Source organism: Oncorhynchus kisutch, linkage group LG29, assembly GCF_002021735.2.
Source record: "Oncorhynchus kisutch isolate 150728-3 linkage group LG29, Okis_V2, whole genome shotgun sequence".
Classification (NCBI taxonomy): domain Eukaryota; kingdom Metazoa; phylum Chordata; class Actinopteri; order Salmoniformes; family Salmonidae; genus Oncorhynchus; species Oncorhynchus kisutch.
The window spans coordinates 8738027-8810115 of NC_034202.2; the positions used below are offsets into that span (position 1 = coordinate 8738027).

Consider the following 72089-nt stretch of genomic DNA (forward strand, 5'->3'; position numbering starts at 1 on the left):
GGAAAGTATTCAGATCCCTTCACTTTTTTCACATTTTGTTACGTTACAGCTTTATTCTAATGGGTTAAATTGTTTCTTCCTCATCAATCTACACACAATACCCCATGATGACAAATAAAACATTGTTTTTTAGAAATGTTTTGCCAAAGTATTGAAATAAATAACTCCAATATCACATGTACATAAGTATTGAGACCCTCTACTATGAGACTCGAAATTGAGCTCGGGTGCATTGTCTTTCCATGGATCATTCTTGAGATGCACCTTTGCCAGAGATTATAGCCTCGAGTCTTCTTGGGAATGACGCTACAAGCTTGACACACCTGTTCTTCTCTGCAGATGCTCTCAAGCTCTGTCAGGTTGGATGGGGAGCGTTGATGTACAGCTATTTATAGGGCTCTCCAGGGATGTTTGATCGGTTTCAAGTCCGGTCTCTGGCTGGGCCACTCAAGGACATTCAGAGACTTGTCCCGAAGCAACTCCTGTGTTGTCTGGCTGTCTGCTTATGGTCGTTGAACCTTCACCCCAGTCTGAGGTCCTGAGAGCTTTGGAGTAGGTTCTTATCAAGCATCTTTCTGTACTTTGCTTCGTTCATCTTTCCCTACGATCCTGACTAGTCTCCCAGTCCCTGCCACTGATAAACATCCCCACAGCATGATGGGGATGTTTTACTGAGGAGTGGCTTCAATCTGGCCACTCTACCATAAAAGCCTGATTGGTGGAGTGCTGCAGAGATGGTTGTCCTTCTGGAAGATTCTCCCATCTCCAAAGAGGAACTCTGAAGCTCTGTCAGAGTGACCATTGGGTTCTTGGTCACCTCCCTGACCAAGGCCCTTCTCCACCGATTGCTCAGTTTGGCAAGGCAGCCAGCTCCAGGAAGAGTCTTGGTGGTTCCAAGCTTCTTCCATTTAAGAATGTTGTAGACCACTGTGTTCTTGGGGAGCTTCAATTCTGCAGACATTTTTTGGTATCCTTCCGCAGATCTGTGCCTCAACACAATCCTATCTCATGGCTTGGTTTGGTTTTTCTCTGACATGCACTGTCAGCTGTGGGACCTTATATAGACAGGTGTGTGCCTTTCCAAATCATGTCCAATCAATTGAATTTATTACAGGTGGACTCCAATCAAGTTGTAGAGACATCAAGGATGATCAATGGAAACCGGATGCACCTGAGCTCAATTTCGAGTCTCATAGCAAAGGGCCTGAATACTGATGGAAATATGTTTTTTATGTTGTGTTTTATTATAAATTTGCAAAAATGTCTAAAAAACTGTTTTCACTTTGACATGATGGGGTATTGTGTGTAGATTGATGAGGATATGTATGTATATATATTTTTGACCTATTTCTGAATAAGGCTTTAACATAACAGAATATGGATAAAGTGAAGGGGTCTGAATACTTTCCGAATGCGCTATAAAAGCTTTGTCGCTACCTTTTATATATAAACAAAAGTTGGCGAGAAAACGTCTTGGTTGGTTTGAATGGTGTATTGGTTCACTAAATGCTTTTTGGGGGGTGGGATTGTTTACTATACACTTTAAAGAGGTAAGATTTCAACTGTCTTCAAACTATGCTGTCCTAGCTTCAGGAGGAAGCTGGCTCCACCATTAGAGTGCCAGGACAGAGAAGAGCTTGGATTGCGCTGAGCGGGAGCTGCCCTCTCATAGGGGTGGGAGGGCCAGGAGACCAGAGGTGGCAGAGCCCTGTGGGACACCAGTAAGGAAAGACACAGATCCTCTCTACGCAGTGGTGGAAAAAGTACCCAATTGCCATGCTTTAGTAAAAGTAAAGATACCTTAATGAAAATGACTCAATTAAAAGGATTTCAAAATCCTTATATTAGGCAAACCAGACGACACAGCTTTCTTTTTCTTATATTTTCACAGACAGTCAGGGGCACACTGCAATACTCAGACATAATTGACAAACGAAGCATTTGTGTTTAATGAGTCCACCAGATCAGAGGTAGTAGGGATGACCAGGGATATTCTCCTGATAAGTGTGTGAATTGGATCAATTTCCCTGTCCTGTTAAGCATTCAAAATGTAACGAGTACTTTTGGGTGTCAGGGAAAATGGATGTAAAAAATATAAATAGTAAAGTACAGATACCGCAAAAACAACTGAAGTGGTACTTTAAAGTATATATTTTTTTAACTTAAAATACTTTACACTACTGTCTCCATGTCACCTGGTAGGAGTGGCCTGCCAGGCAGGATGCAATCCAAGAGTGTGCAGAGCATGAGACGCCCAGCCCTGAGTGGGTGGCGTGGAGGATCTGAAGATTCATGGTGTCGAAGGCAGTGGATAGATCTAGGACAGGGATGGGCAACTTTGATGGCGGTGAGGACCACAACAAAAATCTGAAGTCATTGCAGTGCATCTGTTTTACAGCGAATTCCATGCAATTCTACACATTTGACCATAAGGTGAAGAGAAATGTTTGCCGTTTTAAATTAATATGATATCTGAGTGAGACTAACTAACAAAATCAATGGGGACCCCCCAGCCGGTAATTCGACCATGATTACTAAGTTTAGATAGTTGGCAGCTAGACTAATTTACCAATCTAAAAACATTTAGCTGATGGGCTAATTGAGTGACTATCAGTGACTGACATAACCAGAGAAAACTACTGATGCACAACCACATTTTAAAATTGCACCTTGTGTATTCTACTGCTGTAACTTGCAACAGAAGGTTGAGACCCCAACTGACTTTTTACTTTCATGCATCCGAGGGCCTTCAAAAGGGGGACCGTGGCCTGCCGGTTGCCCATCCCTGATCTAGGAGGATGAGAACAGAGGAGAGAGTGTCAGCTTTGGCAGTACGGAGAGGCTCCATGACACAGAGAAGAGCATGCTCAGCTGAGCGACCTGTCTTGAAGCCTGACTGGCTAGGGACAAGAAAAATGTTCTGAGAGAGATAGCAAGAGAGTTGGTTGGAGACAGCACGATTCTTCCAAAACACTTGAGCGTGCTGTCTCCAACCAAGGAATTACCGGTCTGTCGTTTTGGACATCAGAGTTTTGGTTTTTGAAGGTGGGGAGCAATTTCTGCCTGTTGAAGTCAGAGGGGACGTAGCCAGTGGCCAGGGATGAGTTGATGAGGGAAGTGAGGAATGGGAGAAGGTCTCCACAGATGGAAAAGAGTTTCCTATGGTGGAGGCAAGAGCATGAAATTTAGAGTGATAGAAAGTGCCTCTAGCAGCGGATACAGATGAATAGAAGGTAGAGAGTAGTTGCCAAAGCTACAAAAGAGCAAAATGAGATCAGCTGAAAATAACTAGGTAAACGAGTGAGTGGTATGAAGCCTTCCTCTTTCCTTCCACAAATAGCTCAGCAGAACCATTTTTGTTTCAGCGACGGTCTTAGTTTTGATGATTCCGCCGTTGACACAGACAGTATTACCAAAACCACAACAGTCAAATTGCACTGCCTTTTAATCCTGGTTGATGTGTCAACAATCATCTGCAAGTTATGAGAGGTAAGCAGTTCACACACCAAGTAGGCTACTGCGAAGACAGGCAGCACTTAAAGTAGATGGTCCTAGTTAGCAAAAAGATAGTACTAGACAGAGGTGGAAAAAGTATCCAATTGTCATACTTGAGTAAAAGTAAAGATACCTTAATAGAAAATGACTCAAGTAAAAGCAAAAATCCCCCAGTAAAATACTACTTGAGTAAAATTCAAAAAGTCCTTGATTTTAAATATTCTTAGGTATCAAAAGTAAATGCAACTGCTAAAATATACATAAGCATTCAAAGTAAAAGTGTTCATCATTTTTATCATGACGAGACCCAAATGCAGACACAGGAGGCAGATGGTTGGAGTTTAAGATGTTTATTAAATCCAAAGGGAATAGGTAAGAGAATGGTCGTGGACATGCACAATCTGATCTAACCAGATCAGAGTCCAGGAGGTACAGAGTGGCAGGCAGGCTTGAGGTCAGGGCAGGCAGAATGGTCAGGCAGGCGGGTACAGAGTCCAGAACAGGCAAGGGTCAAAACCGGGATGACTAGAAAAAGGAGAAAAGGCAAAGCAGGAAAAACCGCTGGTAATCTTGAACATACAAGATGAACTGGCACAGAGAGACAGGAAACACAGGGATAAATACACTGGTACAGAGAGACAGGAAACACAGGGATAAATACACTGGTACAGAGAGACAGGAAAAACAGGACTAAATTCACCGGGGAAAACGAGACACCTGGAGGGGTTGGAGACAATAACGAGGACAGGTGAAGCAGGTCAGGGTGTGATCATTTGAAATACCTTATATTAAGCAAGCAAACAATTTTCTAGATGTTTTAATTTACGGATAGAGAGGGACACACTCCAACACTCAGAAATAATTTACAAACAAAGCATTTGTGTTTAGTGATCAGAGGCAGTAAGGATGACCAGGGATGTTCTCTTGATAAGTGCGTGAATTTGACAATTTTTCTTGTCCTGCTAAGCATTCAAAATGTAACAAGTACTTTGCGTGTCAGGGAAAATCTATGGAGTAAAAAGTACATTATTTTCTTTAGGAATGTAGTGAAGTAAAAGTAAACATTTTCTAAAATATAAATAGTAATATACAGAAAGAAAAAGACTACTTACTTTACACCATTGGTACTTGACAACAACAAATGAAGACAACAATTATACTTAGATATCAGGAGTCATCTAGCTATGGAACAAAGCATGCTGTGTCCATCCCCGCTAAACTCTTTATTTCCCCCTAGTCTAGGCCTATGTTTGTCCCTCCCTAAGACTATCCAATGACAATCGGCAAAATAAGACGTGTCTGACTATTAACTACGTTTGACAGTCTCTTCTAGATAAAAGAAGAATATGCACAAATATGATGACTCATGCCATCATATGTAATTTGAGATTATTAGACATATTCTCACCAAAATTATCTTCCTCTTGATTTAATAATCTGTTTAAATGTCTTAGAAGAAATGCACGGTTTTCCCAAGAAGTTACCTTATTAACCCCCCCCCCCTCTCTCTTTCTCTCTCTCTCTATTATCATAAGACTCGCTGCCGACTGCCCCCTACTTGTCTCTCCCCTCCCCTGTTTCTCCCCATGCTCCTCTCGCTATAAAGCCGCGTTTACGCGCAGTGAGTCCCTCCACACAGCACAGCCCAGAGGCGGCAGCAGAGAAGCACCGATATATCACACACAAGAGAGAGAACGCATCTGTTCTGTCCGCGTAGCCTACAGCAGGTGACTTGGCTGAGCATTCGGAGATAGACACAAGGTAAATGTCCTCTCAATCTCATTCAGACATTTGGTTTCATTCTTCACCGATATTTGTGTTGTCCAGCTCTGATGCGCCTGTATTCTCCGATGCTACCGTTTATTTATGAGTGTAGTTGTTGTCTTCTTGAAATCTTGTGTTTTTTAAGATGTTGTCAATCACTTGGTTTCGGGTAGACAGCTGCTTCAGCACGAGGGAACCATACGGACACTGATAAAGCGTGAATGGTTCTCACTCAAGTACAGTGATCTGATTTACTGATACGCTAATGAAGTATAGAGAGCAAGACAGAGAGAGAGAGTTCCAGGCGTGCTGTTTACCCAGGCTACTCCTGAGAAAGGATCAATACCAGACATCGTGTAACTCTTTGTCTGTGTGTGCATGTGTGTGTTATAACATGTACAGTGTTGAAGACAGACCATTTTCAGTAAAACACATGGTAGTGCTTTATAACCTGTACAGTACAGTGTAAAGCAAACAACACATTTCCCAGAGCAGGCCAAAAACATACACCATGAAGTCTTACACAATAACACAGCAGCTAACACTGCAGAATAGGACACTGAATATGGAGGGCATTACTGCAGTGGGAATCACTGTGTGTGTGTGTGTGTGGCAGCTATGCCATTAGTCATAGAGTCAGACCACAATAAAGTGAATTTGGAAAGTATTCAGACCCCTCCACGTTTCAGCCTTATTCTAAAATTGGTTAATACATTGTTTTCCTCATCAATCTACACACAATACTCCATAATGACAAAGTGAAATGATGAAAAAACAGAAATACCTAAGTATTCAGACCCTTTGCCATGAAACTCGAATTTGAGCTCAGGTGTATCCTGTTTCCATTGATCATTGTTGAGATGTTTCTACAACTTGATTGGAGTCCACCTATGGTAAATTCAATTGATTGGACATTATTTGGAAAGGCACAGAACTGTCTATAAAAAGGTCCCACATTTGACCGTGCATGTCACAGCAAAAACCAAGCCATGAGGTCGAAGGAGTTGTCCGTAGAGGCTCGAGACAGGATTGTGTCGGGGTACAAATCTGGGGAAGGGTACCAAAACATTTCTGGAGCATTGAAGGTCCTTAAGAACACAGTGCCCTCCATCATTCTGAAATGGAAGAAGTTTGGAACCACCAAGACTCTTCCTAGAGCTGGCCACCCGGCCAAACTGAGCAATTTGGGGGAGAAGGGCCTTGGTCAGGGAGGTGAAATTGAACTCTTTGGCCTAAATGCCAAGCGTCACATCTGGAGGAAACCTGGCACCATCCCTACGGTGAAACATGGTGGTGGCAGCATCATGCTATCAGGATGTTTTTCAGAGGCAGGGACTGGGAGACTAGTCAAGATCGAGGCAAAGATGAACGAAGCCAAGTACAGAGAGATCCTTGATGAAAACCTGCACCAGAGTGCTCAGAACCTCGGACTAGGGCGAAGGTTCACCTTCCAACAGGACAACGACCCTAAGCACACAGCCAAGACAACGCGGGAGTAGCAAGTCTCTGAATGTCCTTGAGTGAACCAGCCAGAGCCTGGACTTGAACCCGATCAAATATCTCTGGAGAGACCTGAAAATAGCTGTGCAGCAACGCTCCCCATCTAACCTGACATAATTTGAGAGGATCTGCAGAGACAGACGTGCCAAGCTTGTAGCGTCATACCCAAAAAGACTCGAGGCTGTCACTGTCAAAGGTGCTTCAACAAAGTGCTGAGTAAAGGGTCTGAATACTTATGGAAAATGTGATATTTCAGTAAAATCATATCTTTAAATTAGCAAACACTTCTATAAAACAGTTTTTGCTTTGCAATTATGGGCTATTGTGTGTAGCTTGATGAGGGAAAAAAACTATTTATAACATTTTAGAGTAAGGCTGTAATCTTAACAAAATGTGGAATAAGTCAAGGGGTCTGAATACTTTCCGAAGGCCGAGTATGTGTGTAGCTAAATGTATTTACAGTTTTATTCACGTTTTCAAGTACTGGTGACAAGTAATGCATTCTGAGTGTTGCTTAGATTGTAAAGGACACGTGATTTGTGTAAAATACTTTTTTGAAGGTTGTACTGATTATAATGAGCTAATGTTAAGCTATTTGCCAGCTATGTGTGGAGCCATGTTTGTTGACATTATACAATGCATTCTGGGTGTCACGTAAATGTCGCTCTTTCCAAAGATATTATTATGAGGTGAAGGAATGGGTCAATCATCTCTCAAGTAAACTTCCCGGAAGTGAATGAAGGGATGTGAATGATCGTAGATGACACTCCCCCTTCAACATGCACACTGCAAACAGACCAAACTCATCTTGTCTCCTCTTATTATCTTTGGTTGATACAAAAAAACAATCATGGTGGCGCGCACAAACTAGCCATCGTCGGATTACTTTTATTTTCTAGAAAGTATTTTACTCAATTATTTTGATCAATGTTAAGGCTACCTGTATTGTGTTGAATTATAAACAGTAATTGCTATTAGCTAATTTATATTGTGGTTTCTGACAGCAGAGAGTTATCTAAAAATGATGGCTTGTGTTACGTCAATCTCCCCTCAGTTAGTGCTAGGACTAATGTAGCCTACATATTCTGGTTTGGATGATTGTGTATGCTGTCGCTACTTCTGTGAATGTCTGAACATTGCATCCCCCCAAAAAAACAGTATGGCTAGCTCAAATGCTAGCTCAAATGCCGACTGTTGCCTCAATCAAAACTGTATGTTCTAAATAAGCCTTCTAATCACACCGGTTTGAGGGTACACTGCAGGGACCACTGTAGAATGATCACACCTGTTTGTTGGTATGTGTTGTGGTAAACCGTGGGGTGTTGGGTTTAGCGTGCAAAGATTGATACAGAGACAGGGAAGTTTTAGTCCACAAAACAACTTTACTAGGACAGAAAAAAAACAAAGAAATCACTTAGGTTTGGCGTGGTCCTTCTCCTCTACTTTTGCTTGGTGTCGGTCTCTCTCACGGTGTGCCACAGTGCTCCTTTTATTTGGCCTCCACGGAGCCTCCACGGAGCTCCACGGAGCTCCACCTGGAGCTGTCCGTGTCTGGGTGCCCAGTTCCCGTATTCCCAGCAGAGTGAGCCAACGTCGCCTCACGTACCTCCAAGCCCTGACTGGGAGGGAGGCATGCTCAGGGCTAGGTTTGCATCCCTCCTGGAGAGGGCATCCGCATTGCCGCGCTGGGCCCCTGACCTGTGGATTACAGAAAAAGAGAATTGCTGTAAGGACAGGAACCAGCAGGTGACACGGTCATTCGTGTCCTTACCTCTTGCCATCCACACAAGGGGGGCATGGTCAGTGATCAGGGTGAACTTCCTCCCGAGGAGGTAATACTTGAGGGTGTCCAGTGCTCTCTTCACGGCGAGGCACTCCTTCTTGGCAATCCAGTGTTTCTTCTCCCTCGGGAGGAGATTCCTGCTGACATACATGATTGGGTGCTCCTCACCTTCCTCCTCTTTGGACAAAACGGCCCCTACCCCTGTGTCAGACGCGTCTGACTGGACCAGGAGGTAATTTAGGAAAGTCCGGGGTGACGAGTACCGGATGCGAACATAGTGCATCCTTCAGGGCCTGGAACTCCGCCTCTGTTTCCTCCGTCCATCGGACCGTCTAGTGTAGTCGTGCCTTCGTTAAGTCTGTGAGGGGAGAAGCTATTGTGGCAAGTTTGGGTACAAATCTACTATAGTACCCTACTAACCCCAGGAATGACTTCACCTGCCTCTTGTTTCAGGGGACCGGGCATCCCCTAATGGCAACACATTTTTTTCACATTTTCCCCCCCGATCTGATATTCCAGGTACTCCACCTCGGCGTAGCCTGCAACCTAAAAAGATGTGACTCCCAACTGTCATCCAGATAAGTAGCTGCGTACTCACTGTGTGGCCGCAGGACACGGTCCATGAGTCGCTGAAAGGTCGCTGTTGCCCCGTGGAGCCCGAAAGGCAGAACCCGGTAGAAGGTGCCAGTGGCACCTTGCCGTACCCCTTCGTCAGGTCCAAGGTGCTGATGTATCTCGTCATCCCCAAGCGGTCGATCAGTTCGTCCACCCGGAGCATGGGGTAGGGATTGAACTTACTGACCTCATTCAGGCCCCGGAAGTCATTACAGAAGCGGACGGTTCCATCCGGTTTCGGAACCAGCACTATGGGGCTAGACCACTCACTGTGTGACTCCTCCAGTACCCCCATTTCTAGCATTTGTGCACTTTTTCTCCCGGACGTGTGTGGATATGATGGCACCTCAGAGAACACGTCCGTATTCCGCTGGACCAACTCTCTGAGCTCTTGTCGTTGGGTCGGGCTGAGGTCTTCCCCCATTGCAACTTCGACCGAGGGCGGGCCCTGCTGTGGCCGGGTCCAGGTTACACACAGCGCCTCATGTGCGTGCCATTTCTTCAGTAAGTTCACATGGTAAAGCTGGAGGGGTTTTCTCTGCCCCGTTTGGAGGACCTTATAGTTGTCGTCGCCTACCCACTCAACGATGTCGTAGGGCCAATGCCACGTAGCCAGGAATTTAATCTCCGCTGTAGGGATCAGCACTAAGACCTTCTCACCTGGTTGGAACTCTCATGGTTGGCCCCCCGGTTGTAGGCATGCTCCCGGGCACGTTGTGCATGGGCCATGTGCTCTCTCACTACTGGAAAATCGCCATCATCCTCTCCCTCATCTCCTCCACATGTTCTACTACGCTGCGAAAGAGGGGTAGGCTGCTCTTCCCAGACCTCCTTGACTAGGTCCAGCAGCCCGCGGGGGCCAACGGCCATACAGGAGCTCACGCACTGAAAACATCAGTTGGGGCAGCAGCTGGTCCCAGTTCCTCCCGTCTCTCTCTATGACCTTCTTCAGCATCTGTTTTAGGGTCTTATTGAAGCGTTCCACCAGCCCTTCCGTTTGTGGATGGTACACACTGGTCCTCACCTGTTTTATTCGTAACAGATTGCAGACATCTTTCATCACACGAGACATGAATGTGGTGCCCTGGTCCATTAGGATTTCCCACCCGGCTAAATAAATGGAAGCGCTCCCGTGTGATACCTTTGGCTGCCAACGTGCGTAGCGGGATTGCATCAGGATACCGGGTGGCGTAATCAACGATTACAAGGATATATTGGTGTTCCCTCGCGGTTTTCACCAACGGACCCACTAGATCCATTGCCACCCGCTTGAATGGAACTCCTATAATGGGCAAGGGAACCAAAGGGTTTCTATAATGCACCCTCAGAGCTGTGATCTGGCACTCCGGGCAACTACGGCAGTAGTCCTCCACGGCACGCTTGACTCCGGGCCAGTGGAACCGGTTCCCAAAATGCTCCCTGGTTGTCTCCATCCCCAGGTGTGCCCCAAGCAGGTGGGTGTGGGCAAGCTGCAACACAGTCTGAACATACTGGCTGGGTATGAGTAACAAGTCTTTTGTCTCCCCATTACGCTTTACTACCTGATACAATAAATTATGCTTGATGGCGTGGGGGTAGCGCCAGTGGGGGTAGCGCCAGTGGGGGTAGCGCCAGTGGGGGTAGAGCCAGTGGGGGTAGCGCCAGTGGGGGTAGCGCCAAACCCAAGTTACAGTACGCCATCCACCGCAATCACCTGGCCCCTAGCGTTTGGGGTCTTATAACTGGGATTGGGTTAGATTGGGGTCTTATAACTGGGCAGTCCCGAACTGACCCGTGAGGATTCCCGTGTTGGGAGGTCCATCTAGGTCCTGCATCTCCATAAAGGGGAGCCTGAGGTCTTCCTCACACGGTGGCTCGCTTGTCGGAGCGAGCCTCCTGGTCCGACTCAGCCCAGTGGGTTGGGTTGCACAGGCTAATGTCCTTTTTCCTTTTCTTCCTACCTCCCTTGCGTGCCTCCCCCAGGTCCCTCCTCCACAAGCGCCTGGAAGAGAGGGCAGTCTCGACTGAGGAGAATGGACATGGGCAGGTCACACGCGCATCTGGTACTCCCCCCTTGGGGTGGTTATCCTCACTGGCACCGTTGGGTACCTCTTCATGTCCTCGTGTACACAGGACACTGTCACCTCCTCGTCCCCCAGTTCCTCCTTCCCCTCTCGTGTGAGCCACTGCGGGTGGGCCAGGGTCACCATGCTGCCGGAGTCCAGCAGAGTGCGGACAGCTCCAGGTGAGGTGCCCGGGCTCACCGGACTCATAACAGCGTCTCTGATCTGGGTCCAGCAGCCGCCGACGCCCTCAGTTTGGGTCACTCTCCCGCTTCACAGCCTCAGCTGGTTCCGTCCGGGCCCCCTTCAGCCGCTCGTGCCTCTTTGTGTTGTTCTTCCCCTCGCTGCGTCGCCTCTCTCCGCTCGGACCCCTCTCAGCAGGTCCTGGGTGTTCTGGTGAATTTCCACCGCGGTCAGCAATTCCTCCAGGCTCTGGGGGTTCTGCATGTTCAGTCTTCTTCATCTCGTATGGCAGGGCCCGAAAGTATTTATCCAGGACGAGCTTGTCAAGCATCGGGAGGAATGGTACTTCCATCAGTAGCCAGCCCGTGGTCAGGCGCACCAGGTCGCTCATCTTAGCACGGGGGGAAAGGGTCGGGTCAAAGGCCCAGTCGTGAACCAGTTGTGCACAGCGTGCGAGATTGAACCCATAACGGCTCAGGATCTCCCGTTTGAGTCCCTCACAATTCGCGGCCTGGTCAACATTCAAATCAAAGTAGGCCTTCTGGGCCTTCCCAGAGAGGTAGGGTGCCAAAAGACTGGCCCACTTGGGCTTGGGCCATCCTTCCCTCTGTGCCGTCCTCTCGAAGGTGCACAAATACGACTCCACGACTCCACCCTCCTCCCTTAACTGAACCAGGAACGGATTCGGGTCAGACTCCTGAGCCCTCCCAACCTTCAACTGCGCTACCTCCACTGCCAGTCTGCGGTTTTGTTGGTGCTGCTCCTCCAGTGCTTGCTCCTCGAGAGACTGTTGCTTCTGCTGGCTGAGGATGAACAGAGAAACATAGAAATGTGCAACTTTCACATATGTTGATGTTGGGTTGGTGCTGGAGATGATGAATATGACATTTAAAAATGCCCCTTTAAGTTAATGGTTAATGTTTGGGATAGGGTTAAAACAGAAACAACATGACATTTAAGTTTAGGCATTAATTCTGACTAGTGAAGGTAAGGGTTAAGGTTAGGCATTAATTCTGACTAGTTAAGGTAAGGGTTAAGGTTTGGGATAGGGTTAAAACAAAACAAATAAAAACTAGTGCCTAGCACTGGGATTGAACCCGCAATCCTCAGAGCTGGATTACTCCCATCCACAACACCCTTGCAAGCTGCAAGCCTACTTGATAGTAATAGCGCTCACTGTTGCCCCTAGTGGCCTGTATTGAAGGCACCTCTCGACATCCTGGGGACTTGTTTCTGGTGTGACCTGGCTACACACAGACACACACACACACACATTGTGTGGTGCCAGAAAAACTACCTCCAAGACAAAGGAGAAGATCGTGAACTACAGGAAAAGGAGGGCCGTGCACGGCCACATTCACATCGACGGGGCTGTAGTGGAGCGGGACGAGAGTTTCAAGTTCCTTGGTGTCCTCAAACTATCATGGTCCAAACACACCAAGAAAGTCGTGAAGAGGGCCGCAATGCCTTTTCCCCCTCTCTGGACCCATTTGGCATGGGTCCCTAGATCCTCAAAAAGTTCTACAGCTGCAACATCAAGAGTGTCCTGACCGGTTGCATCACCGCCTGGAATGGCAACTGCTCGGCATTTGACCGTAAGGCACTACAGAGGGTAGTGCGTACAGCCCAGTATATCACTGGGGCCACGCTTCCTGCCATCCAGGACCTATCTGTGTCAGAGGAAGGCCCAAAAAATGGCCAAATACTCCAGTCACCCAGTCCTAGGCTGTTCTCTCTGCTACCACACTTTCTGTTTTAAGCTTTCTCATGAAGTGCCACTGAGGGACTATTGCTTGTGGATTATTGTAGTGAGCAGAAGTCAGATGGGTCTGCAGCTGTTGCTGTCAAAACCCCTGGTCCTGGAGAGCTACAGGCTTTAGTTCCAGCCGGGTCCAATATCTGTGCATTAGAGATGTCAACGATGAGTATGACGTGTCACTTCTCTAACGCTCAGGAAGCTCTGATTCAAACTCCCACTAGACACCTCTGCAAGTGTTATAATGTTAAAATACGTTCGTTACTCACCATATATTGGGTTTTGCTGAGCTGAACTGCTCAACTACAGTATCTACTTCCTTTACTGACAATATATACTTCCACATAAATATGTACAAGCAACTGAAAAAATGCCTCTCCGGCTATTGTAGACTTCCAATCTGTGTATGGCGGTAACGAGTGATTTACATTGGAGTTGTCAAATAGGCATTTTTTCGGTCGCTTGTAAATGATTATTTAGACATTTTTTGGAAGTACATACCGGGAGGGTCACTAGAGACTATACTGGATTAGCATAAAGAAGCATTGGAAGGTTCACATCATACTGGAAGTAGAGAGTACCAATAAGTACCAGGAAGTACATCCGGGAGGGTCACTAGAGACTATACTGGATTAACATAAAGAAGCATTAGAATGTTCACATCATACTGGAAGTAGAGAGTACCAATAAGTACCAGGAAGTACATCCGGGAGGGTCACTAGAGACTATACTGGATTAACATAAAGAAGCATTAGAAGGTTCACATCATACTGGAAGTAGAGAGTACCAATAAGTACCAGGAAGTACTCATGGTCTATTGCCCCATATTTAGTATTTTATTAGGATCCCCAATTAGCCACTACCGAGGCAGTGGCTACTCTTCCTGGGGTCGAAACAGGAAACAAAACAGAACAAATAAAATACATAATATAGATAATACAATACATATTGCAGTACAAAATACAGTATAAAATATATAAAAATGGTTGTGTCTTCACAGTCCCTGTTGTGCCATAAGGGGTTCTTTTATCTGTTTTTTCCATCTGGTTCTATTGCTAGCTTGATTTACCTGGGGTGGAAGAGACCTCCATGTAGTCATGGCTCTATTTAATACTGTGTGTTTCCCAGCCTCTGTTCTGGACCTGGGGCCTGTGAAGAGACCTCTGGCTGCATGTCTTGTGTGGTACCGATGAGTGTCTGAACTGTGTGCCGACTGCTTGAACAGACAGTTCAGTACCTTTAACCCATCAGCACCTCGCACAAAGACCAATAGTGATGCAATCAATCTCTCCTCAACTGTGAGCCAGGAGAGATTGACATGCATGTCATTGACATTCGCCCTCCGTGTACATCCAAGTGCAATACGTGCTTCTGGACCAACTGCATCTTTCCTATGTCCTTTTTTTGCTGCACATGACCACACAACTGGGCAGTAGTCCAGGTGCGACAAAACTAGGACCTGTAGGACCTGCCTGGTCGATATTGTATATAGTAAAAAGGCAGTGCACTGTATGGGGAATAAGGCTCACGTGGAAAGCACTATACTGCATGTGGAATGGCGTGTCATTTGGGACTGCATTTCAGTCTAAGCCAAAGCCTCTGTATGTGTCAGATCATAACTAATGTCATGTTGTTTCTTTACTGTTGTTCAGAACTCACAGTGATGTTCTCAGTTAATTATCAACCTAAGCCAATTGATATTAGATTATATTCTGGGAACTGTAACTTTATGAGTTGATATGAATAATAAACCATTTAGGACTCCTGATGGTTGTCATCAGACTGTAGTGTGTGTCTGCGTGTCTCTGTGTGTGTGTGTGTATTTGCACTTGTTTTCCTACATTATCAGGAGCCCAAGGTCCTAACATTTCACCTTAATGTCCTGAAAAGGTCTGTAATCAATAACCTTTTTGAACTTTTTTCAGGTCCTGAATTTGTTAAAATGCTATTTTAAACTTAAGAGTTAGGTTTAGGATTTTGGGGTTAGGGTTAGGTTTAGGGTTAGAGTTTTTGGGGGTTAGATTAAGGTTTATGGTTAGGGGTTAGGTCAAATATGATTTTTTTTATTGTTAAAAGAAAGAAGGTACACTCCAAAAAGTCCTGACATTTTCTGAAAACACAGCTGTGTGTGTGTGTGTGTGTGTGTGTTTGTGTAATACACCATATATATGAGATTGTCTTGAGACTCGTCCTTGTAGAAAACAGTGAGAGGAGAACAAGATCTCTCTCTTGAAACGCAAAGCGGTTGCATCTCATTTTGTCATATAGATGAGTACACTGTGAATGAAGCAACATGTGATGGGAGCTAAGGCTTTAATTCAGGGAGGGAATGCTCTACTGGCAATCTTCAACTGTACTGTTAGGCTGCCCACTTCCCGGCAACAAGGTGCATGATGTGTGATGAATGTATTGTTGAAGAAAAAGTTGAGTCGAGTTGAGCAGAGGCAGTTTTAGGATATCCACACATGGAGAACATTTGTTAGCAGGGCCTTTAGAATTGGCCTTTAAAAATGCATTTGTACTTAATTTACATGATATAAGCTGAATCTTTTTTTAATACTACAGAAATTACCGAAATTAGTTGCTCCTTTTGACGCTGACAAACTGAGATCAATCTGGTCTTGAATTCAAAGACTGATAGTATTATTGTGTGTGTATGTATATATATATATATATATATATATATATATATATATATATATATATATATATATATATATATATATATATATATATATATATATATATACATACAGTGGGGCAAAAAAGTATTTAGTCAGCCACCAATTGTGCAAGTTCTCCCACTTAAAAAGATGAGAGAGGCCTGTAATTTTCATCATAGGTACACTTCAACTATGACAGACAAAATGAGGGGGAAAAAATCCAGATAATCACATTGTAGGATTTTTTATGAATTTATTTGCAAATTATGGTGGAAAATAAGTATTTGGTCAATAACAAAAGTTTATCTCAATACTTTGTTATATACCCTTTGTTGGCAATGACAGAGGTCAAACATTTCTGTAAGTCTTCACAAGGTTTTCACACACTGTTGCTGGTATTTTGGCCCATTCCTCCATGCAGATCTCCTCTAGAGCAGTGATGTTTTGGGGCTGTTGCTGGGCAACATGGACTTTCAACTCCCTCCAAAGATTTTCTATGGGGCTGAGATCTGGAGAATGGCTAGGCCACTCCAGGACCTTGAAATGCATCTTACGAAGCCACTCCTTCGTTGCCCGGGCGGTGTGTTTGGGATCATTGTCATGCTGAAAGACCCAGCCACGTTTCATCTTCAATGCCCTTGCTCATGGAAGGAGGTTTTCACTTAAAATCTCACGATACATGGCCCCATTCATTCTTTCCTTTACACGGATCAGTCGTCCTCGTCCCTTTGCAGAAAGACAGCCCCAATGCATGATGTTTCCACCCCCATGCTTCACAGTAGGTATGGTGTTCTTTGGGTGCAACTCAGCATTCTTTGTCCTCCAAACACGATGAGTTGAGTTTTTACCAAAAAGTTATATTTTGGTTTCATCTGACCATATGACATTCTCCCAATCTTCTTCTGGATCATCCAAATGCTCTCTAGCAAACTTCAGACGGGCCTGGACATGTACTGGCTTAAGCAGGGGGACACGTCTGGCACTGCAGGATTTGAGTCCCTGGTGGCGTAGTGTGTTACTGATGGTAGGCTTTGCTACTTTGGTCCCAGTTCTCTGCAGGTCATTCACTAGGTCCCCCCGTGTGGTTCTGGGATTTTTGCTCACCGTGCTTGTGATCATTTTGACCCCACGGGGTGAGATCTTGCGTGGAGCCCCAGATCGAGGGAGATTATCAGTGGTCTTGTATGTCTTCCATTTCCTAATAATTGCTCCCACAGTTGATTTCTTCAAACCAAGCTGCTTACCTATTGCAGATTCAGTCTTCCCAGCCTGGTGCAGGTCTACAATTTTGTTTCTGGTGTCCTTTGACAGCTCTTTGGTCTTGGCCATAGTGGAGTTTGGAGTGTGACTGTTTGAGGTTGTGGACAGGTGTCTTTTATACTGATAACAAGTTCAAACAGGTGCCATTAATACAGGTAAAGAGTGGAGGACAGAGGAGCCTCTTAAAGAAGAAATTACAGTTCTGTGAGAGCCAGAAATCTTGCTTGTTTGTAGGTGACCAAATACTTATTTTCCACCATAATTTGCAAATAAATTCATAAAAAATCCTACAATGTGATTTTCTGGATTTTTAAAATTCTCATTGTGTCTGTCATAGTTTAAGTGTACCTATGATGAAAATTACAGGCCTCTCTCATCTTTTTAAGTGGGAGAACTTGCACAATTGGTGGCTGGCTAAATACTTTTTTGCCCCACTGTATATATATATATTTGCCATATATACTGTATATTGTAGGCTAGAGTAGACTGACTCACCTAATGATGAAGTTGAAGCCATAGGCTACTATTCAAGATGATGGTCGATGCATGCATCTTTGCAAAAGCCTATCCCAAGATGAGCTTCTATTTCTTCTATGAGAAATATTTTTGTTCTATTGGCTTTACAGACAGATTAGTCATCTCTGTTCAACAGTAGGCATTTTCTCTCCAAACTGTCTGTTTTTCCTGCGATTGTATATTGAAATTTGCAAAAGAAAAAGAGCCACAACCAACCATTGAAATAAAATCCATAGATGGCAGTTCCCATTCAAGTCAGGACTGGTAGCCATATCTAGTGTACCCATGACTTTAATAGTCCAATTGAAAGGGTAAGAGGTTCCAAAACCCTTTTATACAATGAACAAAAATATAAACACAACATGTAAAGTGTTGATCCAATATTTCATGAGCTGAAATAAAAGATACCAGAAATTATCCATACACACAAAAAGCTTATTTCTCACAAATGTTGTGCACAAATTTGTTTATATCTCTGTTAGTGAGCATTTCTCCTTTGACAATATAATCCATCCACCTGACAGGTGTGACATAAGAAGCTGATTAAACAGCATGATCATTACTAGTGGTGATTTTAGCATGTAAATCCTGGTGGGGGAAACTCCACCCCCCCCCCCTGACAATATTTGTTTAATGCATGTCAGCAAAGCAACTACACAACACAATAACAATACATGAATTGTACTATAATGGTGACAAATGGTGCCCACAAACGGTTAGGGCCAACATAAAGCTGTCACAACAGCAGAGGTTTATTTTCAGCACCATGGAGTGAATCCTTACCACTGCTACACCTGGTTATCAGCGGGGCCTTGTCTGGCAGCAAAACAGTTCATTCAGCCTCATTTACTGCCTTTAAAAAAACATAGCTGATATGGCTAACTTGCTTAATTAAACAAATGTGGTTTCTACTGACAATTGAGATGTACAAACTATGGCATAAGGGAACGATGAGCGGATAAGAGTCCATGCGTAATTTCGATGAAGACATTAATGAGCGACCTAAGACGGACGTAGTCAATATAACTATTTCTTCAGCACATTTGAAATGTACAGCAACAGAATTCAGAACATGGGCCGTTCTTACAGTGTACTCCCTGTACACCAAGTCAGAATAAATAAAGGGGGGATATAAGCAAACAATATTTGATGATGACATTTCTCTAAAACAGGCTATAGGCTACATGTGCACAACCAAGAAAGAACAGTAGGGTAAGTTATGAGATGGAAAGGGATCAAATTATTAGGGTGTGGCACATGGGCTATTAACAGCTTACTATACAACAAACTATGCAGAAGCATACAATACATTTTTGGACTCACCTTGTTGTGCTGTGCTTTCTTTGGATTTATGGTGCTTTCAAGACAATTGGGAACTCTGGAGAAAAAAAGCTCTAGAAAGAGGCCAGAGTTCCCGGCTTGGAATTCCCAGTTGGATGACCGTTCAAAACGTATTTTCTAAGTCGGAGCTCATTTTATTGCGAGTTGCCAGTTGTCTTGAACTCAGAAGAAGTCATGCTGGATTGGCAGCATGGCCAATGTATTCAACCTTTTCTGGCCCATGGTGTTGAATCTGAATGCCTATCCTTTTATGCTTGGCATAAAGACCCTTAAACTCAGCCATAGACCACACACCCTCTCCACTGAATAGCAGGCTAGTGATTGGTTTGCAACTCTTGCAATTAGCCACTGATTCCTTCCAAACCACTCGTTATTGAATTTTGCGATTTCCAACTTGTTGTGTAATGTTTATTTCCAGTGGCCGATGAGCACCTATAACATCTCTTCAAATGACAAGGATTGAAAATGATTTGCTGACTTGATTCACGATGACTGCTTGTCTAGTTTGCTAGCTAACATTTTGAAAGTATGTATCCCCATAGATTTTGCGGCGGTGTAATGTCCCCATGACTGACAGAACACTGAGCCATTCACGGCGCACCTAGAGAACATTACCAACCCCTACACTCTGTATTTTCCGTTGCCTGCACCACCACCACAGAAAGCACTGAGCTAGGCTGAAACTCTTTTATTTTGGAGCTGCCTTACTCAAGAAAGCAAAAAAACGACCATGTTTTTATGTGGCTTTATTACCTTTGAAACTTTAAATTTTTTATCACATTGTTTGGACACTGATTTGTGATACAAATGAATGCCGAAATAACATGCAAAACAGGCAACAAAACAGGTACATACAGTTCCAGTCAATTGTTGACACGCTTTTTCTTTCTTTTTACTATTTTCTACATTGTAGAACAATAGTAAAGACATCAAAAAGATGAAATAACACATATGGAATCATGTAGTAACCAAAACAGTGTTAAGTAAATCAACATTTATTTTTGATTTTAGATTCTTCGAAGTAGCCACCCTTTGCCTTGATGACGGCTTTGCACACTTGGCATTCTCTCAAACATCTTCACCTGGAACACTTTTCCTACAGTCTCAAAAGAGTTCCCACATAAGTGGGGCAAAAAAGTATTTAGTCAGCCACCAATTGTGCAAGTTCTCCCACTTAAAAAGACGAGGCCTGTAATTTTCATCATAGGTACACTTCAACTATGACAGACAAAATTATTTTTACAAATCCAGAAAATCACATTGTAGGATTCTGAATGAATTTATTTTCAAATTATGGTGGAAAATAAGTATTTGGTCACCTACAAACAAGCAAGATTTCTGGCTCTCACAGACCTGTAACTTCTTTGTCCTCCACTCGTTACCTGTATTAATGGCACCTGTTTGAACTTGTTATCAGTGTAAAAGACACCTGCACACAACCTCAAACAGTCACACTCCAAACTCCACTATGGCCAAGACCAAAGAGCTGTCAAAGGACACCAGAAACAAAATTGTAGACCTGCACCAGGCTGGGAAGACTGAATCTGCAATAGGTAAGCAGCTTGGTTTGAAGAAATCAACTGTGGGAGCAATTATTAGGAAATGGAAGACATACAAGACCACTGATAATCTTCCTCGATCTGGGGCTCCACACAAGATCTCACCCCGTGGGGTCAAAATGATCACAAGAACGGTGAGCAAAAATCCCAGAACCACACGGGGGGACCTAGTGAATGACCTGCAGAGAGCTGGGACCAAAGTAACAAAGCCTACCATCAGTAACACACTACGCCGCCAGGGACTCAAATCCTGCAGTGCTAGACGTGTCCCCCTGCTTAAGCCAGTACAAGTCCAGGCCCATCTGAAGTTTGCTAGAGAGCATTTGGATGATCCAGAAGAAGATTGGGAGAATGTCATATGGTCAGATGAAACCAAAGTAGAACTTTTTGGTAAAAACTCAACTTGTCGTGTTTGGAGGACAAAGAATGCTGAGTTGCATCCAAAGAACACCATACCTACTGTGAAGCATGGGGGTGGAAACATCATGCTTTGGGGCTGTTTTTCTGCGTCCGACTGATCCGTGTAAAGGAAAGAATGAATGGGGCCATGTATCGTGAGATTTTGAGTGAAAACCTCCTTCCATCAGCAAGGGCATTGAAGATGAAACTTGGCTGTGTCTTTCAGCATGACAATGATCCCAAACACACCGCCCGGGCAACGAAGGAGTGGCTTCATAAGAAGCATTTCAAGGTCCTGGAGTGGCCTAGCCAGTCTCCAGATCTCAGCCCCATAGAAAATCTTTGGAGGGAGTTGAAAGTCTGTGTTGCCCAGCAACAGCCACAAAACATCACTGCTCTAGAGGAGATCTGCATGGAGGAATGGGCCAAAATACCAGCAACAGTGTGTGAAAACCTTGTGAAGACTTACAGAAAACGTGTGACCTCTGTCATTGCCAACAAAGGGTATATAACAAAGTATTGAGATAAACTTTTGTTATTGACCAAATACTTACTTTCCACCATATTTTGCAAATAAATTCATAAAAAATCCTACAATGTGATTTTCTGGATTTTTTTTCTCATTTTGCCTGTCATAGTTGAAGTGTACCTATGATGAAAATTACAGGCCTCTCTCATCTTTTTAAGTGGGAGAACTTGCACAATTGGCGGCTGGCTAAATACTTTTTTGCCCCACTGTATGCTGAGCACTTGTTGGCTGTTTTTACTTCACTCTGCGGTCCGACTCATCCCAAACCATCTCAATTGGGATGAGGTCGTGTGATTGTGGAGGCCAGGTCATCTGATGCAGCACTTCATCACTCTCCTTCTTGGTCAAATAGCCCTTACACAGCCTGGAGGTATGTTGGGTCATTGTCCTGTTGAAAAGCAAACCAGATGGGATGGCGTATCGCTCAGAATGCTGTGGTACCACCACGAAGGCCTGTTTCACACAGTCTCCTCTAAACAGTTGATGTTGAGATGTGTCTGTTACTTGAAGCATTTATTTGGGCTGCAATTTCTGAGGTTGGTAACTCCAATGAACTTAACCTCTGCAGCAGAGGTAATTCTGGGTCTTCCTTTCCTGTGTCGTTCCTCATGAGAGCCAGTTTCATCATCGCGCTTGATGGTTTTTGCGACTGCACTTGAAAAAACTTTAAAAGTTCTTGAAATTTTCCTCATTGACTGACCTTCATGTCTTAAAGTAATGATGAACTGTCATTTCTCTTTTCTTATTTGAGCTGTTCTTGTCATAATATGGATATATATAATTTTTTTAACCAAATAGGGCTTCTTTTGTATAACCACCCCTACCTTGTCACAACACAAATTGGCTCAAACGCATTAAGGAAAGAAATTCTACAAATGATATTTTAACAAGGCACACCTGTTAATTCAAATCACATCAAATGTATTTATATAGCCCTTCGTACATCAGCTGATATCTCAAAGTGCTGTACAGAAACCCCGCCTAAAACCCCAAACAGCAAGCAATGCAGGTGTAGAAGCACGGTGGCTAGGAAAAACTCCCTAGAAAGGCCAAAACCTAGGAAGAAACCTAGAGAGGACCCAGGCTATGTGGGGTGGCCAGTCCTCTTCTGGCTGTGCCGGGTGGAGATTATAACAGAACATGGCCAAGATGTTCAAATGTTCATAAATGACCAGCATGGTCGTATAATAATAAGGCAGAACAGTTGAAACTGGAGCAGCAGCACGGTCAGATGGACTGGGGACAGCAAGGAGTCATCATGTCAGGTAGTCCTGGGGCATGGTCCTAGGGCTCAGGTCCTCTGAGAGAGAGAAAAAAAGAGAGAATTAGAGAGAGCATATGTGGGGTGGCCAGTCCTCTTCTGGCTATGCCGGGTGGAGATTATAACAGAACATGGCCAAGATGTTCAAATGTTCATAAATGACCAGCATGTTCGAATAATAAGAAGGCAGAACAGTTGAAACTGGAGCAGCAGCACGGCCAGGTGGACTGGGGACAGCAAGGAGTCATCATGTCAGGTAATCCTGGGGCATGGTCCTCCGAGAGAGAGAGAGAAAGAAAGAGAGAAGGAGAGAATTAGAGAACGCACACTTAGATTCACACAGGACACCGAATAGGACAGGAGAAGTACTCCAGATATAACAAACTGACCCTAGCCCCCGACACATAAACTACTGCAGCATAAATACTGGAGGCTGAGACAGAATTTAAAGGAATTCCAGGTGACTACCTCATGAAGCTGGTTGAGGGAATGCCAAGAGTGTTTAAAGCTGTCATCAAGGCAAAGTGTGGCTAATTTGAAGAACACTTTTTTGGTTACTACATGATTCCATGTGTTATTTCATAGTTTTGATGTCTTCAATATTATTCTACAATGTAGGAAATAGTAAAAATAAAGAAAATCCCTGAAATGGTCATTACACTGATGCACCTTGTGCTGGGGACACAGCACAATAAAAGGCCATTCTAAAATGTGCAGATATCTCGGGTTTTGAGGGAGCGTGCAATTGGCATGCTGACTGCAGGAATGTCCACCAGAGGTGTTGCCAGAGAATTGAATGTACATTTTTCTACCATAAGCCGCTTCCAATGTTGTTTTAGAGAATTTGGCAGTACATCCAACCGGCTTCTTAACGCTACAGCATGCAATGACATACTAGATGATTCTGTGCTTCCAAACTTGTGGCAACAGTTTGGGCAAGGCCCTTTCCTGTTTCAGCATGACAATGCCACCGAGCACAAAGCGAGGTCCATACAGAAATGGTTGGTCAAGATCAGTGTGGAAGAACTTGACTGGCCTGCACAGAGCCCTGACTTCAACCCCATCGAACACCTTTGATTTGAAATGGAACGCCGACTGTGAGCCAGGCCTAATCGGCCAACATCAGTGCCCGACCTCACTACGTCTCAGGTGGCTGAATGGAATTAAGTTCCCGCAGCAATGTTTCAACATTGAGTGGAAAGTCTTCCCAGAAGAGTGGAGGCTGTTATAGCAGCAAAGGGGGGACAAACTCCATATTAATGCATATGATTTTGGAATGAGATGTTCGACAAGCAGGTGTCCACATACTTTTGGTCATGTAGTGTATGTCTGACTATGTACCATAGAAAAACACATTTAAAAAGAGAAACAAAACAAACCGTTGGTGACAGAATATAACCTATAACATCTGTGCCTTGTTCCAGAGTTCACGACCTCGGTCACTCAAGATGAACTCAGCCTAAAACCGTGGGTGTTGAAGATGTCCATCGTCGCCTTGGAGGTGGCCTCGCCAGTCTCATCCTTGATAGGTATCACACAAAACCAGAAAACATTTTTGGTTCCAAGCACCCTTAATGGGTTACAGAAGGGAATTTAGAGTTAAGCACATTCTCTTCCTTTACTGAGCTTAATGTGTATTGCTTCCACCCACTTGTTAAAGCGATCGGTCGTCGTCAGACACCAACTGTTTCCATTCCTGGATTCCATGAAGGGTCCGATGAGGTCCACGCCCTAATATTTAAAGTATTAGATAGAAGATTACATCATTCTTACCCATATCTGTGTCGTACAGTATGCAGATGTTCATATTTGTAAGGATACTGACACACACCCATTCTATAGTATTGAACTCTGCTGTGGTCAAATAAAGCAACCATTACAAAACAACGTATCAGGGCAAAATGTGAATTGTGCCACTTACCGATCATGTGCCATGGTGAAACAACTGATGGGCTTCAACTCCAGCGCCACAGTCTACACCCTCTCAAACTTCTGGTAGGCTAGACAGGGTACTGACCTTTTAAGCACAAAGTGACAACTTCAAACATTGTGTGTTCTTTGATTATGACAGTCATTGAAATAATTTCAGATGTATTAGAATGTGATTGTTATTTCACTTGCCCAGCTGCCCACATCCTTGACAATCCCACAACAGAAGAAGCGTAGGTTTATTTTGGCAATCATGCGCTTCACTCCAAAATGGCAAGCATGCATTTCGGTCAGCACAGCCTCCTTCTAGTCCTTAGTGAAAATCAACCTCCTGTGTGGCTGGCCATCCTTCCCCCGTACATGTGATTGCCTAACAAGTTGGAAGAGAAGAGTTGTTGAAATATTCAAGTCTAAGTACAGTGCACTGCTGTCTTTCTCTCTCTGTTTCTCTCTCCGTCTCTCTCTGTCTTCCACTCTCTCTCTCATCCCCCCCCACCTCTCTCTGTTTGTGTAGTCTAGCTAAGAGACGTAGTTAAGGGCAGTTGGAATTACCATAATTGCTTCCACCTATCCATTTGATTGATCAGGTTTAACTTATAACTCGATACCACAATATGACAGACATATAACTTACTGCATGTATAGCTAGCAACATGTAGATGACCAACTAGCTAGATGGAAAATGGTTGTTGAAAAATGGTTGTACATAGCTAAATCCTTCCGGTTATCTAATAGAAGTTAACTGCTTAACGTTACCCTGAATTGTGAATTTCTGTTGTCAAGATCCGGGGTGTCTTCATAGTACTTCGCCTGGTTGGAAAGATAAAAGAAAATAATTGAGGTGCAAGTTACATACAAACAGAAATCTACAGTAACAGTTAGTTAGCTAGCTAACGTTAGCTAAATAAAACTGTCTGGCTAGCTAGCTGACGAGCTTAGTAGCTGGCTAGCTGACTAGGCAGGCTGAGCTAAATAAGTACATTAGCTAGCAACGTCAATCTGAAAACAGCTCAAATTATTTCTTCCTATTTAACAATATTTTCTTATATAAAGGCATTTATATGGTAAAGAAAGAATGTTCTCTTTCCAGTCTTCTCGGTCCTCCGAAGCAGTAGGTAGCAGGTAACAGTTAGTCGCCGTCAAAAACACTGTCCTTGGGGAGCAATTCTGAGCTAATAATTTTGCGCAGACTGAGCGAGCGCTGATGAGGTGAAATAGAACTAGAACTGCCCGCGTCCTCTGTCCTCCATGACCGCTAGGTAAAATGGAGCCAAGCAACCAGCAGAGCAACGGATGCTTTGGTTCATTATGTAGACCGGTCAGAATTTTGCAAGTTCTAGAAACAGCCCTAGCAACAGAAGCTAGAACTCATTGAATCCCATTGTGAGGCATGGGGAGACACCTTTTGGCAGGTGGACACTATTTGGAATGACAGGCCCCCCACAGGCCTGGGCCCAGGGGCTTCAGCCCCGGTAAACCCCTGCATTAATCCAGCCCTGAGGCAGCCTGCTGTGAGATACTCAAGTCATTAGGGATGTAGTGGGAAAGAAAAGGGGAGGGGAGGGGAGGGGAGGGGAGGGGAGAGGGGTTAGGAGAGAAATGGGGTTAGGAGAGAAATGGGGTTAGGAGAGAAGAAGGGGTTAGGAGAGAAGAAGGGGTTAGGAGAGAAGAAGGGGTTAGGAGAGAAGAAGGGGTTAGGAGAGAAGAAGGGGTTAGGAGAGAAGAAGGGGTTAGGAGAGAAATGGGGTTAGGAGAGAAGAAGGGGTTAGGAGAGGAGAGTTAGGAAGAGGATCATAGCCCCATCCCTACCTTCAGGCTATGCTCAAACCCTACACACCCCGATCCGAGCACTTCATCTACCACCTCTGGTCTCTTGGCCCTCCCATCCCAGATTCTGCTCACGCCAGTCCAAGCTCTTCTCTGTTCTGGCACCCCAATGGTGGAACCAACTTCCCCCTGAAGCTAGGACAACAGAGTCCCTGCCTATCTTCCGAAAACATCCGAAAACACTTCCAATAGTATCTTAAATAATCCCATCCACCAGCAAATTGATCTGACCCATTCGGATCCTCACAGTACAGTCATGACACAGAATATTGAATGAGTCCATGTCCAGCTGTAGGAAATGTCCATGTGTGATATTCAGAGTAATCCCAATATCATATATGTTTAAAGGACATATCTGGTTTGAGATTTTTTTCAGGATATGGTGCATATCCACAAAACTCAAAATATGGAAATCTGTATTCTTTAGAATATAAATATATATATATATATATATATTATATAAAAAACATGTCATGTAAAGATATCCCCTGTAATGGACCGTTTTCGCCCAGTGACTAAAATGTAAGAGAAGAGGGGTTATGAGAGGAGATGGAAGGAGAAAAGAGGGGAGGTGTCAGTATTCTACCGTTTGAGAGAGAATACTCGGCTGGGGTTAAGGCGGCTCTAGTGTCAAACGCATGTTAGTTTGTAATTTTGTCATGTAAAAACTGGTGCACTGGTATTTTCCAGCCCTAATATTTTCCAGCCCTAACGCCAGGTTCAGTAATTTACCTGTCTCATATCAGCTCGCTTGCGCTCAGATAGGTGTGGTGGAAATATTTGAGGTGTGTCCTTAAAAGCATGTTCCAAAGTACTCATTTCAGACAGCGCTGATCGAATATATTAGACCAACCAAAAGCTGGTTTTAGCGGTAACAGTTGGTTATGGCATGAACCAGACTATTCAGACTATTCGGCTGTGAAGCCACTGCCCATATGTGCATGAAACAAGAGTAGCCCAATGTGCTTTTGGTGCCTGTATACTTCGTATTTAGAAACCTACATTTAAAAAAAATCCAAGCATAGCCTCCCCTCCTCACAATGAATCCTTTTTTTCTGCCCAATCTCAAAGTAATCAAGACTGTCGATAATGGGTTTGGCTCCGAAGACCGCTTAAGTTAGAAAGGAGAGGTAGGCCCACAATATTTTAGCCATGCAGTTCCCGTTTTGGACGTGCGTAAAAAACCCTCCATGATGTAGGCACGTGTCCATGCCCATTATGAAATGAGCGATAAGTACCTTGGTGAATACCGGTGAACCTCGTATTTAGAAGTTATCTGTAACACGGAACCCAAACCGGCTGATAGAGCACGTGCACAAATTTATTTTGCCCCCCCACACCAAACGCGATCACGACACACAGGTCAAAATATCAAAACAAACTCTGAACCAATGACATTAATTTGGGGACAGGTCGAAAAGCATTAAACATGTATGGCAATTTAGCTAGCTAGCTTGCACTTGCTAGCTAATTTGTCCTGGGATATAAACATTGAGTTGTTATTTTACCTGAAATGCACAAGGTCCTCTACTCCGACAATTAATCCACACATAAAACGGCCAACCGAATCATTTCTAGTCATCCTCCTCCTTCCAGGTTTTTTCATCTTTGAACTTATATGGTGATCCATCTAAACTTTCATTGTGTTACCACCACAACCGGCAACAAAGTTCATCTTTCAATCACCCACGTGGGTATAACCAATGAGGAGATGGCACGTGAGTGCCTATTTCTATAAACCAATGAGGAGATGGGAGAGGCAGGACTTGCAGCGTGATCTGCGTCAGAAATAGGAATGACTTCTATTTCAGCCCTTGGAAACGCAGTCTCAATAATTGAATAACATGGATTTCTAAAATGATTTTGCGACGCTCGCGCCACGTTTCCGGTCTGGTCAGTATGTTATTAGGCCTATTATAACAAAGACTGGTTCAACAGTAATGTGTGTCTTTTTTATCATTACATTTGACATTTTAAAAAACTGCTTGTTTTTCGTTTAATGTTATTACAACCAAACCTATTAGGATTCACCTTCCTGGTTTTATGGTGACAAGGTCCGTGGCACACTTGCAATGCAACTTCTGGAGGTGTGTGAATGCGATCTGATCTGTAAAATGGTTGCAATTATGTTCATAAAACACAGGCCTATTTGGGAGCAGTATAACGGTGAGTGGACATTCTCCCTTTCTCTTTATATTGGATCTTTGTCCAGCTACTGTGAACATTTTGGATATGCATTAAAAAGGTAATAGTATATGCCCACGGGGAGAAATGATGATGCCTGTAAGTGTTGCTTAGCCTATTTAAAACAAGTTGTGTTGTTTAGAATTTGATTGAGAATTTTGTTCTTTTTATGCCTTATCAATAATGAATTTAATCTCGCTTATTGACACTGTTTGGCATGGCCATGCTCAACCATAATGCAATTTACAGTAGCCGCCATATATATCAGTGTGCATGCTATTGAGGCCATGCATTTACTTAGAACAATGTGGACTGCAAATGGGTTCAAGTGAACATATTTAGCATAGATAGGTCTACATTTTGTTATTTAGTTTCTGTAAGCAATTTAACTGACTATAACGCACTAGCATTGGAATTGGAGTTGATTCCAAGGCAATACATAAAATACCATAAATTCACAACACATATTTCGCCATGGAGCACTTTCTCAAATATTTCTGACACACTCCGGAACCTATAGTGGGGAGAACAAGTATTTGATACACTGCCGATTTTGCAGGTTTTCCAACTTACAAAGCATGTAGAGGTCTGTAATTGTTATCATAGGTACACTTCAACTGTGAGAGACATAAATCTAAAACAAAAATCCAGAAAATCATGTTGTATGATTTTTAAGTAATTAATTAGCATTTTATTGCATGACATAAGTATTTGATCACCTACCAACCAGTAAGAATTCCGTCTCTCACACACCTGTTAGTTTTTCTTTAAGAATCCCTCCTGTTCTCCACTCATTACCTGTATTAACTGCACCTGTTTGAACTCATTACCTGTATAAAAGACACCTGTCCACACACTCCAACAGACTCAAACCTCTCCAAAATGGCCAAGACCAGAGAGCTGTGTAAGGACATCGGGGATAAAATTGTAGACCTGCACAAGGCTGGGATGGGCTACAGGACAATAGGCAAGCAGCTTGGTGAGAAGGCAACAACTGTTGGCGCAATTATTAGAAAATGGAAGAAGTTCAAGATGACGATCAATCACCCTCGGTCTGGGGCTCCATGCAAGATCTCACCTCGTGGGGCATCAATGATCATGAGGAAGGTGAGGGATCAGCCCAGAACTACACGGCAGGACCTGGTCAATGACCTGAAGAGAGCTGGGACCACAGTCTCAAAGAAAACCATTAGTAACACACTACGCCGTCATGGATTCAAATCCTGCAGCGCACGCAAGGTCCCCCTGCTCAAGCCAGCGCATGACCAGGCCCGTCTGAAGTTTGCCAATGACCATCTGGATGATCCAGAGGAGGAATGGGAGAAGGTCATGTGGTCTGATGAGACAAAAATAGAGCTTTTTGGTCTAAACTCCACTTGCCGTGTTTGGAGGAAGAAGAAGGATGAGTACAACCCCAAGAACACCATCCCAACCATGAAGCATGGAGGTGGAAACATCATTCTTTGGGGATGCTTTTCTGCAAAGGGGACAGGACGACTGCACCGTATTGAGGGGAGGATGGATGGGGCCATGTATCACGAGATCTTGGCCAACAACCTCCTTCCCTCAGTAAGAGCATTGAAGATGGGTCGTGGCTGGGTCTTCCAGCATGACAACAACCCGAAACACACAGCCAGGGCAACTAAGGAGTGTCTCCGTAAGAAGCATCTCAAGGTCCTGGAGTGGCCTAGCCAGTCTCCAGACCTGAACCCAATAGATAATCTTTGGAGGGAGCTGAAAGTCCGTATTGCCCAGCGACAGCCCCAAAACCTGAAGGATCTGTAGAAGGTCTGTATGAAGGAGTGGGCCAAAATCCCTGCTGCAGTGTGTGCAAACCTGGTCAAGAACTACAGGAAACGTATGATCTCTGTAATTGCAAACAAAGGCTTCTGTACCAAATATTAAGTTCTGCTTTTCTGATGTATCAAATACTTATGTCATGCAATGAAATGCAAATTAATTACTTAAAAATCATAATGTGATTTTCTGGATTTTTGTTTTAGATTCCGTCTCTCGCAGTTGAAGTGTACCTATGATAAAATTACAGACCTCTACATGCTTTGTAAGTAGGAAAACCTGCAAAATCGGCAGTGATCAAATACTTGTTCTCCCCACTGTATAGTCCTGTAACGCTCGTCCTCTTCCTCTGACGAGGAGTAGCACGGATCGGACCAAAGCACAGCGTGGTACATGTTCATGACGATTTTTATTCAACTCAGAACACTAAAACAAAAATAACAACGAGAATGATACGAAACTAAACAGTCCTGTCTGTTGACATACACAGAGACAGAAAATAATCACCCACAAAACACAATAGAAAACAGGCTCCCTAAATATGGTTCTCAATCAGGGACAACGATTGACAGCTGCCTCTGATTGAGAACCATACCAGGCCAAACACAGAAATAGCAAATCATAGAAAAACTAACATAGACAACCCACCCAACTCACGCCCTGACCATACTAAAACAAAGACATAACAAAAGAACTAAGGTCAGAACGTGACACTACCTCCTGCGATTAGAATTACCTACTGAGATAGGTTTGTTTAAATAGAGCCCTCCATGTCCTATTCCACTAGAACACCTATGGAGACACAAACACTAGTGTGTGTGTCTGTGTGACAGGGTTCGTTGTTTTATCCAAGCAGGGAGTTCTGGGGGATGTTGGATGGAGGATATTTGCTTGATTATTGTCTTCCGCTGGATAAATTGTTTCCACTGAGTGACTCAAGACTCTTGTCTTGCACACACATTAAGAAAGACGCTTGGTGAGACTGAGACGTGTTCTTCAGACAGACAAATCTGATTGAAATCACTGGTTTGTTTTCTACCTTCTATAATAAACCAGCCGTATGCTGCTCATCAACCCCTACCTGCTGCTTTAATGACTGAACAATATCGTCAGACAGAAATAGAATGGGGAGAGAGAGAGAGAGAGAGAGAGAGGGGTTAGGAAGAGAGAACGGAGAGGGAGAGAGAGAAGCAGGAGGGAGTTAAAGAGAGACAGAAAATAAGGAATTGGTGGTAAAAGATAGGGGAGACAGTGGACGACAGGAGGGAGGGAGTGAGGGAAGAGGCGGGGGAGTGTTAATTCTTGATGAAAGCGACTGGTCATTTGCCAGCAAAATATTCACAGCACAGTAAAAAGACCCAGTAGAGAGTAGCTAGCAAAACAGAAGAGAGATATTAACGTTGTTTTTCCTGATTAGTGTTAGCGATAAGTGTCTGAGTTAATGAGGCGGTGTCATAAACATGATGTATTGTCTTTTCAAAGTAGGTTTAATCAAACAGCTTTCTCAAACCAGGACACCGCTGGCCTGAGGGAGAGCGTAAAGAACCAGATAAAGTAGAGGGCAGAAACGCTCACTGTGGTTGCTTACGTACAGCGCGTGTGTGCACGTGAATGTTCATACTTGCGCGCGCGTGTGTGTTTTATATGCACGTGTGTTTGTGTGCATCCGAGCATGCATGCGTGTGTTTATTAAATGTGTCTGGGAGCGCATTGGTATTTTTAGAGAGGCCAGGGATTTCAGATCAGGGAACATTCTACTAGAGTTTATCTCTGTTCTACAGCCTACTCTATGTTTATGTTGTCGAGCCATAGCTATACTGTTGCATGTATCTACTACAACTGTCTAGACTAATCGAAGGAGACACACGGGCGTGCATGTATGCACGCATGCACACACGCATACAGACACACACACACACACTTATTTTAGGGTCATATTAAGCCATTTGTCTCTAATGTTTAATCTCATCAGAGGAGCCAGTAACTAACACCATTAACCTGAGGGCAGTGTGTGTGTCTGTGTTCGTTTTTGCATCTGTGTGTGTTCCCAGTCTAGCTATAGTTGCCCACATCTCTCCTCTCCTGTGTGTGTGCTTGTTTCCTGTCCTAATGGGTAGTGTATGTATGATTGCATGACTACATGCCTCATCTGAGCTGCATTCTCTCTTTCACACAAATGAGCCAGAAATGACTGTTGCTTTCCAGCATTTAGCTTTGTGTGTGCTTGCGTGTGCGTTCGTGTGTGTGTGTGTGTGTGCTTGCGCGTTCGTGTGTGTGTTCGTGTGTGTGTGTGTGTGTGTGTGTGTGTGTGTGTGTGTGTGTGTGTGTGTGTGTGTGTGTGTGTGTGTGTGTAACCTGCTGGGGAAAAAAGGAAGAAACAAAAGACATGAAAGATGTTCTGAGGAAAGAGAGATGATAAGATGGTTACAGTGGTGTGAGGGAGACAGACAAAGAGGGAGACAAAGAAATAAAGATGAGAGAATGAGAGAGGAAAAGAGAGACAGTGAGAGAGAATCTGTAGTAATTGTCAGTCACACAGCGTTAAACAGAGACCTGCTTTCTTGAGGGAAGATAGACCGACATAATTATAGTCTCCCCTCTACTTTCTCCTCCTTTAATATCTATCCCTGAGCTCTTCAACACTGGCTAGAGACTTAATACATTTTATGCATATTAAGTGGACATTCTTATATATAGTGGACAATGAAAGCCTTTCCTCCCTCTTATCGTCTTCTTATTAGTTATCCCCCTCTTCTCTCTTTTTCTGTTCAACTTTTTTCAACTTCTTTTTTTCGAATCTCAACCCTTCTCATATCTTCCCTGTCTTCATCTAAACTCTCTTTTCCTTTTTCATCATCCTCTTGTCCTCTCCTTTCTTCTAGTCTCTTCTCTCCTCTCATCTCCTGTTCTCTTTTCACATGTTCTCTCTTATGGTCTTTTCGAATGCTATATTCTCTTTTCACATGTTCTCTCATCTTCTCTACATTCTCCTTCTTATGGTCTTTTCGAATGCTATATTCTCTTTTCACATGTTCTCTCATCTTCTCTACATTCTCCTTCTTATGGTCTTTTCGAATGCTATATTCTCTTTTCACATGTTCTCTCATCTTCTCTACATTCTCCTTCTTATGGTCTTTTCGAATGCTATATTCCCTTTTCCTCCATCCCCTGCCTTTTAGTTTTTTTATTTGTGGATTATTCTCTTACACAGTAAATAGACTGAGATTATCTTCTATTGTCTGTTTTACATATAGAGACTTTGAGCTGATCCTGAGCCAAACCAGTCACAGTGTCTCCAGCAGACCGAGGGAGTGGGCTCAGCCAATCAAAGTGATTAGCAGACTCGGACAGCCAATCACGGTGACTCTAGCGACATGACGACCAACCAGCTGTGGCCAACTGAGAAGGGTATAGAAAGACTATAACAGCCTGTCTACCCCATCACCCTGTACCCCTCTACACCGCCTTGAACTCGAGCCCCCCATCAACTCCCAGTCTCTACCCCCTCAGAGGGAGTTCAGTAAGCACCCTCTAACAGCCTCCAAAGCCCTTCTTCCACCATGACCAATAACAGCAGCTCCCCTGGCATCTGGGAGACCACTGATTGGTCCGAGTCAGGCCAGTGCCCGCCCTCGGTGTGCGGGGCCACATTCCTTATTGTGGCCTACAGCACGGTGATCGCGGTGGGGTTACTAGGCAACGTGGGCCTGGTGTTCATCATTGGGCGGCAGAAGGAGCTGCGTAACGTCACCAACATTCTGATCGCCAACCTGTCCTGCTCGGACATCCTGATGTGTGTGGTGTGTCTGCCAGTCACCGTCATCTACACTCTGATGGACCGCTGGGTATTGGGGGAGGCACTCTGCAAGGTGAGAACGCAGTTCCTGCGCCTGTATGTTTGTTGGATAACCGTTCCGTGTTTGTTTGTCTGTAATCTTTTTTTTCTCCTCATGCTCCCTCTCTTCTCCCTCATATATCTCCTCTCTTCCCTCTCAGGTCACTCCGTTTGTACAGTGTGTGTCAGTGACGGTGTCTATATTCTCCCTGGTGTTGATTGCGTTGGAGCGCCATCAGTTGATCCTGCACCCTACTGGCTGGTCCCCAGCAGCAGGCCACTCCTACCTGGCCGTAGGTCTCACCTGGTTGGTCGCCTGCTTAATATCCCTCCCCTTCCTATCCTACAACATTCTGACTGACGATCCCTTCCAGAACCTCACACTGCCCGCCAACCCCTTCAGGTTAGTGTGTGTGTGTGTTTGATTGTGCATGCCAGATGTAGCACTCTCTCTCTCTCTCTCTCTCTCTTCCTCTCTCTCTCTCCTCAGAGACCATGTGATCTGTATGGAGAAATGGCCGACAGATAGACACCGTCTGGCCTACACCACCTTCCTGCTGCTGTTCCAGTACTGCGTCCCCCTGCTATTGGTGCTGCTCTGCTACCTCCGCATTTTCCTACGCCTACGTCGACGCAGGTGACCCACACATGCACGCACACACGCAAGCAGGCACACACACACACGCACACACACAAGCAGGCACACACACACACAGGACAGTCAAAGAATTGGCAAATTAATGAGTCGTTCATAGTCAATGGAGTCATTGTGAAGAAAAGTTGAAGACGAATGAGTCTGCTTACTCAGACGCAGGTAATACATCAGGACAGGATTCAATGAATGGTAGTCAATTAATTACCAATGGTGAATTGGAGAATGAAATAAATGAATGAGTGCAGTAGTAGTCCAATGATTTTCAAAGTGGATAGACAGTGAACAGTTAATGAGTAAATGTTAATGAAGTTCATGAGTACCTGGTATAGTGTGGTATAAATCCCATCCATCTAGTCCGTTCCTGTGGCCCCCCCCCAAGTCCATTCCTTTGTTTCTCCCATCCAGGGACATGGTGGAGCGGATCCGGAATGCCCGAGGAGCCCAGAGGATCAATGCTATGCTGGCGGCCATCGTAGCTGCCTTCGCCCTCTGCTGGCTGCCGCTCAATGTGTTCAACACGATATTCGACTGGCACCACCAGGTGCTGCCCGCCTGCCAGCACGATGCTTTGTTCTCTGCCTGCCACCTCACTGCAATGGCCTCCACCTGTGTCAACCCTGTGGTGAGTGGACTGGACTACAATTGAACTTAACTGAATTGAAATTAAATTAACTTCATTTTTATTCAACTCAACTGTATTGATACAAATGTTGGAAATGGAAATGTCATTACAAACATGTGCTGGTGCTGTACATTAACACCTTTTCTGCATACACACACACACACACACACACACACACACACACACACACACACACACACACACACACACACACACACAGGTGTACGGCTTCCTGAACAGTAACTTTCAAAAGGAGTTGAAGGTTCAGCTGCAGCGCTGCCACTGTGGCTTGGGGGCGCCAGAGAGCTATGAGAATTTCCCGCTCTCTACCGTCGGCAGCGAGGGGATAACCAAGATGTCAACGCTGAACCGGGCAGGGTCAATGAGCACCGCGCTGCCTCCACGGGCCGAGCCCAGTGTTAGCATACGCAGCTAACGTCTAGCCAACAGAGTCTAGCCACGCTACACTACTTTCTACTGAGTAGTGTAGCGTGTACAGCTGTCAGACAGGGTGTAAACAACAAGGATACAGTTCATATCAAGTAAGCAGCAAACAGACAAACCCTCAAATGAACAGAGCTGGCATAGAGCAGCTAACGCTACTGGACAGAGCTAGCGGCTGATGCTAAAGAGAGACAGAGTGGAAATAAGCAGCTGGACAGACAGAGCTAGTTGGCCCCAGTTTCCATGAGGTTCACTCCATTTCTGAATTCCTATAAAGCATTGCAGGCCGAGCAGACTATACAGGACTGATGTATGCACTTAGCTAAAATAAAAATGAACGAACAGATCCATACAGCTAATCAACGGAGCAGCTCGTGGACAGAGTAGCACACATGCAGCTACGCTAGGTAGCACACAGCTGGAGAGACTGCGACAGAGTGCACACATGCAGCTACGCTAGGTAGCACACAGCTGGAGAGACTGCGACAGAGTGCACACATGCAGCTACGCTAGGTAGCACACAGCTGGAGAGACTGCGACAGAGTGACAGACCCAGGGACGTGTGGGCTCTGTTTCCATGGTGACGGGGTATTTCTGAACTAAGTCAGTTTGTTCCCAGAAGAATTGTCGTCACCAGAGTTTGACATCATCCTAGGGTGTTAAGCTGCTGTCACGCCAGTCAGATGGATGGATGGACAGACGGTCAGTCAGTCAGTCAGTCAGACAATTCCAAACTCAGGGCTGCCTTGAGCTGATATGACAGCTGTCTGTCTAACATCAGAATAACCCTGTTGACACTGACAGCCCTCCCTCTCAGTCGCTGTCTCCCTGTGAGCTGTTCAGTAATCAGAGATCAGTCTGAGACATGCTGATGAAAGAGACAGAGAGAGGGGAGGAGAGAGAGAGAGTCCCTGATGTTGCTTACGCATTGCAGACAGATCTGCAAGAGCTGGCTGACCGGACTGGCTGTCTGGTCTACTGACTGTCTGGCTGGTCTACTGTTATCTGTCTGGGTGGCCGACTGGCTGATTGGCTGGCTGGCCTACTGTAGATCTTCATCAATAATTTATGATTGTACAGAACAGTGGAAATGGATGTAAAAAAAAATATATACCATGATTTTTATATTTTTGTCTAAAAGTAAAACAAGATTCCACTTCTTCTTTCCATTTGTGGTGAAAGTGCCAAGGCTCCAGCTTGATGTTGTGCATCTGTCATTTTATATATGGAGAGTTTTTGTTAGCTCTGATTTTAATGATCCAACCATATTGCTCATGTATAAAATTAGTATTGGCTTTGGTGTGTGTGTGTGTGTGTGTGTGTGTGTGTGTGTGTGTGTGTGTGTGTGTAAACCCTCTTAGGTGTGTGTTCAGGATATAATCACCTCAGCCCTTCTCATTGGCTCCTGCTCCAGACATTGAGGCCTGTTTGGATCTTAACGCCAGGCAGTTTCCTGCTTCACTAGAGCCAATCGTGTGTAACTGCTGCTACATGCTAATGTGTTAGCTTTGGCCGGTCCAGAAACAATCCTGGCCCCTAACTCCTGGGCCCTGAGTGCTGAACTAGAACAGGATCCCAGTGCAGATATGAACTCACCACTGTAGTACAGATGTCGGATTTGAATTTGATCACTCTTTTGTCCCTCTCTCGCTTGCTGAAACACTGAGGCACCAGACAGTATTTATTTCCCCCTACTGCTACTGTAGTAATAGGTCCTATTACTCCAACATTCAAATATACAAAAATGTATCTGAAATGAACCTATACATGTGAGAAAATAACGTTTTATATAGCTTAATAACAAAAATAGAAATTGGTCCACTCCGACATACAAGTGTCAAGTGTATCCGAAATGCAGCCGTACAGTAGGCTACACACAAACTATAGCCTACTGTAGCCTATCAAAACGAATTGCACACATAGGCCTATAACATGAGATGTTAAGGTGAAATTGAGAGTAGTGAGGAATGGAGCGTTCTGCCACGTAAGAGAGCGACTGATAACGAATACATAGGCAAAAAGGTTACGAATCAAATATCGAGTAGTTCAACTGTGGCATGGGGTGGTCTAGCAGTCAGGGTTGATACCTTCAGTGCCGTGTAGGCGCGGGCTTGGTTCTGGCACACACCCTTCTGACACCCACGTCCTTCTGACACCCACATCCTTCTGACACCCACATCCTTCTGACACCCACATCCTTCTGACACCCACATCCTTCTGACACCCACATCCTTCTGACACATATCATTCAAACCACCCGATTGACTTGATTTAGTTACACATTTAAAATACTTACACATTTCAAAGACACATTGACTTTTTTTTTTTTTAAAGAGACCATACCAGACACTAATATTTGAAAGACTTTTGTATTTAATGGGTAACATTAAAAGGACAGAGGCCTGAGTTCAATCGGATCAATCGTTAACCGGAGAAAGCAGACACCCGCATAGCCAATGCTTTGGCGTTGTTGGAGGTGGAACTGGACCGGAGCCATCAAATGGTGAGCAGCTGCTCTTGCAATCATTGTCATGAAGCCACACCTGCCACCCTTGAATTATGAAATTCAGAACGAGGAAGTGTACGCTATATAGAAATAATTTAAAATCATGAAACTAAATAATGAGGCTTTCTATCATCCTCATCGAGATGTATAGTACATCTCAAATTCCAGTGTCCGAACTTGTAAACAAGGCTGCATGGGATTTCTGTTAATGCGACTCCGTGCAGCCAATGGCAATGTCCGCTTTAGGTATAATCAGTGGTGCAGCCAATGGCAATGTCCGCTTTAGGTATAATCAGTGGTGCAGCCAATGGCAATGTCCACTTTAGATATAATCAGTAGTTTCTATTCATGGGTGCCAAGGGAAGCCAGGCTTCCCAAAATATACAGTACCAGTCTAAAGATCCATAGTGAACCAACACATGTCCTGTCATCACACACACACACACACACACACACACACACACACACACACACACACACACCTCACTGTTATTCACTAAGCACACTTACTCATTCCATAGTTTTTCTTTATTTGTACTATTTTCTACATTGTAGAATGATAGTGAAGACATCAAAACTATTAAATAACACATATGGAAGTAACCAAAAAAAGTGTTAAACAAATCAAAATATTTTTGAGATTCTTCAAAGTAGCCACCCTTTTGCCTCGATGACAGCTTTGCGCACTCTTGCATTCTCTCAACCAGATTCATGAGGTAGTCAACTGGAATGCGTTTCAATTAACAGGTGTGCCTTGATAAAAGTTAATTTGTGGAATTAATTTCCTTCTCAATGAGTTTGATTCAATCAGTTGTGTTATGACAAGGTAGGGGGGGTTATATAGAAGATAGCCCTATTTGGTAAAAGACCAAGAACAGCTCAAATAAGCAAAGAGAAATGACAGTCCATTATTACTTTAAAACATGAAGGTCAGTCAATGGGGAAATCGTCACTCCTATCAAATCCCATTGAGAGCATACGTCATTGACAGAAAAACTTGAATTGTTGCATCTCGTTGTGTTGTCCTCCGGTGACTAGCTAGCCGTCTAGCTAAAATGGTAATTTTCCTAAATTAGCCATGGATGGAGATAGGGATTTGAACTTGTGGTTTTACTTCATTCTCAGCACTGTTCAATGATTATAACGAAACAAGATTCTCTGGTCTAAGGAAACCAAGATTGAACTCTTTGGCCTGAATGCCAAGTGTCACGTCTGGAGGAAACCTGGCACCATTCCTACTGTGAACCATGGTGGTGGCATCACGCTGTGGGGATGTTTTTCAGCGGCAGGGACTGGGAGACTAGCCAGGATCGAGGCAAAGATGAACTGAGCAAAGTACAAAGAAATCCTTGATGAAAACTTGCTCCACAGCGCTCGGTACCTCAGACTGGGGCTAGAGTTCACCTTCCAACAGGACAACGACCCTAAGCACACAGCCAAGACAACGCAGGAGTGGCTTCGGTACAAGTCTCTGAATGTCCTTGAGTGGCCCAGCCAGAGCCCGGACTTGAACCCAATCTAACATCTCTGGAGGGACCTGAAAATAGCTGTGCAGTGACACTCCCCATCCAACTTGACAGAGCTTGAGAGGATCTGCAGAGAAGAATTGGAGAAAATCATCAAATATAGGTGTGCCAAGCTTGTAGCGTCATACCCAAGAAGACTTGAGGCTGTCATCGCTGCCGAAGCTGCTTCAGCAAAGTACTGAGTAAAGGGTCTGAATACTTATGTAAATGTCATAAAATTCTACAAATCAGTTTTTGCTTTGTCATTATGGGGTATTATGAGAACAAAAAAAATGATTTAATCAATTTTAGAATAAGGCTGTAACGTAACAAAATGTGGAAAAAGTCAAGGGGTCTGAGTACTTTCCGAATGCACTGTATATGTGTACATATAGGTAGGGGTAAGGTGACTAGGCAGCAGGATACTAGGGTCCCTAGTATCCCTAGTATTCGGTAGGGCTTGCAAACCATAGTTGGCTTGGCTGTGCATCCTGCTGGAAGCATGCATTGTCCAACCTAATCCTGAAGGCATGGTCCATCAATATAGGGCTTTTCAGTCTCACAAGGCCGTGCTCCTTTGAACGTGTATTACCATGAATAAAACAGAATATTCATCATTTAAGTTCATACTGTATGGGTTAAATGGTAACTGAAATATGGACACTGACTATAGGCCTATAACCTCTCACGCAGCGTCATATAATATATAATATAATTATGCACTTCTTGCAGAAAGATTATACAGCAAATGCTAATTTTGTCTTGGGAACAAGAGAGGAGAAATATGATTCTTTTCAGCATCTCTTGAGAAAATGCAAATGCGCATGTAATGTGTTATCTTTCTTTGACACTGTTATGCAAGCAGACAGTATTTCGACCACATAAAATATGCACCCAAGATGAACTGATGTCTTTCATCATTTTCTCAGCTTTTTCATTTTCATAGAACCAGTCAAACTGATGACATTGGACATTTTGCACAGGACCAACTTTTCCACTGTTTGGACATTTTTGTTATTTCTCCCAGGTCCCTAAATGAAACAGACAATTTTACCTGTGTTAACTAGATTACTGATGCATTCATTCTATCAATGTAAAACATTATTCTGGTGAGGACTACTTTATTTAGTAGAGACTTCTGGGGAAACAAGTTAGGCTTACATGAAGCTTTTCTTCTGTCCTATCTAACTATAGTCCGACATACAAATGGCTTACCAAATGTCGGAAATTATAATATTCCAATCAGATGGAAACAACATCATCACCCAACACCCATGATATGCGAAACTGAACCTGCGCAGACTGTGAAAAACAACAGTAAGTGGGATAAGAAGTTTACATGCCACAGTATCCCGTCTAAGATCAGCATATCACTTATATGGGTTTCTCATGTCCAGATACGGGCGGCAGGGTAGCCTAGTGGTTAGAGCGTTGGACTAGTAACCTGAAGGTTGCAAGTTCAAACCCCCAAGCTGACAAGGTACAAATCTGTCGTTCTGCCCCTGAACAGGCAGTTAAACCACTGTTCCTAGGCTGTCATTGAAAATAAGAATTTGTTCTTAACTGACTTGCCTAGTCAAATAAAGGTAATGTCCGGATACAAGCTTTTTCGGGTTATTGTAAACGGTTATTGTAAACGGGATATGATGTTTCTATCCGTCAACTTAGAAAACAGAATACTTGAGTATCCTGAAAATAGCGGGATATTGGTGTGCATGTAAACGTGGACATTGTCATCCAAACCCAACCCAACATTTACTCGTTGTGACTCCCCCAGGTTCCAAACCCAACCCAACATTTACTCGTTGTGACTCCCCCAGGTTCCAAACTCCTTTTTAGATGAGACTAACTTTGTCAAAAATGATCCTATTTACAGTTTGTAGTCAATGTTGTCACTAGAATAAATGTTTCTGACTCATTTTGATGCCACAGAGGCTGTTTTCAAAGGGATTAGTTATTTTTTAGGGGCTTTGAAAGACTTTGGTTGTAAGCAGGACTAAGGTAACACAGACATCTTTTAGGGCGCAATAATGAGGTAACCAATATGGTTGCAATTGAGATCAGCTGTTAATTGAGCTGTTATTGATGGTTTAACGAGACATCAACTGACGATAATCTAGTGCCATCAATGGTTTGCAATAGGCCTCTTGTTTTTTGATTATATTCTAATACACTCTTTATGCTACCCGTTAGCCTGTTCATTGTTACATACTGTAATGAAAGGTGTGAGAACCGATAATAGCCTACTGTTTGTGTTTCCCTGGCTGAGTTGATGAGCTGACTTGAGCCATCGGTTGATTGACAGATGTAGGCCTACTGTAGAACGATAAACCTTCCTCCAGTGTGGATGCTCGCCCATGTTTTATAGTTAGGCTATTTACAGTACCTTCCGAAGGTATTCATACGCCTTGACTTGTTCCACATTTAGTTGTTTTACAGGCTGAATTCAAAATTGATTACATAGATTTTGTTTTTCTCTCTCTACACACAATACCCCATAATATTGACAAAGAGAAAACATGTTTTTAGAAATGTTAAAAAATGTATTGAAAATTAAATACAGAAACATTTAATATACACAAGTATTTACACCCCTGAGTCAATACATGTTAGAGTCACCTTTGGCAGTGATTACAACTGTAACTTTGCATCTCATGAACATTCAATGTTCCTGGTAAGAAACCCAGTGTATATTTGGCCATGTGTTTCAGGCTATTGTCCTGCAGAAAAGTGAATTTGTCTCCTCTTGTCTTTTGGATTGTAAACTGAACCAGGTTTTCCTACAGGATTTTACCTGTGCTTAGCTCCAGTTCATTTATTTTGTATCCTTCCCGATGACAAACATACTCATAACATGATGCAACCACCACTATGCTTGAAAATATGAAGAGTGGTACTCAGTGATGTGTTTTGTTGGATTTCCCCCAAACATAATGCTTTGTATTCAAGACATAAAATTAATTTCTCAGCCAAATTTTTTGCAGTTTTACTTTAGTGCCTTATTGTAAACAGGATGCATGTTTTGGAATATTTGTATTCTGTACAGGCTTCCTTCTTTTCACTCTTTCATTTAGGTTATTATTGTGGAGTAACTACAATGTTGTTGATCTATTCTCAGTTTTCTCCTATCACAAGCCATTAAACTCTGTAAATGTTTTAATCCCGGGGCAGTTTCCTTCCTCTCCAGCAACTGAGTTAGAAAGGACGCCTGTATCTTTGTAGTGACTGGGTGTATTGATACATCATCCAAAGTGTAATTAATAACTTCACCATGCTCAAACGGATATTCCATGTCTGTTTTTTTTTCTCACTTTGACATAATGTGACGTATTGTGTATTGAACGCAACAAAATGTGGAAAACGTCATGGGGTGTGAATACTTTCTGAAGACAATATAGTTATGGTCTGGTGTGGATATCCCTTACTTTTAGTGAGATTTCCATTGCTAAGCAGTTATGGTCCGGCTACAGTAGCATAAGCCTACTGTACTTTCAGTTTGATGCCGGCATGTGAAGTTATCCTTATTATGTATTTTAAAGCCTGTATTCTATGGCTTTAACATTTCATCTCGTCAAGGTGTCAAGATGTTGCATATGCATTTGAGCCTATCCAAAGAAAATGTTGTTGAGCTGAGACACTTTTCTTTGATGTGTAAAATAATCAGACTATTCATTTTACTTCTTGAATTTCTTTTTTCTTTCATTAACTTGTGTGCCTAAATTAATTGAAAAATGAACGATCCAATTGTGGAACTTTTACACTCATTCAGTGTGTGAATCAAAAGTCAAAGGGAAAACTTGCAATGTATTCGAGACGTAAAAGTCCTCTGAAGTGTTTAATCTCCTACTCAAAATCTTCGACCTGAATTCCAGCATACAGAGTTTATTTTCTATTTCTTTGTTGGTTTTCTCTTTCAATTGTGGAACATAGCATATATTGTTGCTTGCTAGATTTGTTCATGTTCTATGAATCAGTTTAACCTTGTATTTAGCCTAATCAGGTTTTATGTTGGACGTGTGCTCACACTCAAATTGTTATTGTCCAATGATTTATTCTTTCTTAAAGGTATTTTTTTACATGTTCGTAATTTTGTAGTTTTTATTGTAGAGGTAGAACAGTGTTGGGAAGACGGGGATGCTGGGGGAGTTAAAGGGAAGTGGAAATGTACTGTATTTTTTGCCTTGAACATATAATAAAACTATTGATATTTAAAAATAAAAAGATTTTCCCTGACAAAATAAAAGACACATTTATTATAATCCACATAAGAATTCCCACGAGATGTGGTGTATCCTGCAGGTAGCCTACATAGACTACTTGAACTGGTGCCCAGCGGAACTACAGTCTAAGGTACAATGTATGTAGCCCTGCTACTTATATAGCCTCGCTACTGTATATAGCCCGTCTTTTTACTGTTGTTTTATTTCTTTACCTACCTACTGTTCACCTAATACCTTTTTTGGCACTATTATTGGTTAGAGCCTGTAAGTAAGCATTTCACCCTAAGGTGAATGAATACCTGTTGTATTCAGCGAACGTGACAAATAAACGAACGCCGCTTCCAGTTATCCCCTGGCGGCGATTCAAAAGAATTCTTCAGACATTCAAATCCGCTTTTGCTGCGGGATTATTCTCCTTCTGTGACAAAAAGGGGTCAGAGTTAAGATCCGACATCTGTAGGCGTGCTACATATATAATATAATATTGACAATGTTTCTATTCCACAGTCTATCTGGTCACGCTGTTGATACTCCTGTATCACATATTGATATAGCTCCAGTTCTCATGGTTAATCGGGCATGGAGGATAATAGATTGGAATCTGAATGTATTGGCGAGAGATTACATGTTTACAGAGAGACAGAATGATGAAAAGAATACTACTGTAAAGTACTGTTAGTCAGACTGGTTGGTATGACAACCATAAGGAGTTGTCTTAAGCAGAAACGATCAGGCTGTAGATCAGAGGGGATACAAGGATAACAGGTCCTGGATCAGATGGAAGAGGGTTAGATTGAGGGAAGCTTCTGTACTCTAGCTCCCAGACTTGAACTGTCATCCTTTCCCTCCACTGTATCTCTCCACTGTACTCACATGCTTACTGTATTCTGACAAATTACTGTGCTGCTGTAAAAATACTGTACTGAGAAATATGGTACTGAGAAACCGAGCATTCTTATCCTGAAGTGTTGGGAATAACCCTGCCTCATACTTGTTGTAGATGTTCATACGTTGAAATAAGAAATCCTGAATTTGAATTCCTGTTTCAGAATAGATGTAATTATGGTGTAGGCACTTCCAACACACTTCACCGAGTCAGAGTACAAAACATGCCATGGAAAAGAAACATGACACACATGCACAACAGTGTGTGCACAACAGTGTGTGCACAACAGTGTGCGCACAACACGCGAACACAAACACACACACACACAAACACACACACACACACACACAGAGGAGTTAAGACTGCCGTCACCAGCCGCTCAAATCGCACACAACAATTTGACAAGACACATTTGACTCAGCATCCCTGGATGATTTCCTTGCCAAGAATATACTGTTTAAACCATCAACTCCAAGGGCTAAACACCCACGCACGCACACACACTCACACAGTGACACTGACACAGTGACACATACACACACGTAGCCATTTTGCTCCTCACAGCTAGGTGAGGAGAGAATCACGGTTTATTTCTGGTTTTGTTTCCAATCCTTTTTAATACATCTGAAAAGAAGGGGCGCCAACTCTAGATATGTTACGTTGTGTTTCTATCTGTGATATGACGATCTCCCCCTTGCCTTGGTGCCCCATGGTGCATCACTCTGTATGTTGTGGAGGAGTGTTTGGTAGGCTGATGCATGTTGGTGGTTAATTTAAGACACGTGCGCATGCACGCACACATACTCACTCGAGTTAAAAGATAGATAACAGGCGGTTAAGGCTGTATGAGTCACAACAACATAAACATAATCATCGTGTGTGTGTGTTTGTGTGTTGCATAATCACCACCCTAAGTGTGTTTGCCCTCACTAATGATCACACACTCATACATACAGGGACCTTGACATAGATTAAAGGTACAGCAAACACAGACATTTAATGACACTACAGTGTGCTGGACATGACTACAAGACATCTGGACAATTGATGTGTGTGCTTTTGAGTGTGTCTGTACCATAACTTTCAGAGAGAGCAGTTTATTATGTTGAAGTGGACTGAGATTCTTTTCTTTAAACCAAAAAAATAATGTTTATCTTACTTTTTCTTCTGTTTTCTGATGAACGTAACAGAGCCTCACGCAGATGTAGCCTCTGAACCAAGCTTTCCTTTTAGATGTCTTCATTGATTTCTAATATGCTTTCCATTTTTAGATTTTTATGAGGCTGAAATGTTCTGTAAATGTGTTTGAATACAAGAGTCCAACCTGTATCTCTGTGGTTTTGTGTTCCTTCAAGGATTCATAGCTTTTTTTTTCTTTCTGGAATGTCACAAGTCAGGTGAGGATACTCGGCTTGAGAGAGGGATGGATAGGAGTCAGGGCTTAGAGAAACAGGATCATCATGTTTGAAGAGAGCTTGTTGCCTCCTGCTAGTATTCCTTTCCCTTCCTCTGTAATTCTTGCAGATCTGAGTCTCCATGGAGCAGATTACAGTGGCTGTGGAGTAAATCTGTGTGGGGGTTTTTTCTCGCACATATGGGCCTGCTTGCGTGTGCGTTTGTGAGAGAGAGTAAATGTGTTTGTGTTAGGGTGTTACTCTCCCCTCTTTGTGTAGTCTGTCCCTAATATTTCAGTGGTTCTTTCCTCCCTCTCGCATGGCAGAAGATTTCACGGATGGCTGCAGGAATAGGTCTCTCACCTCACTGGTGTGTTAAACATGATGAGCGAGAGAGAGAGGCTAGCCATTACTGATGCAATGCAGTTTCCCTGACTTCACTTTCTTCCTGCTCCCCCTTGTCGTTCCCCGGGCCCCACACTCTGTTCTCTCCTCATTTATCTCTTGATAACTCATCCATAATTCATCATGTTATTTTCCTTCAAAATAAAGACAGAACATCAGAGACGTGCCAGACAATTTTTTTATTTTATTTATCCTCTCTTTCTCTCTGTTCCCCCCCTGTCTCTCCCATCCCCTCTCTGTTCCTCCCCCCCTCTCTCTCTGTCGTCCCCTCCATAAATACCATGACAACACCATGGTGAGACAGACACACACACCCACACAATCACGGAAACACACTGCCAGGTCTGAGTGTATGCCAACCACTGGCTTTAAAACATTGAAGCATACTCTTTTATAACCTTGTCTGTCTCTCTGTGTGGTGGTGACTGGGGAACTGGGCATGAGACGTTTGCACAGTCACCAGCGCACACACACACACACACACACACGCACAACGCCACAGCAAAGATAACTGCATAGCAACTGTGTTAACACGATGCACACTTGAACTGACCCCGACACTACGGTGGCCCTCCACTCATACTTGTTCTAATATCTGTCCGCTTGCACATACCATAGATCTGTGTTTGTGTGCATAATGAATAAATCAGGTTTGATATATCCCTCAGAGAAGAACCCCCACAGACTGCCACTGCTGCTCGTTACTCCTCACAGTTCCTCCAGCCCCTGTTGTAACAGAGACACCTGGTGGTGAGAGACCCATTGCTAGACGAGCTCATTGATAAAAGCAGCACGTCAGCTCTGTACTATAGAGAACCCTTCAAAAAAATAAATACTTTATTTTTTATTTTAATTTTTTTTAAACAATATCAGTCTCAGGTGGTGATTGTCAGTGTCCCATTAGGATAGAGTCCCCGCATCAATGGGAGACAACACAGTGCTAAATGTTAGCTTCATTCATATCACTGATTACTAATGGATTCAACGAACAAGCACATAATATACACATGCATCACTCATTAATCCTTCACTGTAGAGTAGTCTCCGAAACGAGGAACCAAATCTCATGTGAGCGACATGTGTCTGTACACAATCAGACTGCTGTAGAGATACTGTATGTTTAAGGCTTCAACATTTACAGCAGTATGCCGGTGAACCTTGATCGTTGAAGGGTTGGCAAAATAAAGCTAATGACACTCCTACCTTGCTCTCACACTTGTAATATAGACATCTTCCCGAGTTCTGTTTCAGTCGCTTTGTCTATCTATCCTTCTCCTTCACCAGTCTATCTTTGTCCTCCATCTGTCTGCTGAACTCCCTCAGCATCTTTGTCTGTGAGATCATGACATTCCTCTGTAACTCAGGTAGAACGATCTTCAGCAGGTTTCTCTCTGCTTCATCTCTGGCCTCTCCTTCATGGTTCTCCATGATCTCCTCAATCTCCTGTCTGCGTCTCTCCTTCCTCTCCCTCCTGTCATTCTCTCTAAATCTCTCCATATCCTCCCTACTATTAGACTCTCTCTCTTCAGCTCCGTCTCCAGCTCTTTTCCTCCCTATCTTCTTTCACCTGTCTCCAGTTCAGTGGGCCTTTCTCTGAGTATTCTGGTATCTTCCTCATATATCACCCCTCAACTTTAGAGTCCTGCAGCTCCCTCTCAACCCTCTGTCTCATCTCTTTCCTCTCTCTGTGTGTATTATTACTTCCATATCTCTGACCTGGGCCTCTGCCTCCTAGTATATCTGGCTGCTGTAGAAACTCTTTCTGTTTCCTGCCTACATCTCCACTACCTGCTCCAATAACTCTGAGACCTGAGTGCCACGGGCCCTGTCCTTAATGTTGAAAACATGGTACCTGCTTCCACATTTATCTACAAGCTGCTGGAGGTCCTGGCTCCCTGCTTGGAGACTCTGCACAATGCTCTACTGGTAGGACCAGGAGGAAGGCCTGGGGTCCCGGGGCAGACAGACTGACACAGAGCCACACATCATGTCTCATATCCTCCAGAGAGAGTCCAGGGCAGATTCAGTCTGGAGTGTCCACCAGCACCAATTGTCATTTACATTGAATTATAAACTGTGTGGTTCGAGCCCTGAATACTGATTGGCTGACAGCCGTGGTATATCAGACCGCATACCATGGTATGACAAAACATAAATTTTTACTGCTGTAATTACGTTGGTAACCAGTTTATAATAGCAATAAGGCACCTTGGGGGTTTGGTATTGCTTAAATATATAATGTTTGGACAAAATTAGATTTTATTTAACCCTTATTTTACCAGGTGAGTGGACTTAGAACACATTCTCATTTACAGCAACAACCTGGGGAATAGTTACAGGGGAGAGGAGGGGGGATGAATGAACCAATTGGAAGCTGGGGATGATTAGGCGGCCATGATGGTATGAGGACCAGATTAGGAATTTAGCCAGGACACCGGGGTGAACACCCCTACTCTTACAATAAGTGCCATGGGATCTTTAGTGACCACAGAGAGTGAGGACACCCGTTTAACGTGCCATCCATAAGATGGCACCCTAAACAGGGCAATGTCGCCCTGGGGCATTGGAATATTTTTCCTCCTACTGGCCCTCCAACACCAAATCGAGCAGCATCTGGTCTCCCATTCAGGGACCAACCCTGCTTAGCTTCAGACACAAGCCAGCAGTGAGATGCAGGTTGGTATGCTGTTGGTCAATATAATAATAACCTCACAATATAATAGTTTGACTTAGTTTCATAGTTATGTTGATGTAGGTTCTGAAAAGTGCAAAACATTCAAACACTATAAATGGATTGGAGTGATGTGTGATGTCATGCCTGCTCATTAATACACAAATAGTGTTTGTGTTCCCCTCCAAATCCCTTCATAGGTTTTATGCTGCATCGAAACATTTCTTTACATATTTCCTCTGAAGTTTTCTCACCAGAACATTGCTGTAGTTCGTTGAAATTGTTTTCGATAAATTGGAGATATTTTGGGGATATTTAGCAACAACGTCTTTATGAGCAGTGTGTGTCAAGTTGACACGCCGGAAAAGTCAGTGCTAAAATAAAACCAACCACCAACTTTTAACCTAAATCCAATGACGTGGAGACATTTTTAGTTGATTTCCCTTTAAATACACGCTAGTTGAAAACTCAATCAAGTGTAAAACAAAATCAAGACTCTCCTTTCAACAGATTGCTTATATTCACAAATGCAAAAAAAAACACCTACGGGATTTAAAGCAGAGAGCTCGAATGTTTACAACCAGGGTGGGACTTCCGCTTCTACTTCCTGTTATAGTGAGGAAGAAGAAAAATTGGCAATCATGTGTGACAACCTATAAAATGGCTTCCAACACTCTACCCAGCAAACTGGATGCAGTCTATCACAGTGCCATCCGTTTTGTTACCAAATCACCTAATACCACCCACCACTGCGACCTGTATGCTCTAGTCAGCTGGCCCTCGCTACATATTCGTCGCCAGACCCACTGGCTCCAGGTCGTCTATAAGTCTATGCTAGGTAAAGCTCCGCCTTATCTCAGTTCACTGGCCATGATAACAACACCCACCCATAGCACAAGTTCCAGCTCACTGATCATCCCCAAAGCCAGCACAGCATCTCCCACCTGTAGCACACGCTCCAGCAGGTATATCTCTCTAGTCACCCCCAAAACCAATTCTTTCTTTGGCCGCCTCTCCTTCCAGTTCTCTGCTGCCAATGACTGGAACGAACTACAAAAATCTCTGAAACTGGAAACACTTATCTCCCTCACTAGCTTTAAGCACCAACTGTCAGAGCAGCTCACAGATTACTGCACCTGTACATAGACCACCTATAATTTAGCCCAAACAACTACCTCTTTCCCAACTGTATTTAATTTTAATTTATTTATTTATTTTGCTCCTTTGCACCCCATTATTTTTATTTCTACTTTGCACATTCTTCCATTGCAAAACTACCATTCCAGTATTTTACTTGCTATATTGTATTTACTTTGCCATCATGGCCTTTTTTGCCTTTACCTCCCTTCTCACCTCATTTGCTCACATTGTATATAGACTTGTTTATACTGCATTATTGACTGTATGTTTGTTTTTACTCCATGTGTAACTCTGTGTCGTTTTATCTGTCGAACTGCTTTGCTTTATCTTGGCCAGGTTGCAATTGTAAATGAGAACTTGTTCTCAACTTGCCTACCTGGTTAAATAAAGGTAAAATAAATTAAATAAATAAATAAAAAATTTGGCCGCCTTTCATTCCAGTTCTCTGCTGCCAGTGACTGGAACGAATTGCAAAAATCGCTGAAGTTGGAGACATTTATTTCCCTCACTAACTTTAAACATCAGCTATCTGAGCAGCTACCCGATCGCTACAGCTGTACATAGTGCATCTGTAAATAGCCCACCCAATTTACCTACCTCATCCCCATACTGTTTTTATTTTATTTACTTTTCTGCTCTTTTGCACACCAATATCTCTACCTGCATCATCTGCTCATTTATCACTCCAGTGTTAATCTGCTAAATTGTAATTATTCGCTCCTATGGCCTATTTATTGCCTACCTCCTCATGCCTTTTGCACACACTGTATATAGACTTATTTTTTCTACTGTGTCATTGACTTGTTTATTGTGTTATTGGCTTGTTTATTGTTTACTCCATGTGTAACTCTGTGTTGTTGTCTGTGTCACACTGCTTTGCTTTATCTTGGCCAGGTCGCAGTTGCAAATGAGAACTTGTTCTCAACTAGCCTACCTGGTTAAATAAAGGTGTTCTCAACTGGCCTACCTGGTTAAATAAAGGTGTTCTCAACTAGCCTACCTGGTTAAATAAAGGTGTTCTCAACTAGCCTACCTGGTTAAATAAAGGTGTTCTCAACTGGCCTACCTGGTTAAATAAAGGTGTTCTCAACTAGCCTACCTGGTTAAATAAAGGTGTTCTCAACTGGCCTACCTGGTTAAATAAAGGTGTTCTCAACTGGCCTACCTGGTTAAATAAAGGTGTTCTCAACTGGCCTACCTGGTTAAATAAAGGTGTTCTCAACTAGCCTACCTGGTTAAATAAAGGTGTTCTCAACTGGCCTACCTGGTTAAATAAAGGTGTTCTCAACTAGCCTACCTGGTTAAATAAAGGTGAAATAAAAAAATAAAAAAATAAAACGTGAAAATGCTTTTGGCCCCATCAGGTGGCTAAATAAACCTGGTGCAAGGTGTGGTAACAGAGTCTACAGAGACTTAATTGACTGCTGCTGCACACTACACAGCTGGCGGCAATTAGGGTTGCATCAGCAGCACATAGGCCATGCAGTGGCATTCACGTCTTAGAGCAGTGATGGGAAACCAAGGCTTTCTGAAGGCTTCGGCTCTTTCACCAAATTGTGCCAAAAACAATGTTACTTGGAGCTTCACAATCTGCAAATTAGTGACATCTGGGGGTCAGTAATAAATAGCAGCGTGTGAATATCAGAAATATGTCTTTTTCTAAGGTGTTTTCATCAACACTTCGTGGTGCTGTGTTAAATCGTTGGTTTTAGTGGCCTGTAGACAGTTGGAATGCCAGGTTTGGCATCTTCCATCAAGTTGACTATTTTTCAAAAACGGAATCTATAGCATTTTTTTAGGATGGTTAAGACAGAAGCTTATACTAAACTAAATTAAACTAATGCTTTGAACAACAGTGCAGTAAGTGTGGTTTCAAATGTTCTAAATAGTGTCTTCAACAGGTTTCGACCACTAAACACAAATGCTTCATTTGTCAGTTCCATTTACTGTTAATACTAGAATATTTAAAACCAAATACATTTAGACTTTTACTCAAGTAGTATTTTACTGGGTGACTTTCACTTGAGTCATTTTCTAGTGGCAAGTATTGACAATTGAGTACTTTCTCCTCCACTGCTCATAACCACGTCCCTGAATGTTCCCTACTCTACCTGCTAAACTACCCCATCAACTTTTGTACAAAATCCTGACTATGTTTGTAAGTATTGTGTCCAGTAGGTCACCGTTTGAAAGCAGTTTGGAATAGAAGAAGCTCTGGAAACACGGCGAAATCAGTGGGATCTCGCATTTCACAATACACCATTTGAAAAAGCATGTGATCAAACGAAGCTTCGGACATCATTGATGACTTACTTCTAATAAAGTGATGCAAACATCGGCACAGTGCTTCAAAGTAACATGCTGACCACACCGCTCGAGTAGCGTGCGCGAGCATTGCAAAATAAATGTACACATACACATTGGCGGATTTAGGTATGGGCGACATTGCACGCCACGTCAATGATATCTAGTCACCACCGGGGGAGGTAGGGGGGAGCAGAGGAATCTATCAAATAGCGCACCCCTAACTTTGTACAGTACTAATGCAACTAGTCAAATCAATCAGTCACACTACGAAATGCTACCAAGTAAACCACAATTAATTCATAATACTGTGAATATATAGTTTCACAGACATATTGTTGCGTTTATATACTGTATTTGCATTGAAATACAGTATATAAACGCAACAATATGTCTGTGAAACTATATATTCACAGTATTATGAATGAATTGTGGTTTACTTAGTAGCATTTCGTAGGGGCACATTCAGGGGCACTTCTGAAATATTTTGGAGCACCCTCTGGCACTGGCCAGGATGAGGAGCCTTCTACCTCCTCAGCCACACAGGCCTCTTCAGAAATGATCTCGGAGCCTCAGGATGAGGAGCCATCCACCTCCTCAGCCACACAGGCCTCTTCAGAAATGATCTCGGAGCCTCAGGATGAGGAGCCATCCACCTCCTCAGCCACACAGGTGTCTTCACAAATGTTGTCTGAGGATGAGGATAAAGACCCATTTGCTTCCACTTCTACCCAGCAGAATTCTTCAGGTGTGTATGTGTGTGTGTGTGTGTGTGTGTGTGTGTGTGTGTGTGTGTGTGTGTGTGTGTGTGTGTGTGTGTGTGTGTGTGTGTGTGTGTGTGTGTGTGTGTGTGTGTGTGTGTGTGTGTGTGTACAAGCACATGTGTTTATGTGTGCAACCCTGCATAACATAAACACAATAAATACTTTCCCTTTTGCAAAGTTTTAATTTTCCATATTGTCGGTAACAATGATGATTTTATTATTACTGGGTATGTATGTGGGATGTTCCACCACTATAAATGCTGTGAATAACGTGTGTAAACGAATGCCCATGTGCTCTCCATTAGAAACTCCTGTAGCAGCATCCCCACCAAATCCTGCTGCTAAGGATGAACCACTGTCTACAGACCCTGCTGACTGGCCTTCAGCTCTGACTGACAGAATTAGTTTGCAGAGGATCAAGTGAGCTACCACCTAACTTTGTTCTCCAGAGGAATGAGAGTGATGGAAGAAGTTGCCACCACCGGTATTTCAGGAAGACCTTGGTGAGTGGTGAAAAAATCCCTAGAATTTGGTTGGTGTATTCTGAAAGAAACAACAGCATTTTCATCTTCTGCTGCAAACTCTTTTCTAATTGTATTTGGCTAGCTCAGGACTGACAGACTGGGAACATGCAAAGTCTTTTCTAATTGTATTTGGCTAGCTCAGGACTGACAGACTGAGAACATGCAAAGTCTTTTCTAATTGTATTTGGCCAGCTCAGGACTGACAGACAGGGAACATGCAAAGTCTTTTCTAATTGTATTTGGCCAGCTCAGGACTGACAGACTGGGAACATGTAAAGTCTTTTCTAATTTTATTTGGCTAGCTCAGGACTGACAGACTGGGAACATGTAAAGTCTTTTCTAATTGTACTTGGCTAGCTCAGGACTGACAGACTGGGAACATGCAAAGTCTTTGCTGACTTCACACGACAGCAGTCCAGAACACCCAAGAACTGGCAATGAGGATCAAAAAAGGGGAAACAATTGATAAGCACGAGATGGAGGATAAGATGGAGAGAGTTGTGGACACGTCTGACTGCTATTGTCTCAGACCATTAGAAATCCTGCACTAAGGGGACACACAGAAACACTGTGCACTCCATCAAATGGAAAGTTCCTCAAAGAAGTTGAACTGATGGCACAATTTGATCCAGTCATGAAAGAGCAACTTAACCGTGCCTTAAAAGAGACCTCGAGTCACACCACCAGCTACATTGGCCAAATACAGAATGAACTCATTGATGTGTTGAGCAGCGAGGTCATTTCAATAAGGGTGAGTGATTGGCAAAATGATTCTCTGTCACTCTAGATTTGCACCTCAGATGTCAGCCTCCATCTGACGACTAGCAGAGCAGCAGGCGGTCTACACTCATTGAGAGCGGGCTCCAGATTCCTCCTGTGGTTGGCGGTTGCAGTACATATGCAGTGCATTCGGAAAGTATTCAGACCCCTTGACTTTGTCCACATATTGTTACGTTACAGCCTTGTTCTAAAATGGATTAAATCAATAAAAACTCTTCAGTAATCTACACACCATACCCCATAATGACATAGAGAAAACAGGTTTTTAGACATTGCTTTACATTTATTCAAACCAAAAGCCATGAGGTCGAAGGAATTGTCCGTATTGCTCCGAGCCCAGATTGTGACAAGGCACAGATCTGGGAAGGGTACCAAAACATTTCTGCAGCATTGAAGGTCCCCAAGAACACAGTGGCCTCCATCATTCTTAAATGGAAGATGTCACTCCAGAGATGTTCGATCGGGTTTAAGTCTCTGGCTGGGCCACTCAAGGACATTCAGACATCCCGAAGCCACTCCCCTGTTGTCTTGGCTGTGTGCTTAGGAGCGTTGACCTGTTGGAAGGTGAACCTTCGATCCTGACTAGTCTCCCAGTCACTGCCGCTGAAAAACATCCCCACAGCATGATGCCGCCACAACCATGCTTCACCGTAGGAATGGCGCCAGGTTTCCTCAAGACGTGACGCTTGGCATTCAGGCCAAAGAGTTCTCCCCGATTGCTCAGTTTGGCCAGGTGGCCAGCCCTTGGAAGAGTCTTAGTGGTTCCAAAAAACCACTTCATATAAGGGCTATGTTTGGTGTAGGCTCACCCTGGCATGACCTTTTGATAACCATGTAGATATCTCTTGGACAAGGTGACTTTTATCCATATATTCACTTCATATAAAGGCTATGTTTGGTGTAGGCTCACCCTGGCATGACCTTTTGATAACCATGTAGATATCTCTTGGACAAGGTGACTTTTATCCATATATTCACTTCATATAAGGGCTATGTTTGGTGTAGGCTCACCCTGGCATGACCTTTTGATAACCATGTAGATATCTCTTGGACAAGGTGACTTTTATCCATATATTCCACTCTATTTCCTCTCAGATTATTAAATAATAATTAGCATCAAAGTAAACATCACGCAAGACTACAAATCCTTGTAAGCTCTTGCATGTCATCTCTAGCTAACACCTTTGCTAGCAGGTATTGTGTACATTTAAAGCTTGAAGAAGACAGTTCATAGAATTGTCAATTTAAGGCCTTAGCAGCCTGTACGATTTTAGCCGTTTTATGCCACGATTTTGCCGTCCCAGACAACATTTAAGTTGCGGGAAAAATCTTAGGTCGTAAACGATTGTCAGACATCTTTGCTCCTCAGTGTGGTAGGGTCTAGGCCTGCCGATTAAGTACCACTATGTGTGGTCGTAGGCTCAGACAAAGTTCTGGTAGTGTCAGAATCTTTTGCCCTTTATCGTGTAGTGTGTAGCGTGGCTGGTGTTACAAGCCGATCCCGGTGACATACCAATAGGAACACGATCAGCACTGAGTATGCGCACAATAATGAGATCATTGTGAAGTTATATTAATATAATAGTTTGATATAAACATGTACCATGCTGTGCAAGAAGAACAATTTCCCTAATTATCTTGTGTAGATGACACATCTGTAAGGCTACCTGATGGGATTTTGATAAATTCACAAATAAACTTTCTACCACAGCGACCATGTTGTTTTGGGGAAGGCTATTGGATTCTGAATTCGGACATAGAACGCTTGTAAGTAAAAAACGATTTCTAAGATACATAGGCCTACTTTCAGTTTTTCCAAACTCACTTCACTCGCGTATAAGCGTTAGGGCCGGGACGATACCAGTATCAAGATACTTGTTAGAGTCATGGCAAGGAAACAAAACACAAAGGAAACTTCTTGAGGAAAATGGCCCTTCTGTTGGAAACAAACATATTCAGAGCAAAATGGCCCTTCTGTTGGAAACAAACATATTCAGAGCAATCTCTCAAGCTTTCAGAACGTTTGTTGTTAGCTGGGATCCCTCTCTCCCTCCCTGTCTCTCTTTTCTACTTCCTCCCTCCCTTTCTCTCTGTATTTCTCTCTCAGTATGCAATCCATCTCTGAGAATCAGGAACTCATTATCAAAGTAAATTGCGAACAATTGTGAACAAAGGCAGCTCTACAATCTGCTTGTTTCATTTCTCCTAAAGGGGCTTTTTCACAGTCGGCAGCAGTTATTCTGAACAATGTGTGAACTGAGATTGCACAGTGAATGCAACTTCCCTGAAGTTTCTAAAGAACATTAGCAATGATTTCCCCCCCCCCCAAATGATTTGTCCCCATAGAGACGTGAGGCATCGTGTCCATACAGACACCTCAAAGAGTGAGTAGAGGCCTGTTGAGCACTGACACACGCACACTGATTCCCAATCACTCATGGTAGACAGGAACTCTACTTACATCTATGAATAGGGCAGCCAATCTAACTCCTGGGCTATAAAGGTCAAGGTTTATAGTGTCCTCACATACAGGGAAGCTCCACTGAACAAAAATATAAACACAACATGTAAAGTGTTGGTCCCATGTTTCATGACCTGAAATAACAGATCCCAGAAATGTTCTATACGCACATAAAGCTTATTTCTCTAAAATAGTCCATCCACCTGACAGGTGTGGCATATCAATAAGCTGATTAAGTAGTTGGAGTCATTCAGTACTCAATTACCATCTCATTTTGATGAATCATCAATTCCTAATTACTGATTGGCTTGTTAATTGTTTGTAGATAGCGGTAGTGTTGTGTGTGTGTGTGTGTGTGTGTGTGGATGCATTCACAGACACAGCGATCAGTTTGTTGGGGGGTGAACTGGGAGCACAGTGCTATAGAGGTGGGACCAAGGAGATGGCAACAGAGAGGGCTTTGTCATGAGCCCTATACTACAAATCAGGTTGAAGGAGTAAGTGAGGTAACTCTGGTCAGCTCTGAGTTCAACTTGGGATAACCGGTACTATGAAAGTGGCTCACCTTGTAGCCATGTAAATTTGTATGGCAACAAATTCTTCAGAACTAACTTTCTCCAGGGCAGGCAAGCTTACGTCCTAACTCCATTTATCCTGAATAAAGTGTCTGAGCCACGAGTTGAGGACTAATGAAATCAAACAGCCTCCCTCTCGGAAAAGATTGTGTCATCACCCCCTTCGTTTGAGGAAAACAAGTGATTCAATATTTTATTAATAAAAAAATGATCATGTTAAAATATCTATCACAATACACATTTAGTTAGGACAGCATTTGCTTTCCCAAACTGTATGTTTTTTAGCGTGATTATATTTTGAGCGTTGTGAAAGGAAAACTCACAGCCGCATACCAACCATAGGCACATAATCCATAGATGGCCGTTTCCATTCAAGTCCAGACTGGTAGCCTTTGGTAGTGTACCCATGAGTTTAATAACAGTCAAATTGCCAGGGTTAGAGGTACCAAAACCCTTCAATGGGTTATACAGTATGTCTATGGCCCACAACAAAACAACCTGTTCCAGAAGGATCGAGTGAGAAAAGGTGCTTGTGCATTGATGAGCACACCAGAGCACACTAAAGACAGCGTTCACAATAATTCAAATCAAACTTTATTTGTCACATGCGCCGAATACAACAAGTATACACCTTACCGTGAAATGCGTACTTACAAGCCCTTAACTAACAGTACAGTTCAAAAAGAGTTAAGAAAATATTTAACAATTCATCTAAAGTTAAAAAAATATAAAAATGTAAAGTAACACAATAACATAACAATAATGAGGCTATATACAGGGGATACCGATACTGAGTCAGTGTGAGGGGGTACAGGTTAGTTGAGGTCATTTGTACATGTAGGAAGGGGTGACGTGACTATGTATAGATAATAAACAGCAAGTAGCAGCAATATACAATACAAATGGAGGGGGGTTCAATGTAATTGTCCGGTGGCCATTTGATTAATTGTTCACCAGTCTTATGGCTTGGGGGTGGAAGCTGTAAAGGAGCCTTTTGGTCCTACACTTGGCGCTCCAGCATCGCTCGCCGTGGGGTAGCAGAGAAAACAGTCTATGACTTGGGTGACTGGAGTCTCTGACAATTTTATGGGTTTTCCTCTGACACCGCCTATTATATAGGTCCTGGATTGCAGGAAGCTTGGCCCCAGTGATCAAATCAAATCAAATGTTATTAGCCACATGCGCCGAATACAACAGGTAGACCTTACAGTGAAATGCTTACTTTCAAGCAATAATGCAGTTGAAAAAATATGAATACAAATAAGAAATTAAAGAAACAAGTAGTTGAAGCGCAGCAGTAAAATAACAATAGTGAGACTATATACCGGAACAGAGTCAATGTGCGGGGGCACCAGTTAGTCAAGGAGATTGAGGTAATATGTACAGTTGAAGTCGGAAGTTTACATACACCTAGGTTGCAAGTAATTTTTACAACAATTGTTTACAGACAGATTATTTCCCTTATCATTCACCTAATCACAATTCCAGTGGGTCAGAAGTTTACATACACTGAGTTGGCTGTGCCTTTAAACCAGAAAATGATGTAATGGTTTTAGAAGCTTCTGATAGGCTAATTGACATCCTTTTAGTCAATTGGAGGTGTATCTGTGGATTTATTTCAAGGCCTACCTTCAAACTCAGTGCCTCTTTGCTTGACATCATGGGAAAATCAAAAAAATCAGCCAAGATCTCAGAAAAAAAATTATTGACCTCCACAAGTCTGGTTTATCCTTGGGTTGCAATTTCCAAACGCCTGAAGGTACCACGTTCATCTGTACAAACAATAGTATGCAAGTATTAACACCATGGGACCAAGTAGCCGTCATACCACTCAGGAAGGAGACGCGTTCTGTCTCCTAGAGATTCACGTACTTTGGTGGGAAAAGTTCAAATCAATCCCAGAACAACAGCAAAGGACCTTGTGAAGGTGCTGGAGGAAACAGGTACAAAAGTATCTATATCCACAGAAAAACAAGTCCTATATCGACATAACCTGAAAGGCTGCTCAGCAAGGAAAAATCCACTGCTCCAAAACCACCATAAAAAAAACAGACTACGGTTTGCAACTGCAAATGAGGACAAAGATTGTACTTTTTTGAAAAATGTCCTCTGGTCTGATGAAACAGAAATAGAACTGTTTGACCATAATGACAATCATTTTGTTTGGATGAAAAGGGGGAGGCTTGCAAGCTGAAGAACACCATTCCAACCGTGAAGCACGGGGTGGCAGCATCATGTTGTGTGGGTGCTTTGCTGCCGGAAGGACTGGAGCACTTCACAAAATAGATGGCATCATGAGGCAGGAAAATGATGTGGATATATTGAAGCAGAATCTCAGGACATCAGTCAGGAAGTTAAAGCTTGGTCGCAAATGGGTCTTCCAAATGGACAATGACCCCAAACATACATCCAAAGTTGTGGCAAAATGGCTTAAGGACAACAAAGTCAAGGTATTGGAGTGGCCACCACAAAGCCCTGACCTTAATCCTATAGAAAATGTGTGGACAGAACTGAAAAAGCGTGTGTGAGCAAGGAGGCCTACAAACCTGATTCAGTTACAGCAGCTCTGTCAGGAGGAATGGGCCAAAATTCACCCAACTTATTGTGGGAAGCTTGTGGAAGGCTTCCTGAGACGTTTGACCCAAGTTAAATAATTTAAAGGCAATGCTACTCAATACTAATTGAGTGTATGTAAACTTCTGGCCCACTGGGAATGGCAATGACCCCAAACATACATCCAAAGTTGTGGCAAAATGGCTTAAGGACAACAAAGTCAAGGTATTGGAGTGGCCACCACAAAGCCCTGGCAATGCTACACAATACTAATTGAGTGTATGTAAACTTCTGGCCCACTGGGAATGTACTGAATGAAATCAAATCTGAAATAAATAATTCTCTCTACTATCATTCTGACATTTCATATTCTTAAAATAAAGTGGTGATCCTAACTGACTGAAGACAGGGAGTTTTTACTTGGATTAAATGTTAGAAATCGTGAAAAGCTGACTTTAAGGTTGTGGTTTTAGGGTTGGACCACTTTAAAACACACGTCGTCCACATAATTATGTACATATTGTTGTCAAAGATATGTGCAGGAAAAGCGTGAGATAATCAGCAACATTCAGTCCAGTTTATTGCCATCAGATAATAAAGTCTGATTGGTTCCTGAGGCTTGGCTCTGAACATTCTGGTTCCAAAGATCAGTGACAATGACAAAATCACCAACTCAAACTGAGGATCAACTTTGATCATAGATCACATTATATACTTTACTGTTACCTGCTGGCAATAAACTTTACTGTATGTTAGTGATTCTAATGCCAGTAACCACTCCAGCTTACTCCTGCTAGATTAACCCCGTCAGCCCTGCCATTCAGACCAGCAAACCTCCACTCTAATCTTGATGTTACCACCACCCCCTAGTGCCACTCCCTGTAGATAAGAGATGGGTGTGCACAGGAAAAGTAATAGCCTTTTTTTGTATTTATTTTACATGAATTTATTGATATACAGTACGTTTTACTAACTTCATAAGTACTGTTCAAGTAACAAGCATTGAACAATAAACACATGCATCACTCATCATTCCTTCACTGTAGAGATATGTTTCAAGTTTAAACATGAAACATACAGTCTGTGCTCTTGGATTGATTAAAACATATCAATATTGTGGGGTAAATACAGTGTCGTTCTCTCTCTGCCAATAGTAAACCTTCTCCAACACTGTGTAAAAGTCTCACTCATCTTTAGAGTTCTCCGTCTCTGACTCTCCCAGGTCCTCCAGCCTACCTGACACAACACCCCTAACAAGCCTATCCATCCTAAAAGTGTGCAGGGCAAGGTCACTAATCTACCTTGGTTTGGAATTTTGTTCTAAATTTCATCAAGACCTTTACAGACGTCCCTCCCCCTCCTTCTCTAGACCCAGTAGACAGGACCAGACGCTGACCGGTATTCCCCATGTTCACCATGACACACACCACAGTTCAGTGGACAGTAGATCTGATCTGGTTCTACACATGAATCCAACTTGATGAGTTTCTCCTGACCCAGCCCAACATAACTCACTAAGTAGAGGTCCCTACATGCTCTTTCTTCTCTTCAGTGGAGGTTTGGGGTCACTTCTCCCACTGCAGCATACCACAGGACACTGGTCAACATATTGACTCATCAGAGACCCATTTAAGACGGTTGTTAAATAATGTTAACATTATCTAAGAAATTTTCCTCAACAGAGAATAAACATTATCTTTCAGATTATGTGCATTTGATTTAATATTTTTGATAAATGTAGTTGTCAATGTGCTGGAAGTTGAAAAACAATTGCAATAAATATGCCCTTGTCGGGATACATAAGGTGAACATATCTAGCCTTGCAACAAGGGAAATAGCTTGTGTGGATAACGACCATTAGATACAGTCAAAATGCGCTAGCAAGCTAAACATCCATGCCATCTCTATGGGAATGCTAACTGCAATAACGTTGGCATCGTCGTGCTTGCACTAGCTACAGGAAAACAAACATTTAAAATAATGCAATATTTGTCCTCAACATAAACATATAGTAGTTACAGTATATTAAGCCCAACACCTAGTGACCTCGTTAAGAGATTTGGACCTCTTGGCATAACGGGTAAGGTGTTGGCTTCACAGTCACTAGATCTGGGCTTGAGTCCCGGTCGGGGCTACCTCCCGAATTCACTATAAGTTTCAAGTTCTGTGCACTTTAGTACATAGTTTTGACAAATGTAATTCACATTTACTGATGGTTTTGCTTGTCTGTCAATGGGTCGGCAGTTGAAAGACAAACACACGATAATGCAACCTACTCCGAGAGCGTTTGGGGAGCGTATTGTTAAATGTATGCAAGCGGATATACTTTGAGCCTTGAAGACACACTGCTGTTCACAACGCCTCTACTTCTTTATAGTATGAGTGTAATTGGTACAAAACAGACATAAGTATTTCCCCACCCAATATCCCTTCTGATCATCAATTATCTACGACGGAGAGTCATGAATAATGATCATTATCATTTAAAACAAAATAGTTGAGTTATCACTCACTACCTTCAAATCACTATCTGGCACGTCATCCAATTAAATGCCAGTGAGATGTAATATGCATCAGAGGGGCATGAGCGTTCATCACATGTATTACTAATGAGAATCAAATGCTTCGGGACATCAAGCCAAGAGTGATTGTAATATGCATTAGAACTAGTTCATATTCAGAATTAATATTGTCTATTAATCCTAACTACTGTGCATGATAAGGTAGAAGTGTGCTGTACAAGGAAAAAGACGTTATCGTTTAGATGTTCATAAGCATGTACTGTAGTGTACCGCACTTACAAAGCACTTATCTCTGACCGATAAACCCACTGCAGCCTCCTGTTCTCCATGGATGACCTCCATGGATGACCTTTTAGTAAGTGAGAAAAGATCCAGAGAGCACTTTGTTTAATAGGACACTTATAAGTGTGGTATGACTTTGTAAAGCATTTGTGTAGAGCTTACGAATGAATGCCTTATAAAGACTTTTTATGTCTGTTTGTTTCATAAAATGTGCCCCAAGTTACAAGTGTAACTGAACTGGGTCACAATGTCGAAAAGACTTCATAGCAGCCTGTTGGTTATGGTTCTAATTAATTCTATATAAAACACAGACACCTCCAACAGCAGTCATTAACTTATTTATTATACTGAATTTACAAAATGAAAAGTAAAAGACTTGAATAAACAGTATTGTACATTTTTATTCCTGTATTTAATGATCTTCTTTAGTCGTTGCCTTTTTTGAAAAGTGTTCCACTGTACACAAGGCTGATGAAGTTTAGAACCTTTTTAAAAACACCTAGAAGATAAAGTGGACTTTCCCGGTGTCGGGGCACGGAAGGAAGGCGGACACAGGTTCGGACACAACCTCTTTACTGCCAATGAGATGCAGGGAACCCAGCTTAGCCATAATAACACTCAGACTTCTACTGGTACATGAGGGGGAATAGATGGTAAAAACCAACTGATAATACTCTGCCATCTTGTGCTTCTACATGCTTATTATGAGAATGGTCTTACTACAGTCTATAACATCACTCAGTGTTTCTATCCCATACATACACTTAAAATAACAGTTGCATATTTAACAGTTAATCCCCACCATGGTTTAAATGGAGCCTTTGGAGATGAAAAACTACAACGTTTTGTCGGAGGAGGATCTCAGTGGCCTTCCCTTGACCGCTAACACTGAGATTAGAGTTCAACCCAGGTTTAGGATCAGATAAACAATCTGAAGGTTAACCAGTTGGATGATGAATAAATCTGACCCTGCTTCAGTGGTTAGGGGAGAATTAAGACCTCAAAATGTAACCTGTCCAGGTACACAGCTCTCAGACCAGTCTCTCTGTCCAACACAGAGCACTAATAACTGGAACACATCTGATGTTGGCCTAAATGCAAACCTTTTCAGACAGCACTTTGTCAGACACATTTTTTATAAGGCATTCAAGTTTAGCTTTCATATCTTTAAACGGTCAATTAGAAATAGTAATGGTCACAATGTCTAAATCCCCATATTGGGTTTTGTACTGAGTGAGGAGGGTACATCTCATCACTCCTCTGTTGTCAAACCATTTCACAAACACAGCTAACTGAATGGAGATACTTTATATTTTGCCACATCAATATAAGGAAGCGTTAAACATCGCTGACGTCTAAACATGTCCAGTAGTCATTGTTGTTAAACACCTGTAGGAGGGATGGCGGAGAGAGAAGTTCCTTCAATGTTTTATGAGCCAATGTCAAACACAGTGGTATTCTTTACCCCAGACCACAGAGCAGCATGACCTATTCCAATACGAACTAATTCAACAAATGGAAACTAAAACAACGGTGACTTCAACATGGTGATTTGTAACCGTGATGACCGAAATATTAAAAAATAATTGTAAAAAGCAAAAGTCAATCTCTTCGGTTTGGAATGATATTCTTACAGTATCGAGAAGAAAAAAAAAATTCGCCTTCATTGTCACTGAATGATATGATGCTAGGTATCGTACAGGGCAGGGTAGATAGGAAAGTAATATAAACACTTCAGGGTTGGGTAGAGTATAGCATTGCCCCCTTAAGAACAGAAAAACAGATACTCCACAGTATTGACAGATGCCCACACAGCCCTGGGTGTGTGTGTGTGTGAGGGTTATCTTTAGGGTTCGCGGGGTGTGTGTGTGTGTGGAGGGAGGAGGTGATGGAGTCACAGGTTTACCTGAAGGGGCACCCTGCTCTCTCCCTACACCTATGGGTGCGATGGGTGGCAACAAAAGGCATGCTGAACTGAGGGAGGGTGTATATAGAAACTCCCCTGGCCAGAGAATGGGGGAAGCAAAGGGGCGGGGAGCCAGCAGGAGGTGGGGCAGACACTGGGCTGTATGGCGTGGTAATGGAGGGCAATATGGGGGAAGTTGGAATTATCTGGGGCAAATTGGTAATGTGGGGCAACTGAGGGCTGATACAGGAGCATTGGATGGTAGTGTGAGGGAAGGTTGGGGACAGATAGCTAAGGAGAGCAGTTTAAGGGCCGCGGTGTTAGAAGGTCTTCCTGTGGATGGCCCGTGCTCTGTCCTCCTCATACTCCTTCTTACTGACCCACATCTTCTTAAAGGTGTCCAACGACGCCAGGATGGAGCCACTACACAGAACACAAGCGGGATGAGAGGTGAGTGCCATCAGGTCGTAAATCACAGCTGGCCTGGGTCATTGCTTGCTGCCTCCAGCCATTAGGGATTCAGTTTCAATGACTCAATATTTTGGACAAAAACGGACAAAACGTCAACACATTTAAACTAGCAATGATCACAAATGAGTCATAACGTAACTAATAGGCTAGGTTATCTATTTGTGTGGCCATTTATTTAGCGAGCTACAAACACTGAGACTTTTTCACCCCCATGTCGTTTTTCTGCGGCTACAGCTAGAGATGCAGGTGTCATATGGCTAGCTAGCAAGACATATGAAGCACTTTGCTAGCTAGCTATGCTGAACTCGAACGACTGTTATCCGCAGTTAGCATGTCTTAGTTGTCCATCCAATGTATTTGGCATCGGTCAAAATGAGTTATTCAAATGTGGGTTGGGACCAGCATGCATTGGGTGACAAGCATGCGTTGCCAAGCATTCTATGAAAGTATGAACACTTAAGATATGGTAATTTTCAAGTTGTCGCTTGTCAGAAAATGTAAAAATATGAACAGATTTTAATATGATTTCATGTTTCTAAAACCCTTTGAAAACAGCCCGCGTCATGGTTCATTAAATTATATAAAACGCGCAGGAATTCGTGGTAGAAAGGTAGCTCCAGTAAATGGAGCATAACTTTTGAATGGTTTAGGCTAGAGACATACGGTTTTCAGCGATGTCAAAAGCGCAAGCATGACCGCCACTGTGCTCTGTTTTTCCCTCTATGGTTCTCAGAGGCTGCGTGACAGCGGAGCCTAGTCAGACTGGTCTGTGCTAAAGAGGCAAAATGAAAAGACACTATGTATCCACTTTGCTCAAGCTGCTCCAATAATTACACACATGTAACAGAAGACTTGTCAGTTTCTGCACACCCCAGCTCGCCGTCGCGGCTAAATTAGATTTAAAGATGCACAGAAAGAGTGGACGGAGAGACGCAGGTGAGTAATGGTTGGTAGAGGATGCAGTTGGCTGATCACAGCGGACACACGTGATTTTGAATGGAGCACTGATTCTGATCTGACGTCATGCTATTCCCTTATTAGAATGCGTAGGGATGCATTCTGTGCTCAGTCAATGATTTCCATACCCCCCCCCCGGATCTACATGGACAGCCTATTCTGAGATCAAAAACGGCAAACACCGCCAATAAGTGACGAGCTTGCATCCCTGGTGTGTGTGTGTGTGTGTGGTGATCTCTTACCCAATCCACGTGGAGTACAACCTCTCCTGAGGGGCGGAGATCTAGACATGAAACAGAGCAAGGGAGACAGGAAGTCAGCAGGGGTTTGCTGATGTGACAACATCCTGCCAACATATGCTAAAAAACATCAGGCGTTTAAACTAACATGCTGAGCTCTGGCCAAGAAGAGGCCCCTGGGCATGAACTTGTTAGCTACTATACCTTGATTTTCACGTCTTTGGGAGCGAGCTTCTTCACTTCGCTTAGTAGCCTGTCACCGAAGCCTACAGCAGAAAAGACTATGTTAGCTAACAGGGGGTGTGCGTGTTTCTGTGCTATGCTGAGCTAAGGAGCCTTAAACCACATGAGAAAACAACCACTTCCCATTCACAACATACTGGTATTAGTTGATGTTGAGCAGTCAGTTTGTGTGTGTGTGTGTGTGTGTGTAACCTTTGAGCAGTGTGGATCCTCCAGACAGTACGATGTTGGAGAAGAGTGTGCGTCGGAGGTCCATGTCAGACTTCTGGATAGCGAAAGCCAGCACCTCGTGGATCCCCTCGCTCTCGTCTCCGATCAAGTCTGGCCTGAACAGCAGCTCTGGTGCTCGGAACCGGGCTGGACCAATCTGGACAGGGGGGCAGAGGTCAAAAGTCAAAGTTAGGGTCAACAGGGTGTCAGAGATTAGGCTCAGGGTCATCATGGTGATTATGATGTTGTTGATGTTTGTAATCCTTCAAAAGAAAACAAAACAGGTGTGTGTTAAACACTAACATCCAGTGTGCTGCCGTCAGGGAGGGTGTACTGGGCCTTATCTGTCTCCAGAGTCTCATCCTTCTGCGGGTTCAGGGACAGGTAGCAGGCTCTCTGAGGACAGAAACACACACCTTATCGACACATTCCTATAGACAGCTATAAAGCCCCGTTTCTTTTTGTTTTGTGACACGTGTGTGTGTGTGTGTGTGTGTGTGTGTGTGTGTGTGTGTGTGTGTGTGTGAGTCACACACGCACACAGTCCGTCCCGTACCTCTTTGATGGTGCGAACCACCTCAAACTCGGCGGAGGTGTGAAAGTCGTAGCCCTCCTTGCGTAGCAGCAGTCGGAGGTAGCGGGACACGTCCCTGCCAGCGATGTCCACCCTCATGATGGAGTGGGGGATGGCAAAGCCCTCGTAGATGGGCACCGCGTGGGTCACCCCGTCGCCCGCATCTAACACCACTCCCGTGGTGCGCCCTGTCGCATAGCTGAGCAAGAGAGGTATGAGAGTATAACATACACACAAAAGCGTGAGTGAGACACTACCACACACAAACACACAGTGAAACACACTCACAGACTGAGGACTGCCTGCATGGAGATAAAGAGGGCAGGGACATTGAAGGTCTCGAAGAAAACCTCAGCCGCCTTCTCCCTGTTCTTACTGGGGTTCAGGGGAGCTTCAGTCAACAGGACAGGGTGCTGGAGGGAAGGAGAGAGAAGGACAGTTTTATCGTCTGTGACTAAAGCCAGTTACCGTGGCTACTGAAGGAAGCGTGTGGTCGACTGTTCGGCAATGACCACCAAAACAAGGAATGAGGTTGTGAAGAGAGGAGAGCTCACCTCCTCTGAGAAGGTCTGCAGCTGTTCCTTGGAGTAGACGTACTGCCAGATCCTCTCCATGTCGTTCCAGTCCTTCACTATGCCGTGCTCCATGGGATACCTCACTGACAGCAACCCTCTGTGCTCCTGAGAGGGGAGGGGGTAAGAGAAGGGTTAGATTGGGCCCGTCTCATAGTGTGTGTGTGTGTGTGTGTGTGTGTGTGTGTGTGTGTGTGTGTGTGTGTGTGTGTGTGTGTGTGTAAGCCTATGGTGTGAAGCCTACCTCTGCTTTGGGTCCGATGAAGAGGTCCCCCTCCAGGGCTCCTGCCATTACACGCACATGCTTGGGACGGCCCACACTGGATCACGCACACAGTGGAACACAACAGAGTCATAAACACAACACAAATCCCTTGGATGCTATCTGACTGAATATCAGCGGTGTGTTGTTGGTGTAGGATAAGTAAAAATGGAGATCTTACTAGTTGGGGAAGCAGTATTTGGGGATCTGGTCTCCAGCAAAGCCAGCTTTGACAACGCCTGAACCCTGGGGAGAGAAAGAACGATATAGGTAAATAGGAGTAGAAATTAAAACAGAGAGGAGAGAAATGGGTCCATATTGAGCCAAAAACGGCTTGTGTTGTCTGTCCCCACCCAATGCAATTAGCACTCCTCATGTGTGTGTGTGTGTGTGTCTCACAAGACACCGCCTGAAGCTGAAGAAGGCATCATCCCTCTCTGGATGAGATATTACACTTTGCAGCCTTTGTCTGCTGGGTCATGGCAGCATCACAGTCCCTTCTTTATAATTCAACTTTTCATAAGGGTTTGAGTACCATTCTAGTAAAACAGTATGCTACTTGTATAGCTTTAAAAACAGAGCCCATGACAGGCTTCGGAGCTAATCAGGGCAACAGATGACACAGGTAGTACTACGGTGACAACAACCTGCAAGGTCGAATACACTCATTCAGGATAAATATTCTAGCAAATAAAATTGAAAATGCACTTTCAAGTAGGTCTTTTTTGGATTGAAGTTGTTCATTTTTAGACTGGTATGCCCTAAGGCGCATGATCAGAGACTGATGGCGATAGTTAGCGCTTGCTAATGCTGCTAGCTAGCAAATTTCTCTGGCAATGCAGGGCTAGCATCAGGGTCGTTCCACTTCAAAAAACATAAGAAAATGGATTGACACCCACCATCTCAGATTGCTCTTAAAATGCTGATGTAGCAACTAACAGATACAATTAGCATTCCCTAAAAATCCCCCCAAAATTGTCAAAATCAATCCACATACTCCCCACGCCAATCCCACTCCAACAACCGGTAAACAGTGTAAGTTATGTATGTTAGACAAGTAGTATGAAGCTGTGACGAGTATTGCTTCTCCATACTATGTAATGTATTCCCTGTAAATCTGGTGATGTTTTTCCTCCTGTTTGGAGAATGTGTAATTGAAGTCGCTTGCAATATTTACCATTATACCAAGTTGACCACTAGAGGTCAATGTTTCTGCTATACCACCACACTATCCATTTGGCTGGACTCTTGTGTGTATTAAATATATCACAACATTTCCTTTGCAACTTTAGATGGTAAACCAATCGATTTAGCTCAATTCAAGCCAGTCCGCCATGAAAGCAATTCAGTTTGCCCATCTCTTAGCAACCTAATACTTCAACCCAACTCTCCTTGAATAGTCCAACAAGTGGCAGCTCTCTTAGAGGGCTATCCCTATTCAATTCCCATATGAATACTTTTTCCAACAAGCCCAAAATGTTGATGGATAAATGGGCTAAAATAAAACACAAATGGTGCAAAATTTTTGTGACAACCCTAATAAAATAATGAATTGCATGGCAGTCTTATGTTTCCCAATTGTTTTTATTTATCAGGAAACAGTTCTAGATGTATGTGATTAGTGAAATTTACCAACAACAACAAAAAACATCAATTGCAAAAACACTATACAGTGTGTGTTTGGGACTTTCACCATTAAAGACCATCAGAGACCAAACCATTAGAACTCCTCTAGTCGAATAGTTTGCTTGTTCACCAGGAATGGTCTAACAAAAAATGTCCAATTTGGGTGCAATCAAATAGCTTAATTTCTCCAGGACAAAATTACATTTTATGAAAATAATGTTTCAGGAATGTCAATCCTATAGGTTTCTAACTACTGCAAAGAAATATCAGAACAATCGGAGATGTGGGTGTCATGGCTTGCTGAAATGACATGGAACGACTCAGCATAGATGGCTAGCCGTTAGCAAGCCAAGGTGGGGTTCGTCTCCCGGCGAAATAATGTGTCTAGCCGGTGTTGCAGCTAGTTACCTAGTAGCTGATGCGACTATAATTTTATCATATGCATCTTGTTATTCTTCCAGCACAGAAAATATGATGGAGATGTAGTTAGCGTTATACAGCATTTAAATTAAAAATCACGTAACGTAAGCTGGATAGCTAGCACTCGCAAACTGGTTCTACAGCACACAAGTTAGCTAGCAAGCTATGCAATGCAACAAAACTAAATCGACAAAGAGACATTCTACACGCCATGCACACGGGAAGAGCTAACTAGCTAGGTGCAACTGGAATATATTGATGAATAGCAAGCTAGTACACAGTATTCAATACTGTCAGCTAACAAAGCTTCCGACACAATAAGCTAGCTAACCTTCCTGGCTAGTCATTTAGCGGGCAAGTCAGGGTGTGGGTGAGTGACATCATACTTACATTATCGATCACAACCGGCTGGTTAGCTATAATGTCATAGGACTCCATGACGAACTGATTGTTTAAGATATGTTTCAATAATTCCTTCAATAAAATGTGGCCTATTGGATATTTTAATCATGTAAATAACGCCCTGTCACTCTGGGCTCATGCGACTCGCTGCCGATGCTTGCTTTGATCACAACCCAACATGGTGTCTGGTTGTCTAGACGGACACTGGCAACAGCCAATCGCAATGCTGCCAGCTGGAGTTTACGTGCTCACTGTTAAACCCTCTATTCAGGCTTGTCAGCGTGTGCACCGTCTTTGGCTGGCTGGCTTTTCCATCATCTTCATGAATACGTTTATCTTCAGCTCAATCAACTTTGCTCCCTTTACAAGATGACTAGATGAGCATTAGAGAAGTTATATTTATGTGCATGTTTTTGAAATCATGGTTAATTAGCATTGGTAATGAGCTATTACTGAATATAAGTTATGTGTAGTGTATCTATCGTAAATTCCAGAACACCCAAAAATGCTTAGATAAAAAAAAAGACAGTGTTTCTTTCCCTTTAAGAATAAAGTATCTGTAATCAGAAGGACTGTTGTGTATTTTTGGCACTGAGGTATGGATTTTTGGCGGTCAGTAGGACAGTCAGACCTCTGAGAAGCAAAGCAAGAAAAAGCAAGACCTAGAAAGAATAACGCGATGACTGGCGATTTCCCTTCAAAATAAAAGTATTATAATGACGATGGTAAAACAATTATACAAATGGTAAAACTTCG

At 43.2% G+C, this 72089-nt stretch overlaps 2 protein-coding genes across 2 annotated transcripts; one reads left to right on the plus strand and one right to left on the minus strand.

The window, feature by feature from the left end:
• The first annotated feature begins 5091 nt into the window (after nt 1-5091).
• npy8ar (neuropeptide Y receptor Y8a) lies at nt 5092-37211 on the plus strand. Its single transcript, XM_020466311.2, has 6 exons — nt 5092-5256; nt 33658-34272; nt 34400-34641; nt 34729-34875; nt 35299-35515; nt 35736-37211. Exons 2-6 carry the CDS (start codon nt 33964-33966, stop codon nt 35949-35951), a joined length of 1131 nt encoding a protein of 376 aa, XP_020321900.1. The 5' UTR covers nt 5092-5256; nt 33658-33963; the 3' UTR covers nt 35952-37211.
• A 26561-nt stretch (nt 37212-63772) lies between these two features.
• actr1b (actin related protein 1B) lies at nt 63773-71637 on the minus strand. The gene is made up of 11 exons (XM_020465208.2): nt 71322-71637; nt 69067-69131; nt 68868-68943; nt 68606-68731; nt 68340-68464; nt 68034-68250; nt 67781-67873; nt 67460-67634; nt 67229-67290; nt 67028-67068; nt 63773-65780 (listed from the first exon to the last, which is right to left on the minus strand). Exons 1-11 carry the CDS (start codon nt 71367-71369, stop codon nt 65678-65680), a joined length of 1131 nt encoding a protein of 376 aa, XP_020320797.1. The 5' UTR covers nt 71370-71637; the 3' UTR covers nt 63773-65677.
• Nucleotides 71638-72089: the final 452 nt, after the last annotated feature.

What these genes read in the sequence shown, in the direction of transcription:
- npy8ar (XM_020466311.2), top strand. Translation starts at nt 33,964, where the DNA reads ATGACCAATAACAGCAGCTCCCCTGGCATCTGGGAGACCACTGATTGG. An exon ending in TGGGGGAGGCACTCTGCAAG is followed by an intron (nt 34,273 to 34,399) that starts GTGAGAACGCAG and finishes CTTCCCTCTCAG; the next exon opens with GTCACTCCGTTTGTACAGTG. An exon ending in CCACCTGTGTCAACCCTGTG is followed by an intron (nt 35,516 to 35,735) that starts GTGAGTGGACTG and finishes ACACACACACAG; the next exon opens with GTGTACGGCTTCCTGAACAG.
- actr1b (XM_020465208.2), bottom strand. Translation starts at nt 71,369, where the DNA reads ATGGAGTCCTATGACATTATAGCTAACCAGCCGGTTGTGATCGATAAT. An exon ending in TGCAGACCTTCTCAGAGGAG is followed by an intron (nt 68,465 to 68,605) that starts GTGAGCTCTCCT and finishes CCTTCCCTCCAG; the next exon opens with CACCCTGTCCTGTTGACTGA. An exon ending in ATGCAGGCAGTCCTCAGTCT is followed by an intron (nt 68,251 to 68,339) that starts GTGAGTGTGTTT and finishes TCTCTTGCTCAG; the next exon opens with CTATGCGACAGGGCGCACCA.